This window comes from Danio aesculapii, chromosome 18 (genome assembly GCF_903798145.1).
Source record: "Danio aesculapii chromosome 18, fDanAes4.1, whole genome shotgun sequence".
In the NCBI taxonomy this organism is placed as follows: Eukaryota; Metazoa; Chordata; class Actinopteri; order Cypriniformes; family Danionidae; genus Danio; species Danio aesculapii.
Window position 1 is genome coordinate 1,571,026 of NC_079452.1, and position 72,089 is coordinate 1,643,114.

General features: G+C 39.1%; 3 protein-coding genes, 1 long non-coding RNA gene and 1 pseudogene across 4 annotated transcripts; 4 read left to right on the top strand and 1 right to left on the bottom strand.

Moving 5' to 3' along the window:
• Nucleotides 1-1,039: 1,039 nt before the first annotated feature.
• On the top strand, nt 1,040-6,632 carry LOC130245479 (extracellular calcium-sensing receptor-like; annotated as a pseudogene).
• Nucleotides 6,633-13,056: 6,424 nt separating this feature from the next.
• LOC130246090 (extracellular calcium-sensing receptor-like) lies at nt 13,057-17,777 on the top strand. Its single transcript, XM_056478952.1, is given in 8 exon segments — nt 13,057-13,188; nt 14,816-14,985; nt 15,137-15,425; nt 15,507-15,924; nt 15,927-16,261; nt 16,358-16,585; nt 16,667-16,790; nt 16,876-17,777. Coding segments are annotated over 8 exon segments (2,598 nt in total).
• A 9,130-nt stretch (nt 17,778-26,907) lies between these two features.
• Nucleotides 26,908-30,045, top strand: LOC130245657 (extracellular calcium-sensing receptor). Its single transcript, XM_056478407.1, has 6 exons — nt 26,908-27,116; nt 27,257-27,545; nt 27,624-28,373; nt 28,451-28,678; nt 28,866-28,989; nt 29,135-30,045. Exons 1-6 carry the CDS (start codon nt 26,908-26,910, stop codon nt 30,043-30,045), a joined length of 2,511 nt encoding a protein of 836 aa, XP_056334382.1.
• Nucleotides 30,046-31,107: 1,062 nt separating this feature from the next.
• LOC130245732 (extracellular calcium-sensing receptor) lies at nt 31,108-34,850 on the top strand. The gene is made up of 6 exons (XM_056478493.1): nt 31,108-31,310; nt 31,504-31,792; nt 32,416-33,237; nt 33,328-33,555; nt 33,648-33,771; nt 33,940-34,850. Exons 1-6 carry the CDS (start codon nt 31,108-31,110, stop codon nt 34,848-34,850), a joined length of 2,577 nt encoding a protein of 858 aa, XP_056334468.1.
• An 8,702-nt stretch (nt 34,851-43,552) lies between these two features.
• On the bottom strand, nt 43,553-44,465 carry LOC130245393 (uncharacterized). The gene is made up of 4 exons (XR_008839325.1): nt 44,320-44,465; nt 44,087-44,175; nt 43,931-43,996; nt 43,553-43,613 (listed from the first exon to the last, which is right to left on the bottom strand). It is a non-coding gene; the product is annotated as an uncharacterized LOC130245393 (long non-coding RNA).
• Between the last annotated feature and the right edge of the window lie 27,624 nt (nt 44,466-72,089).

Genomic DNA, 72,089 nt, shown 5'->3' on the forward strand with positions numbered 1-72,089 from the left:
AGGGAAGTGTCGCGGGCGCCGCCCTCTCTATTCTACCGCCCTAGGCGTGGATATAACTGCTGAGGACACGGGTGGTGAGGGAGGTGTCGCGGACGCCGCCCTCTCTATTCTGCCGCCCTAGCGGCCGCCTAGGTCGTCTATATAGTCGCGGCCCTGGAAAAATCCATACACTCTCATTTACACTCATACACTATGGACAATTTAGCTTACCCAATTCCCCTGTACCACATGTCTTTGAACTGTGGGGGAAACCGGAGCACCCGGAGGAAACCCATGCGAACATAGGGCAAACATGACCCATATATTGATGTAAGGGATATATAAAGTTTTTCCAAAATATAAAATTTTTTTATGTTTAGAAACATTAGCTGTTACAAATTGAAGATTTTTTTTAAGTTGGTTTAATTGTATCATTAAATTACAGAGTAGTTCAGCCTGTATTATTATTATTATTTTGAGGTTTGTTTCAAAACAAAGAAACAAACACGCAAACACCTTTCTACATATACATAATCTTAGATTAAATGGAACTAGAGTTTACAAATTGATGTTTTTGTATAGGAGAGGGGTGTTGATTGCTTCTATTGTTCTTTGCTTTTGTTTGTATTGTTTTTGGGAAAAAAGGAGAAAAAAAAGATGACCTTCCTTTTCAAACATCTGTCTACATCCCTAAAATTTCTTTTGAAATATAGCTTTTTTTAAAGCAGTATTACAAAACTGATAATTCCAGAATTAATTTGACACTAGTCCTGATGTATAAAAAGATTTATTGATTTAGTGAAATAAACACATCCATAGTTTTCAACACACTCAATTCCTTGCAAATCCAACTTTATAATGGCAATGAAACTGAACACCAAAACTATAATCTTCTTAGTTTAGCTATTTGTTGAGTTTGTTAAAATGGCTTGAACTTTCCTTTTTTATTTATTGTTTACTATGTTCTCAACTATTCATCCGTATTAATTACCTCTATAAAAGCACTAGTATTGTATCAGTCATTTGCATTGGCTACCACAAATGAGCCTAAACCTTGAAGATGCTTCTCTTTCTTTACACACTCCTGCTTTTCCATCACCTCCACACTAAGGCTGGAAACACTCTTTGCCGAATAATGGGAGACTCTCAATATCCACTGCTTTCCACAGATGGAGACATAACCATTGGAGCCCTTTTTCCAGTCCACAGCACAGAAACATTGCCTTCATTTGAATTTACAAAACAACCTCAGCTTCTAACATGCTCCAGGTTTGTTTCATTCCAACTATTAGAGCAGATCTAATATCTATTTTAAACAAAAATGCTTTCAGGATTAAAGTTATATTCACAAATGAATTTGGTGTATCAAGCATGGATATGATATTGGTAAAGTCTCAAAATAAATAATTATATTTTCAAATGAATTAATTTAGTATATATTTAGCCTTATATACCTTTCCTTATTTCATATTGCAGTGTGTACCTGAGAGATTTTCGTCTGGCACAAATCTTGATCTTTGCCATTGAGGAGATAAACAGAAGTGTACAATTGCTACCAAATATTTCGATTGGTTATAGAATTTATGATACATGTGGTTCAAGACTGTCTACCATGAGTGCAATTATGGGACTAATGAATGGTCAGGAGTTTGGAGCAGAAGAGAGATGTAATGGACAGTCTCCTATACATGCAATCATTGGTGAATCAGAGTCTTCTGCAACATGATACTGTCTAGAACTACGGGGGCCTTTTAATATTCCAGTGGTAAAAAGCAATACATTTATTGACATTTTCTTGAGTTTTTAACAATCACGAGAGTGGTATCACTGTTTCTGTATTTCATTTGCAGATAAGTCACATCAGCCTCATGTGAATGTCTCAGTAATAGGAAAGACTACCATCATTCTTCAGGACTATGGCTAGTGATTACCATCAGAGCAGAGCACGTGCTTATCTAGTCAAGGACTTAGGGCTGGTCTTGGGTGGGAGCTGTGAGCAGTGACAATGATATGGAAACTATGGAATGTCGATATTTCTGAAAATAGCCCAAGAAGTGGGGATTTGTGTAGAAGACTATGCCAAAATTCTACCGAACAGAGGCAGAAATCTCCACAAAGCGGTGAATTGATTAAAAAAGGCACAGCAAAAAGTAATTGTTGCTTTTGTTTCACTTCCAGAAATGGGCTTACTTGTTGATCAGTTAAGCATTCAGAACATTACAGGCCTCCAATGATTGGTGTAAAATCATGGATAACTGTAAAAAGTTTGATCACTCCAAGCAGCTTTCATGTGTTAAAGGGGTCTTTGGGGATTGCAGTGAAAAAAATCAGTGTTGAAGGCTTTGCAGAATATGCCATTAACGAATTTTGGAAAAAAGCTTTTCCATGTTTAAAGAGTGAGGTTAATTCCTCTCGATATGCATTAAGCTGTAGCAGATATGAGGATCTCTTTGTGCTAGAAACAATCAGTGAGGATGTGCCTGAACAAAGATATGCAAGCTACGTATACAAAGCGGTTTATGCTGTGGCCCATTCATTACACAGTCTATTCAATTGTAAAGAACAAGAAGGTTGTGAGAAAGACCTGACAATACAACCACAGCAGGTAAAACAAATGATTGGTGAAATAAAATGGATAAAATGACAAAATAATCTTTTACTGCCTCAGTGACAATGCTAATACTTTTTATTACCAGCTTGTTGATGCTTTGAAAAAGGTCAAGTTCACCATAAAGACAGGGGATCATGTGTGGTTTGACAGCACTGGTGCTGCTGTAGCCCAATATGATGTTGTAAATTTACAGCTGGACTCATATGGTTCAACAATTTTTAAATCAGTGGGATACTATGATGCTTCATTGCCCCCTGAACAGCAGTTTGTGCTCAACACTACAAACATATTCTGGGCTGGAGGACAGCCAGAGGTAAATGGCAGTAATCCATTTGTTCTATAACATTTGTTCTAAACATCATCACAAAAAATACATTAGGAACACAGGATTCTATGTTACATAACTGTTCGTTGGTTTAAAATTATTTACTATTCCATACCATGGCATCATGGTGTAGTTAACACTACACAATATTACTCAATTAATCAAAAGTAGTTAAAACAAACAATCAATGAACTCAATAAAAATGAAATTCGTAACACTTTATAATAACTACACACTATGAACCATTTATTAAGCATTAGCAGATAGTGAATTCATTATTTTTTAAGCATTAACTCTACATTTAAAAAGTTAGTAAGCAGTTTATAACTGGAGCTACAAATGCTCTATTCTTGACTTATAACCACATTTATAACGTGCTTAATAATTGCACTTTTATACTTTGTTAATGATTTATTTTTTATTACTAAATTATTGCATTATTTACAAACCAGTTAAGCATAGTTAGTGTTTTTTAAGATCATTCAGAATGAGCAAATGATTAATAAACTATTCAAATCAACGTTTATATATCTTATTATTCAGGCATATACTAATAGTTAATTTGTATGTTAATAAATGCTTTATTAACTCAACTTCATCCAGTTTTGTGACCTAAATTGAGGACTATTTATGCTTTATAAATCCTATATAAACGACAATTAAAGGGTCAGTTAAATTCTAAACAGGAAGAAAGAACATAAACAACATTATTCATTTCTATTCATTTGAAGATACACAAATGAAACTGTATCAAATAAAATAAATCTTTGAAATCTTATCTAAAATAAAATTACTGTACAATTTAAACATTGTTTCCTATTATATTGTTAAATTATTATATTGTTGTTGTTTTGTCCAATATTACGTTGTATTTTGACTCTGTTTGACCCTGTTATTCAGCAATGCTTAAATTTTACAGTAATTTTACATTTTAGATAGGATTGCAAAGATTATTGTTCATTTGATACAGAGCCTTTAATTGTCATTTATAAGGGATTTATAAAACATAAATAGTCCTTACTTTAAATTAGGTCACAAAACTCCATAAAGTTGAAGTATTTATTAACATATATAGTAACCATTACTATGTGCCTGAATAATAAGATATATAAATGTTGATTTCAATAGTTTATTAATTGTTTACTAACTCATTCTGAATGATCTTAAAAACCTCCAACCACTCTTAAATACAAAAGGTTTGTAAATAATGCGATACTTCATTTAGTAATAAAAAAATCATACATTCATTCATTTTCTTTTCGGCTTAGTCCCTTTATTAATCTGGGGTCGCCACAGCGAAAAGAACTGCCAACTTATCCAGCATACGTTTAACAAAGCAGATGCCCTTCCAGCTGCAATAATAAAAAAAATCAACCAGTCACAAAGTATGAAAATACAATTATTAAGCACATTATTAATGTGGTTATAAGTCAAGAATATAGCATTTGTAGCTGCAGTTATAAACTGCTTACTAAAATGTATTAATGTAGAGTGAATGCTTTAATAATACATTCACTAGATGCTAATGCTTATTAAATCATTCATAATGTGTAGTTATTATTATAAAGTGTTACCATGAAATTTATAAAATTTCAAAGTTCAAAATAGTTTTTTGTTTATTCATAATACAACTGATGCCAAATTCAACCCAAAAGTCTCTTGAAAGCGGAACACACAATTATAAAATGCACATATAAACATTATATACACTGTTCACCCTATACACAACACCCTAATTTTCTAAATTTGACTGTAATGTAATAAGATGTACCAAATAATCTTCAACTGAACACCAGAAACTGACAGTTGGGGAGATGGGGTTACTTTCTGATCAGTTAACAATTCAACATGTTTCAGGCCTATGAATTGTTGTATTAGGCTTCCAAGATTTGGTTAATTCAAAATAGAGTTCATTTAAACAAATTCAAATGAAAAAAGTATATTTATTAACTTACACAATAGTTAAAAGTGTTCTATTGTTTATAGTAAAAAGCAGTTCTATATATTTTATAATTGGAATATTTTGTATTCACTATTACATTAAGTTGATATTTTTCAGTAAAATATATAATATTTATATAATATAATATTTTTCAGCAGTTCCTTTTGTCCAAATCATTCATTCCTTCATTTTCTTTTCGGCTTAGTCCCTTTATTAATCAGGTGTCGCCACAGCAGAATGAACCGCCAACTTATCCAGCATATGTTTTACTTAGAGGATGCCCTTCCAGCTGCAACCCATCACTGGGAAACCCATACACTCTCATTCACACACAATTACTATGGACAATTTAGCTTACCCAATTCATCTATAGCGCATGTCTTTGGACTGTGGGGGAAACCGGAGCACCCGGAGGAAACCCACACAAACACGGGGAGAACATGCAAACTCCACCCAGAAATGCCAACTGACCCAGTCAGGGATCGAATCAGCGACTGTGCTAGCCACTGCGCCACAGTGACACCCTATGATCACCTATGATCAACATTAAATTTATATTTTTTTAGTATACATTTTTTTCCGAGTCTGCACAAAATCTTTGTATATAATTTCTTTACACGCAGAAGGTGAGGTCTGTGTGCAGTGAGAGCTGTCCTCCAGGCACCAGGAAAGCTACACAGAAAGGAAGACCTGTCTGCTGTTATGACTGTATTCCATGTGCAGATGGAGAAATTAGTAATCAGACAGGTAATATAGTAATCAGACAGGTAATATACAACCCATTTCACAATTGCACAGAAAAGTAGTTAGCTGCTCATAAACACATTTTTACTCTGCTTCTAATTAGTGCAACTTCCTTTTCAGATTCGAATAATTGCAAGCAGTGCTCAGAGGAATTCTGGTCTAATACTGAGAAAAATAAATGCGTGTTAAAGATTGTAGAGTTTCTTTCATTCACAGAGCTTATGGGTATAGTGGTAGTTATTTTTTCACTGTTTGGGGTAACACTGACTGTACTGGTGACCTTCCTGTTTTACAGCAAGAAGGACACTCCAATAGTAAAAGCCAACAACTCAGAGCTGAGCTTCTTGCTCCTCTTCTCACTGACTCTGTGTTTCCTCTGTTCACTTACTTTCATTGGCCGTCCCACTGAATGGTCCTGTATGTTGCGTCACACAACATTTGGGATCACTTTTGTCCTCTGTATCTCGTGTATTCTGGGAAAAACAATAGTGGTGTTAATGGCTTTCAGAGCTACAGTTCCAGGTAATAATATCATGAAATGGTTTGGTCCTGTACAACAACGACTCAGTGTTCCTGCTTTTACGCTTATACAGGTTCTTACATGTGTGATTTGGCTAACAATTTCTCCTCCATTTCCGAACAAAAACATTAAATATCATAAAGAAAAGATCATTCTTGAGTGCAGTCTGGGTTCTACAATAGGTTTCTGGATTGTTCTGGGTTATATTGGCTTGCTAGCTGTCTTGTGCTTCATTTTGGCTTTTTTGGCTCGCACATTGCCTGATAACTTTAATGAAGCCAAATTCATCACATTCAGTATGCTCATATTTTGTGCTGTATGGATGACATTTATTCCAGCTTATGTCAGTTCTCCTGGAAAATTGACTGTAGCTCTGGAGATATTTGCCATTTTAGCCTCAAGCTTTGGTTTACTTTTTTGCATATTTGCACCTAAATGTTACATAATCCTGTTCAAGCCTGAACAAAATACAAAGCAACATATAATAGGGAAAACAATATCCAAGTACTGAGAAATAAACTAACATTTCCCCTAGATTGCAATTTAGGTTAATTAGTTGTCATTGGATAACATTGGTTTGTTTTGTAGACAAAAAAAAAAAACCCTTATATATGTATATATATATATATATATATATATATATATATATATATAACAGGGGTGGCATGGTGGTTCAGGGGCTAGTACTGTCGCCTCACAGCAAGAAGTAAGTTCGCTGGTTCCAGTCCCAGCTAGGCCAGTTGGAATTTCTGTGTGGAGTTTGCATGTTCTCCCCGTGTTCACGTGGGTTTCCTACAAGTGCTCCGGTTGGTCATAGTGAATATGAGAGTGTATTGGTGCTTCAGAGTACTGGATTGTGGCTGGAAGGGCATCTGCTGCATAAAGCATATGCCAGAATAGTTGGCGGTGGCAACCCCTGATAAACAAAGGGACTCAGCCGAAGGAAAATCAATGAATCAATATATATATAATGGGTGTAATGTATATATTTGTCCCAAACAGTTACTGTTCGAGGCTCGTGGTTCAGTTCACCTTCTCCCACGAGGAATACATTTAGTGCAGATGTGCAGTGACTGCTAGACAGAAAAGACCACAGCAGTGCAACAACTGAAGACAGGGTATCCGCGGGGTCTTAAAAAGTCTTAAATTTGAAAATCAAATCTTATATTCACTGAAATATTGTGTTGTAAGTCTTAATTTTCCTATGTCCAAGTAAAGCTAACCATCCAATCAATATCTTACCATCTCAATAAAAGATTCAGCAAAGTTTTATTTATTAACTCTATTTAACATCTTTATTCATATTTCTTTTTAGAAACATGTGGTTTAATTATCTTCCTTACAATAACATTTGTTTTTAACAATTTTTTTAAATGTTTTACAAAGCAGATGCCCTTCCAGCTGCAATAATAAAAAAAATCAACCAGTCACAAAGTATGGAAATACAATTATTAAGCACATTATTAATAATTGCCATTAGAAAAAATCCTTAACGTTCAGCCTTGTGTAAGTCTGAAATTTCATACATAATGGTCTTAAAAAAGTCTTAAACTTGCCTTGATGAAACCTGTAGAAACCATGTGAATAGTCATTTACAAAGAACACGTCTTTTGTGTTGGAAAACATGACAGCAGTTTTCAGGAGTTGTTCCGCTATTTTGCCATTGTCATGTTAACTTGCTACATGTTTTTCTGATTGGTCCATCTACTGCACAGAAATTGACAAGTATGTATGATAAATGAGCACTCTTGTGGGTGGAAATTGAAATAATTTTATCTTTAAATAAACATGCAGTGCTGCAAAAGATGCAAATGTATAACGGTCATCCATGTCCATCAAACAATGGAAATATAAGATACTGTCTTATTATGTGAGCTCGTAAGTCAGTCTGTAAGCGAGTGACTTATCCACACACACACACACACACACACACACACACACACACACACACACACACATAACTTGTCTGCAACACCTGCTGTTTTGAATGACACAACACTGGCCTTTTCTTTAAAGAGCCCATATTATGGGTTTTTGAAAATGCCCTTCCATGTAGTGTGTAACACAGCTCTAAGTGAAGTGAAATATCCAGCTAAGGCTTAAATCTGTAAGTGTACAGTGTTTAAAACTATTGATTCATCTATAAAAGAGTCGACTCATAGTGCTTCAAACGAGTCGTCTTGATAACGAGTCATTAGGTGTTTCGCGATGACGCAGCCACGAAACACAAGCCTCGCCAGTAGTTACGCGCGCAAACCAGGGAGATTTGAAACCTGCGGCCCCGCCCACTAACACAGAAAAAACACTAGACACACACACACAGACGCCGCCGGTCGAATGAAGTCACGCTGTGCTCAGATGGATAATATTGACAGTCTCTACCCAAAGATGAGTTGTGAACTGTGAAGAGTCAGTGGTTGAGGTTTATTCACTAGTGTAAGTAAGTGCGATTAAAATTGTTGCCTCGTTTAACTTGCAAATTATGTATTTATTGTGTTTTGTTACTTGTTAACCTGGTACAGTACACGCGGTTACTCTTTATATTCTCTTATCACATGTAAGCCACGTTAAAAACGCGACGCGTGCCGCTTTGTTTACGGATTTAACGTTAAAGGCTTTTGTGAGCTCGCGTTCCACTGCCGTTTGTCGTTACTATGGCGATCGTAAGCTAGGAGACTCGTGTCGATCTCCCTAGTTCTGAGGAGGAACGTGATGTGTGTGTGTGTGTGTGTGTGTGTGAGAGAGAGAGAGAGAAAAAGAACAGGTCGAGTTTGTGACGCCTAGGGGCTAGGAGACAGGAGACTCGCGTCGCTTTCCCTAGTTCTTCTGAGGAGCGTTGTGTGTGTGTGTGTGTGTGTGAGAGAGAGAGAGAGAGAGACTCGCGTCGCTTTCCCTAGTTTTTCTGAGGAGCGTTGTGTGTGTGTGTGTGTGTGTGTGTGAGAGAGAGAGAGAGAGAGAGAGAGAGAGAGAGAGAGACTCGCGTCACTTTCCCTAGTTCTTCTGAGGAGCGTTGTGTGTGTGTGTGTGTGAGAGAGAGGGAGAGGGAGAGGCTAGGAGACTCGCGTCGATCTCCCCAGTTCTTCTGAGGAGGGTTGTGTGTGTGTGTGAAAAAAGCCTTACACTATGAAGCGTGTGTGCACTGTGACTACGTTTATATAGTTGATTACCAGCTGGGCATTTCACTCTGTCTCGCGCTGAAGCCTGTCACTGTCGACCAATCGCAGCAGGCTGTCATCGGTCCAATCAGCGCAGATTAGCTTCGCGCTGAGGAGGGGGTTGGGAACAAATGAATTGCTGAACGATTCATATGGGAGTCGTTGGGATAATTAGGTAAAAATAAATGCAGATTATAAGACCATAAAAGTGTTTTATGACCTTGCATGCATATTAGACTGTTGTTGGAGACCCTTACAACCTAAATATGACCCTATTTCATGTATAATATGGGCTCTTTAAATCAGATTTCAGTTTTGAAAACAAATGGAATCTTAAATGTACTAAACAATTATTGGTTTTTTTGGGGGGGGCTGAACTTAATATTTGTAGGTTTAATACAGTTTCCTAATAATAAAGTTTTATTTTTCATTATTGTGTTTATTTTGAACTTTTGCATCACCAGAAGCTCTTCAGTTCTGTAGCTGATTGTGACAGAATACTTTTGCCTATTCAAAATAAAAATAAAATTCTGTTCAGAAAAAGCAGGAACTGGATATTTGTTATTATTCCTGTTGTACTGCACCACACACGGAAATGTGACCCCAGAAATGAACTGTGACTCCAGTGTACTGTTACAACATATGCATTAGAAGACATTATTCATTCATTCATTTTCTTTTCAGCTTAGTCCCTTTATTAATCTGCGGTGCCACAGCGGAATGAACCACCAAGTTATCCAGCGTATGTTTTACGCAGCGGATGCCCTTCCCGCTACAACCCATCACTGAGAAACATCCATACACACTCATTCACACTCATACACTACGGACAATTTAGCTCACCAAAATCACCTATACTGCATGTTTTTCAACTTGTAGGGGAAAACGGAGCACCCGGAGGAAACCCACGAGAGCACGGGGAGAACATGCAAACTTCACACAAAAATGCCAACTGACCCAGTCGAGGACTGAACCAGCGATGTTCTTGCTGTGAGGCGATCGTGGTACCCACTGCCCCACCATGGACATTATAATGCAGAGAATTTTATTAGGCAGCAATTAGGGTTATGTATTTATGTACTATTTGCATCTACATATTACTCTTTGAGTTTTTGTATCATTTATGTATGTAGTAATAATTTGTCTGTTTAAAGCACTTTATTTTATGTGAACGTAGAGCATGAGAATAGAGTGCACCAAAGTCTGCATGTTTCCATGTTAGAAAATGACCGTGAAACCATATTTTCATAAGAAGTTTTTTTAAGATTAGAAAATAATGAGTTTCACCACGTTGCACCTGCCAGAAAAAGGTGAGATAATGGTGGAAAGCATATGAGAATGACTAAGAGCATCACAAGCTGCTAAAAATACTATTAGGACACATATTTCACAAAAAAGTAAAAATTGGTTGTTTTTGCATTATTTCGAGCAAATTTGTTCTTCCGGTTTGAAAAGAAATTTTGAAGCTGCGTCACGGCCATGAGATCCTTCTGTAAATTCCAGCATGAAGACTGGATGGTTGTACCGGTGGATACAACATGACGTCTTTGAGTTTTTAGCATTAATTCATGAGAAAGACTTGGTTCAAACTAATCAGGGCACTTTATTGTGAATGAGATGCAACTTCATTAATATGCATGATAAAGCATTTTTTACATGTTATAGTGTTCAGATGGCAGAGAGACGCCACTTTGTGTTGCCAACTATAATTAAAACAAGTGGAAGAAGTAGAATTGTTTGAAGACATGGGTCGTCAGTGTTGCTTTTATAAATGTGCCGCAACAGGTTTTGTTTCTATTTTCCTGTGATGAGAGCACAGCACGTGTGGATTACAGTGGTCTGCTAATACGCGACAAAAATATGTTTGTAAGAAACAATTTTTACCCAAGAGCTTTTTGCATCTGGAAATGGTGAAATCCAGATTTGCCGCTCGTCTTCTTTTAAAAGAAGATGTGGCTCCAGTTTGTGTTCGTGTTCGTCCTGTCTAAGATTTGGTAAGTGAGCAATCAATGTTCTTTGTTTATGTTTATTAAGATGGTTTATTAAGAAGTTACTGAGTTTTATCAGCAGTACTCTTTCAATTTTTAGAGACATACCTTGAAAGAGACATACCTGAAAGATCCGCTGTAAATGCTGCTCTCCGAAGGTAAACATGTAAACACTTTAATCAAACTATTACCGTCATGTAGGATTTTCACCCTGTATTATTTCCACCGCATTTTGTGACAGGACAGTCTATACACACATATGTTTGACGCCATTCTCTGCACCTACAGATACTCTGCATCTACTGAGAAATGCGGAGGTTTTTATTTTCTCCTATTTGGTGTGCGGTATCAAATTCCATTAAAACAACACTCTTCCAGCAGTTCCTCACATCCAATATCTCTTTGTCACAGGGGGCATGCACGAAATGTTCCTGAATGAAAGTGAAAGTGGCAAACTGCAGATGAAGTTGACAAATTAAGAATAAAACATGAAATTATATGAAAAACGTGAATCGAATTATAAGCTATAAAATGGGATCATGGGAAAATGGGATCAGGAACATCCAAAAAGCAACTCATGTAAACACCCTAATCATATTATTGTCCTATTCAGATTATGGCAAATAATTTGATTACTGATGTTTTTGAAAAAGCAAGTTTTATTAGTTTAATTCAGGCTTTTATCGGAAACATTATGTAAATTGAACCTTATGTACAATTGTCTAGGGTCTGGACACTTCCTGATGTTGAACTTCTCTGACCAGAAAATGTAACAACTATTTAATTGAATTAAATACATCATTTATTTCAATAGCGCATTTTATCATGTAAATTTTGACAAAGATAAATTAAAAAGAATAAAATAAATATGAAATATTATTTCAAATTGTGGAAAATTACAGCAATTCAGGCAGGCAGGAGAGTAGTGTAGTGTAGAATGTTGGTGTGGTTCTAGTTACAATTAAGCTGCATCAGTTTAGTTTAGTATGTATGTCACTGTTGAAGTTCAGTTTGGTTTAGTTCAGGTCAATGTAATGCTAATGTCACTGCAAATGCAGGCTAATTCCACTGTTGCTCAACTCCACCTGTTCCAAGTAAGCCAGAAACAACAGTGGTAAGAACCACTACATGAACTGTATTTATCTACAGTGAGCAAAAGGGCTGGACCCTGACTCTGGACCCCCCACTTTCAGCGCACAAATTTGAAGTCTAACTTGCACTGCAAACATGTTTGTCATATTGCTGGCAATGCTAACAAAACTCCTGCAAAGGTCATACAATGAACAGACAGTTTTTAACAGAGTGGCTCTGAGCACTCCACACAGATTAAAATAAGGGATTCAATCAAATGTATTCTCCATGTTCACCAAGCACATGTGATCTGGTTGTGTAAACTCCCACAAACTCTCAAGCACCCTAATAAAGGTATAGAGCTTGTCCAGTGTTCAGAGTCACAAACTTTGAAAGTATTGTGGTGGCAGAATCTACCTTCAACTCTTAAGCTTAAAATATCCTGTTAATGGAGCGTGTGGACAATCTGGAGAAACGGTCTCATCGCTCTAACATGCATTCTGAACATCCCAGAGTGGAGCAGGAAAGATAGAGATCCTACTATATTAATCTTGAAGATGTTGGCTGAAATCATACCAGTCAATCATTTGTGTTTGAATTAACAGATTTAATTTCTATGTTTTAAGTGCTATTGTGACTGGAAGCTTAAATTGTGATTGGTCAGGCAACATGATCCAGATTTGATAAGAAGTGTGTTGTGTTTAACCTAGTGAAACAAACAATGTGTAAGGATGGCATTCAGTTCCATGTGATGGGCCAGGTCCATGCAGTGGAGGTGAGCGTGGACCTGAGACAGGCCTTGAGTGTGGAGCTAAGGAGGGTCTGGAGACTCTATGTCAGCAGGCACTGGAGGGTCAGATGACCCGAGCAGATCAGGAGGCACTGGTGGGTCAGACAACCCCAGTGGGTCAGGAAGTTCTGGGTTAAGGCACTGGCAGGTCAGACAACTCCAGTGGGTCAGAAACGTTTTGGGTCAGGAAGCACTGGCGGGTCTGACAAACCCAGTTGGTCAGGAGACTTTGGATCAAGAGGCATAGAGAGGTCACATGGCTCTGGTAGCACTGGGAAGTCAAACAGCTCTGGCAGCCATTTGGACTTAGGAGAATCTGGTGCCTGCCTTTTGGGGGATTCAGGAGGATCTGGTGGCTGCCATTTGGGGGATTCACAAAGATCTGGCATCCGCTATTCTAGGGATTCTAGAGGATCTTGCACATGTCATTCAGGCATTCTGGAAGCTGAGGAGGCAGCCGATCGGGAAACTCAGGCTTGCAGCAAACAAATGGCGGTGATTCCTTGAATGTAAGATTGAGTTACCAGACTGATGTTGCATGGCCGGGGAGCCACAGGCGAACACACAGGTGGGTCAAGCATGGTTTACCTGTCCCTTTATAGCCCCTTTTTGTCTGTTGCCCCCTCCAAAAAATATTTCATGTCGATTCCTCTATATCATCTATGGTAAATGGTGAGCCACAAAATCTCAAATTGAGTACAATTTGTGTCTTCCTCAGGCAGGCTTAAGCTGATGTTGGCATCTAGACCACTCCAAACCAAGTCTATAACTGCGACCTCACTCTGGGGAAAGAGGTGGCTGAACTGAACGAATTCCTCCACATATTTCTTCACGAGAACTTACTGGGTCACATCTGACTGCTTGATCCACAGTGAGGTCAGTAGTTCTGTCACCCCTGGCATTGTGTTCAGAGAATAAACAGAGGTGAAGATCTAAATGCAGCCAACAAAAGATGTATTTAAACAGAACAAAACTAAACAAAGAACACGCCGACATCAAGGAAGTGACTTATAAAAACTACTGACAACGAATGGGGTAATACAACAAGGTCATGAAGATAAACTAAGACAACCGGGAGTGACACATAAAACACTAAACTGAAATACACAAAAATAGAAACCAGGATGTTACACAACCAAGGTTACTATTATGGTGGACTTTTAGTAAACTTTAATTTTATAATGTTTAATCTTAGAATTTTTAGATCTTCAACTGATTTAAAAAATGCAAAGCAATGGTTTGTGTTTATTGTTAGCAAAAATAAATCACTGTTCTCAATCAACATGTAACATGATGCAATATATTAATAGGTGATTAAAAGGCATTTTAAAATACACTTTACTTAAAAGTTATATATATATATATATATATATATATATATATATATATATATATATATATATATATATATATATGCATTATGCATAGAATGCTTGATTAAAAAACTAAAATACTGTTTTACAATCTCAAATAATCAAATTCATTTCACTCTAATCCACTCCTACCTGATCTGACTTGTCCCAATGAGGTTATTTGTTATGCCCTCAATCATTCAACCAAAAAAAAAAAAAAAAAGAAGCTGTCTATTAAGGAACAAATGCAGCATCTGATCTTTTGCATTTGATATTTACTGTGGGTCTAGTCCTTTAAGATGCTTCTGTTTATTTATATATTGCTGCTTTTCCACCAGCTTCATACAAAAGCAGGAAACACTCAGTGTCGGATAATGGGAGACTCTACATACCCTCTGATTTCCAAGAATGGAGACATAACCATTGGAGCACTTTTTCCAATCCACAGCACAGAGATTTTAACTTCATTTAAATTTACTCTAAAACCTCAGCCTGTATCATGTTCAAGGTTTGTTAATTGCATATACTGTTCAGTAAAGCAAATAACATGCTAATGTTGAAATAATATGCATATGTGTGTGTTTATGTATAAACATGGATATATAAAACTGCACAAGCAGTTACTTTTGTTAATTTCTGATCAATGCTTAATTTCACAGTGTGAATCTAAGAGATTTTCGACTGGCAGAGATTATGATTTTTGCAATTGAGGAGATAAACAAAAGTGAAAGTTTGCTCCCAAATGTTACTATTGGTTATCAAGTCTATGATACATGTGGTTCAAGACTGTCTACCATGAGTGCAATTATGGGCTTAATGAATAGTCAGGGATTTGATGCTGAAGATGGATGCAATGGGCAGACTCAAATACATGCTATTATAGGAGATTCAGAGTCCTCTGCCACAGTGATTCTCACCAGAACTACAGGACCTTTTAAAATTCCAGTGGTAAATAGCAGTACCAGAAATGTTTGACACAATTACTGATGACTGTTTCACTCTTGCTATTGTGGTTTTTAATCCCCACAGATAAGTCACTCAGCTTCATGTGAATGCCTAAGTAATAAGAATGATTACCCTTCATTCTTCAGGACTACGGCTAGTGATTACCATCAGAGTAGAGCCTTAGTACATATAGTCAAGCACTTAGGATGGACTTGGTTGGGAGCTGTAAGCAGTGACAATGACTATGGAAACTATGGAATGTCCATATTTCAGAAGATTGCTCAGGAGGAAGGAATTTGCATGGAATACTCTGTTAAATTTTATCGAACAGAACAAGAAAAACTTCAGAAAGTGGTAGAGACAATGAAAAAAGGCACTGCAAAAGTGATTGTAGCATTTGTTTCATTTCTTGAAATGGGCTTACTTATTGATCAGTTAAGTATTCAGAACATTACAGGCCTCCAAATGATTGGTGTGAAATCGTGGATAACTTCAGAGAATTATATCACTCCAAAAGTTTTCGTGTGCTGGGAGGGTCACTGGGGTTTGCTATGAGAAAAATTTACATTGAAGGGTTTTCAGATTTTGCATCAAAAACATTTTGGGAAAAACACTTCCAATGCTCACAAACCAAGTCAAATTCTTCTGATTATGCATCAAGTTGTAGCAGATATAATGATTTTCTCATGCTGAAAAATTACAAGGAAGATGTGACTGAACACAGATATTCAAGCAACGTCTATGAAGCAGTTTACGCAGTAGCTCATTCATTACATAGACTACTAAAGTGCAAAGAGCAAGGAAGTTGTGAGAAAGGCTTGACAATACAACCACAGCAGGTAAGGCTAAAATCAAGAAAAGCAGAAACGGAATTATTATTGTGTTAAAATGTCTTAAAAACAATTTACACTATTATATTTACTCGTTTTCATTAGGTAGTTGAGGCTCTGAAGAAAGTAAATTTCTCTGTAAAGTTTGGAGATCGTGTGTGGTTTGACAGTACTGGTTCCACAGTAGCCCAATATGAAGTTGTGAACTGGCAGCGGATTTCTGATGAATCATTTCAGTTTAAAACTGTGGGATACTATGATGCCTCATTGCCCCGTGACCAGCGTTTTTTGCTCAATACTGAAAATATAATCTGGGCTGGAGGAATGTTGGAGGTAAATAGCCTGCTTGGAGAACAGTGTTAGTTTAATTTGAGCAAATAAACCTTAAAATAAACAAACATGTTGGCTTTTCAGAAGCCAAGATCTGTGTGCAGCGAGAGCTGTCCTCCAGGCACTAGGAAAGCTTCACAAAAAGGAAGACCTGTCTGCTGTTATGACTGTATTCCATGTGCAGAAGGAGAAATCAGTACTGAGACAGGTAATCTGCTTCTTTTCCCACTTATGTTTTACATTTATAGTACACAACTTTTCTTCAGTGCTTACATATATAACTTCTTTTCTAGATTCAAATAACTGCAAGCAGTGTCCAGGGGAATACTGGTCTAATGATAAAAAAAATAAATGTGTGCTAAAGGCTGTAGAGTTTCTATCATTTACAGAAGTTATGGGTGTATTGTTACTTTTTGTTTCACTGTTTGGAGTAGGATTAACATCACTGGTGGCCGTTCTGTTTTACAACAAGAAGGATACTCCGATAGTAAGAGCCAACAACTCAGAGTTGAGCTTCCTGCTGCTCTTCTCATTGATTTTGTGTTTCCTTTGTTCAATTACTTTTATTGGTCGGCCCACTGAGTGGTCCTGTATGTTGCGTCACACAGCATTTGGTATCACTTTTGTCCTCTGTATCTCCTGTGTTCTGGGAAAAACAATAGTCGTGTTAATGGCCTTCAAGGCTACACATCCAGGATGTAATGTCATAAAATGGTTTGGGCCTGTACAGCAACGACTCAGTGTTCTTGTCTTTACATTTATACAGGTTATCATCTGTGTGCTTTGGCTAACCATATCTCCTCCATTTCCCTACAGAAACATGAAATATTATAAAGAAAGGATCATTCTTGAGTGTAGTCTGGGTTCCATTATAGGTTTCTGGGCTGTGCTTGGTTATATAGGCCTACTGGCTGCCTTGTGCTTCATTCTAGCTTTTCTGGCTCGTAAGCTGCCTGATAACTTTAATGAAGCCAAATTCATTACATTCAGTATGCTCATATTCTGTGCTGTATGGATCACATTTATCCCAGCTTATTTCAGTTCTCCTGGTAAATTAACGGTAGCTGTGGAAATATTTGCCATTTTGGCATCAAGCATTGGTTTACTATTCTGCATTTTTGCTCCTAAATGTTATATTATCTTGTGTAAGCCTGAACAAAATACAAAGCAACACATAATGGGAAAAAACTACTAAATGGTACAACTATTCTAATGTTACAGTGTTTTAATGTTGTTTGTTTGCTTGGTAAGATAAATAAAGAATTCCAAACCTCTCCACCTTTAGCCCTGTTGTATTATACCATATAAACTTATTGTTACACACACACATAGAGAGAGAGAGAGAGAGAGGGCTGGGCAATTTACTTCCAAAATGTAATGGTATATAGACCATTTTGAAGGATGTAAACAATAACAATGGTCCTAATGTACTTCCTGTATTAGATTTTTAATTTCCATAGCTTCCAAGAATCCGAATAGGTCCACATTTTGATAAATAACGTCATGTGTTACACTACTTTTGTATTACTTTTAAGTTACTATTACCAAAATAACCTCAGAAGTAATTGTAATTCTGCTTTTGTTTGAAAAAATGTTCATCCACAAGTGTTTGCAAACCTTTATGAATTTATTTATTATGTTAAACACACACACACACACACACACACACACACACACACACACACACAATGATATTCTGAAGAAACATGAAAACATGTAACCAATGACTATCATAGTAGGAAACTCAAGTGCTATGGAAGTCAATAGATACAGGTTTTCAGCTATTTCCAAAATATATTTTTTTGTGTGTTCAACATACAAGTGAAAGTCAAACATGCCTGTTACGAGTGAGCGAGTAAATTCATTTTGGGTGAACTATCCCTTTAAACTGTCATATATGCACCATATATGCACAATATGCATCACTAAACGAGTAGGAAATGTGTAAGTACTGTATAAGATCATTTCTATGGATCATTATCAGACTAGGGTTGTTTCTCCCTAATTTGTTTGCATTTTAAGACATTTTTTTTCCAGGAATGGATTCACATGTCTACATCTAAGTTTTTTTGTTTCATTTCTAAATTGAACCAACTTCAATCCAAGTCAATTCTATTTAGTAATCAATAAAACAGTCAATGAAAAATATGTGGCACCTCATTGTTTAGTTCCATTATTTAGTACAAATTAATATGCTGTTCCAAACAGGAACAACTGAATATTTTACAAAAGATCATACTAAACATGAAAGCAAAAAGTAAAAATCCAATAAAACCAGAAATAGGAAAGTTTATTATATATTAATTATGTTACATATTAGTCACCACAGTATCCATCCTTGAAAACACTCTCATTTTTCCTGGGAGTCTCTTGTATATTACATTTATATTTGTATGATACCTTATTTACTACTCTACAAATTTGTTAATTGAATTTATTAAATGATTAAAATGTATCTGTTGTGTTTATAATGAAGCGGTGCTGGAACAATGCTCTGACTTTCAAAAGAAATAATGCCGCTCCACTCCACTAAGTAATTACTACAGTTTTTTATATATATATATATATATATATATATATATATATATATAATAATTTTTTCTGAAACAAAGTGGGAAATGTAACTGTGAACAATGATCATTTTATTTTAAAACGCTGTGTGTAAGCGAAAATAGAGTAGTTAAAAGGCAGCCTTTTAAATCCAACTAAAGATGCTACAAATGCACATCAATCTTTCTTTTTTTTAACAATTTATTTTACATGGACAGTTACTATCTTTAAAGGCCCACCTGTCTGACATTTTTTCTTAAACTGTATGTCTAGAGCTGTAGTAATAAACCTTTTTTTAGCACTAAGATCCTTAACCTCAACTTTGCTGAAAGGCAAGATCTACCCTTTAAAAAAATTGAAAATATATATATATATATATTTTAGAAATTTTTAGATATTAAATAAATAAAGCTACATTTTTAATTTGCATTTCCAGCTTGTGACATTTAATTTAACATTTTTTAACTAAAAGCACTATTTGTATTCTACTTTAAACTTTTTAATCGATGCAACCAAGACACTCTGTGAAGATGCACCTGGATGACATTTAGAGTGTGTGGACATTTAGGTGACAATCCATTGTAAACAAACACTTCAATGACTTCTGAAGGCAGCCTACTACATTAGCATTTTAAAAATGTGCTGTAATACAATCCTACTAATTATAATAATCTACTAATAATAATAATTATGGCCTACAACAATAATAAATATAGTAAAACATTATAAATTAATTCAGCAATTGTAACTGCGGTTTTGTACAAAATTTTGCGGCATCAACTCACAATGATATAAAAAGGCAAACTGCAGCTTATAGCTGGATATTATTGTGGGAGCTTAGAGCCCAATCACAACAAACATGCCATTTTTATTGGAGAGGTGCCTTTAATGGTGTTTTCCATAAGCACTGATGATGTGCCTTGTTTATTTTTCAACACGGAGCACTGTATTACATGCATAGAAAACACAGGCATGTGGCAATGTGTCATTCCCTAGCATCTCCATTTGAAATAATGAACTTTAGCACACAAAAGACACAATATGTAAACAGCCCCTTAATCGTGATCAATGGGTTGGCGACCACTCGTCTAGAGAAAATGCTTTTTAGTAAAAAAAAAAAAAAAACATTTACAGTTACTTTTACAGTTTTTCTCAGTGGCTTAAGTGCATTTCTCACAACACTGTTTACATTTGCATTTACATTTGCACAACAGTTAATGCATTTCTCAAAACAATTAGTACAAACTGCAAAACCTAGGTGATAACCTGCAAAAGCGTGTCACTTGCTCAAAATGGATAGCTCATTCTTCAAAAGCAAGTATTTATGTCAATGAAAGTGTCAGGGTCATCAAGATGAAAAGTCCTGACACCATTGTTTATGAACAAGATAGTCAGATGGCTTTGTCATGTTTTCATTATGACAGTTTACTCTGCCAATTTTTTCTAATGCAAAAAATTCAGATTTTGGTGACATCCTGAAAATGCTCAAGACAGCACTATATACTATTTGCACAGCCATTTGAAAACTACAGTAAAGTTAGACATCACTGCATTTAGTGAGGTATCAGAGTCCAAGACACTGAATATGTGTTTCACTTTTTTTTTTACTGCATATGCTTTTTACAATTCTAATTTATTCACAGCATTGTGTAAAATAATAAATACACCCATTTTTACAGCAAACATAAACCTCCTTTGGGTAGAGCTGTGCACAACTGTAAACAATATTGCAGTACATATTGGAACTGAACTGAAAATTTTCAGAAAAAAAAAGATTTAAAAAGTTTTATAAAATTAGCTTGACAGATTTTGAGCGAGCACACCTACAACGCCCTGAGTCTTTCAACGTGTCCCCTGGCCCTTACTCACCTGTTAAGGAACAGTTATATTTTTCGGGGAGTCATAATAACCCAGTAAAAAAGGTTTTAATACGACAGTACGTTGGGAAAGCGTTCAGTCCCAATAGGGAGGACGCTGCGGAGCTCACCTGCTACCCAGAGGGGAGACCTGGTGACAACCTGTGGACTAGCCCAGAGATGAGGAGTCCATGCATAAGGATGGTTAGCGGGGAGGGAAGACACAAACCCGCCTAGAAGGGGGGATTAAACCATGGCTGATTGAGCATATGGGATCGCCAGCGGGGATCACGCATAGCTATACCCAGAACGCGGGCTGACCAGCGGGCATGCCAACAACTTAACGGGCCAACACCTGACTCCTAAGCTGAATCAGATGCTGGGGGCCTCGGAGGAACTCTGCAGGGTTCGCCAAATGGGGAACTGAAATGACAAAGCTAAAAAAGCGCACGTATCTCCGGGTTAGGGAGAATGGCACAGCAAGCGTGATTCGACACCTCAACCGAATCGTTTCCTCAATCACCAAGGGTTACCTAATACCCTTGAGGAAACCGGCTCCACTCGCAGAATGTAAAACCTTGCAAATGTGTTGGATGTCACCCAACCTGCAGCTCTACAAATGTCTGTCAGAGAGGCGCCGCGTGCTAACGCCCAGGAGGATGCGACGCTCCGAGTGGAGTGTGCTCTCACCCCCGGGGGACACGGCTCACCCTGAATCTGATAAGCGAGGGAGAAGGCATCCATTATCCAGTGGGCCAACCTCTGTTTAGATACGGCATTTCCCTTCAGCCAACCACCGTAGCAGACAAAGAGCTGGTCAAAGGATTTAGCTCTGAGTGCGGTCCACATATATTCACAAAGAGCGAACAGGACACAACAATGAAAGGGCTGGGTCTGCCTCCTCCGCGAACAGCGCTTGCAGGCTCACTACTTGATCCTTAAACGGCGTGGTAGGAACCTTGGGCATATAGCCGGGCCGGGGTCCCAGGACAATGAGAGTAGGCCGGCCCGAATTCTAGGCACGAGAGGGAGAAACACTGCCAACAGCTCTAGGCAGTTGATATGCCAATGCAGCTGGGTTCGCTTCCACAGGTCCGCAACACACGGCCCCCCAACCCGTACTAGAGGCATCTGTCAAAACGACAACATGCCTGGACGCCTGACCTAGGGGCACTCCGGCCCGTAGGAAGGACGGGTCCCTCCAGGGGGTGAGGGTGCGGTGACACAGCATAGTGACAGTCACTCGGTGTGTGCCCGAGTGCCATGCGCGTCTGGGGACCCGATCGTGAAGCCAATGCTGTAGTGGTCTCATATGGAGCAATCCGAGCGGCATGGCTGCTGATACCATATGCCCCAGGAGCCTCTGAAAAGATTTCCGGGGGACCACCTTTTTCCTGTCGAACTCTCTCAGACAGTTCAGCATTAGCTCGACGCGTTCTCGTGAGAGGCGCGCCTCCATGGTGATCGAGTCCAGCTCCAACCCGAGAAAGGAGATGCTCTTATCTCGGTTGACCTGAAACCCCAACAGGCGGAGGTGCCAGAGCACCTTGTCTCTGTGCATAATCAATTGTTCCCGAGAGAGGGCTAAAATCAGCCAGTCAACGAGATAATTGCGCATGCGGATGCCCGCGAGCCGAAGGGGCTTAAGTGCACATTCCGTGAGCTTGGTGAAAACCTGCGGAGACAGAGAAAGCCCGAAGGGGAGGACCCGTACTGCCATGCTTGACCTTCAAACGCAAACTGCAGTTTTGTGGCGTGGAAGTATGGAGACATGGAAATACGCATCCTTCAGGTCTATTCCTGCAAACCAATCCCGAGGACGAAAGCATTGGGTGATGCGCTTCTGCATAAGCATTCTGAACCGCAGCCTGTGAAGGCAGCGGTTCAAAATTTGCAGATCTAGGATTGGCCATAGCCCACTGCTCTTTTTGGGCACGATGAAGTACTGGCTGTAAAACCCGCCCTCCATTTCGGCTGGAGGGACCGGCTCGATTGCATCCTTTGCCAGGAGGACAGCAATCTCCTCTTGCAAGACAGGGGCAGACGCAGGGCTGACCCTGGTGAAATACACGCCCGTGAACCTGGGAGGCCGTTTCGCGAACTGTATCGCTTAGCCGAGTCTGATCGTACGGATGAGCCATTGCGATGGGCCGGCCTGCGCTAACCAGGCAAGCAGAGCCCCCTCAAGTGATCTCACCCACACGATCGCTGACATGGCAGCGGCGGGGCAGCGTGGAGTGAGTGGGCTCACCCGGGAAGCACTGGGGTCCCATGGGGGAGCAGGAGACAAGATGCTCTCGTCTCGCACCCGAACTCCAGAGGAGGGGCTGGGAGTGGGAGAGAAAGGAGACCGTTCTCTCGCGCTCCATGAGCCATTGGCGAAATGCACCCATCCTGCGAGCTGGAAGGCATAGCGTCCCAGACTGGCAGTGTTCGGGCTGTCACATCTGGAGAAGGGGAAAAATACTCTTTCATTGAGGATTTGATGGTGTGTTTTTTTTCCCCACCGTTACATGAAGTGCCCCACCCTCCAGCGGGGAAAGAGCAAATTCGCTCCTACGATGGCCCGTCTTAGGGACGCTTTGCGGTTTGTTTACCGATTTTAGCGGCGCCCTGGGGCGGGGGACGCTGGTTGCCTGCGAGATGCCGTAGGCGGGCACAGCAGAGCAAAAGCTACAGGCGAGCGTCCTCTGCGAAAAGCAGTGGATGTGGATGGCTCAGCGGGGGAGGAGCAGTCATACAATTCCGCCAATAGAGATATCGTCCATCGCCTCCGACTGCTCCATCACCGGCGTGAATTCCTGGCCGAATTCACTGACGGTGTCGCCGAACAGGCCAGCCTGGGATATGGGTGAGTTAAAAAAGCGAACTTTGTCAACAACACACATATCACCAGGTTTAGCCTGAGGTGGCGTTCCTGGACCATGAATGTGATCATCGTCCTTCCCAGGGCACACACAGCTGATTTTTTTTTTTTTTTTAAGAGGTTGCGGTGCGGAGCTCATGCTTAGTCCTGGGTCGGAACCATGCTTGCGCAGCCGGGCTAGCGCCTGCGCTTGGTAGTGCTGGTAGGTGGCCATAGCATGCATGGTGAGGGCGAAGGCGCACGCAGCACACTGCGTGAGCCTACTGTGCCCATCTAGGAAGAAGAGGATGGGGAGGCTAAAAGGTCTTGCCTTCATCCTCCACATCACACCCCTCTAATCGGTCCGCCCGCGAGATAAACCATCTCCAGAGCCACGGCCGAAGCAGCCTAGGAGAGCACAGCCATAAAGTCTGCTTCTAGTTTCGACGCCGCGCTCATACCGGTGGGAGAGAGTAGGTTCGAATCCTCATCAGACCTTGACAGCCCACCCTCCAAGGATGGTGAGGACAGAAGCGCACGCAAACCGGGCAGAAAAAAAGTGCCCTCAAAACTGCGTGAGTTTACTGTGCACTTCCGGGAAGAAGGGGACGGGAGGCTTTGAAGGTCATGCCTCCTTATATCCTCCGCATAACACCCATCTAGTCGGTCCGGCCATGGGGCTGGGGGATAAACCATCACCAGACCCACGGCCGAAGCAGCCCGGGAAAGCACGGCCATCATGTCTGCTTTTTAGATGCCAACGCCGCGCTCTCCATCCCGGAGGGAGGGAGCAAGCGTGTTCGCATTCTCATCAGACAATGACAGCCCATCCTCCAATGCAGCGATGGACATCTGACCCTCTCTGTCATCATGTGAGAGAGCGACCATCCAAGGACGAAGCGCTTCTCTTCACCTGAAGCTTGGATGGAGCACGTGGAGGAGCGAGAGGTCAGCAGCCCGAGGGCAGAGGATTTACTTCCACTGTAACCCTCAGATCTGCCCGAGTGCCAACCGCAGTGCGGGTGACAGCTGGGGTGGGTCGCTCTTTTGCAATAGCGAGCCGCAATCTTAACTGCGCAACAGACATGACATCGCATTAACATGCTGGACCCCCAGACATGAAACCCTGTGCTCGTGCCCATCATCCGGGGACAGGAAACCACCGCATCCAGAAACGCATGGTCAGAGTGACGCCTTGAAAAAGACGCACTGCACGACCATGTTGCTCTTTTAGGAAAGCTTTTTTTCCTATATACAAACCACTCTTGGAGGACTGGACCCAAAGGCAAGAGAGAAAAACCCAGCTCGACCATCTGCCACTGCGTATACACGCTCTGGACTGGGAGAAGCTGCTTCTCGATCTCTCTCTGTAGACACAGGTTGAAGATATCCTCAAAAACTCTCTCAGAAGCTTCGTGAAAGGCTCTGAAAGCGAAAAGGTTGTTGAGCATGGCACTGGCTGCGTCTTTATAGCATGATTGATTGTCATTGACGCCAGCTGTGCACACTGACGCCGCCAAGTCATTGGTATTTCATTCAGATGATTGGTTTCTGATGAAATCCCCCATAGTGGAAGTTTCCACATAGCATTGGAGTACCCCATCCGAAGGGAAACTGTAATATCCTATTTTTGAAATAAAGAGATTATATCATAACATATAAGATTATAGAATAAGAAGATATATGAATAAGAATATGGTGCCCAATCTTCATTGATTGCACACTCCACCAGTAAGAGCAGAGTATGAAGGTTTAATTATCAGAGTAATAGCATAGTTTTGCTTAAAATATTACAGTGAAAACAAAATTATGGGTGACATTTCAGAGTTTAAATGCGGACAAATTGTTGGTGCGCATCTCGCTGGCACATCTGTGACCAAGACAGCAAGTCTTTGTGATGTATCAAGAGCCACGGTATCCAGGGTAATGCCAGCATACCACCAAGAAGGATGAACCACATTCATGTCCTGTGCCAACCCGAATTGTATCCAAAAAAACAAAACACAACAAAAAAAAATTAAAACTGCCCAACTCACTGCAGAATTAAATGTGCACCTTAAATCTCCTTTTTCCACCAAAACTGCTCATCGGGGGGTCCACGGGGTCAATAACCATGACTGGACTGGTATAACCAAACCTTTTTTCACTTTTGCCAATGCCAAGGATCGGTTTTGCCCAGAAGAATGCAAAGAATGGGCCTTAGATTACCTGTCACTGAGAAAAGATGAAGGATGCCTACTGTACTGACTTCTCACATTAAATTTATCTCACATATAAATAAAATGTCCCTGAAGTAATCAGCATTTTAATTTGCAGTGTATAAGGTGAAAAAATGTTTACAGTGTAATACTAGTCACATCTTATAAGAGTGATTTATGCCTATATCCTCCTTAAACAAGCCTTAAAGACATTTCCCAGCAGCGGTCCGTGCATTCATTATCACTTTGCATAAAGCAAAAAAAAAAAAAACACACATATACAAGCAATGTTCAGCTACTGTACATCACATTTTGAAACATAAAACAAAAGAAAATACTCTGCTGTATTGGGCTTCTTTAGTAAAAGTCATGTATTGGAGATTCAGCTTGATGATAGTAATATAGTAATGTAATAGATTACTTTTGTTGAAAGGATATCTTGACAAACTTTTTGGTAACTCGTCCAAGAGACTTGCTGGACAGTTGTCTCAAAAATAAACTTTGATTGATGAATTCAAGTTTCAGCAGGTGTTTATTATTGAGGAGAACTCATTTATGAACATTAATTTCATGAAAAGTTACAGTACAGTAGTAAATTTCCATATGCTGTAGTTTAGAGTCCCTGTGTAAATAAACAACTTATTAAATACAACCGAATATTCAAACATATATGATAGTTAGCAATTATTAACGTATAACAGTTTAAAACCATCCCACCATCAAACTATTTTCCAGTTACATGACATGAGTCTTTTCCTGCCCTATGACATCATTGCTTACACTCTCAGATATTCATCCATTTTAATTTTGTCAATAAAAGGGCATCTTGCTTTATCAATTGAATGCATTTGACATTCACAGTGGAACTCAATCGGGATGCTTATCTTGCTTTCTATATTTTTGCTTTTCAATGAACCTTTTACAAAGGCAGAAGACATCATTTGTCAAAAAATGGGAGATCCTAAGTATGCGTTGTTTTCAAAAGTTGGAGACGTAACTATTGGAGGAATTTTTTCAATCCGCAGTGTAGAAATATTACCTTCATTTGAATTTACACAAAAACCACAGCTTCTGTCATGCTCCAGGTTTGTAACATTTTATTTGGGAAATGATTTCAGGGACATTCCAGAATAAGTACTCAATATTAATAAAATGTACTGCATACTACGCTTAGTATGTGGATTTATGCTTATAAATTAATATAACATCTGAAATATTGTGACAGTGTTAATCTAAGAGATTTCCGGATGGCTCAAATTATGATCTTTGCCATTGAGGAGATTAACAGAAGTGAAAGTTTGCTACCAAATGTTTCGATTGGGTACAAAATCTTTGATAGCTGTGGTTCAAGACTCTCTTCTATTAGTGCAACCATGTCACTGATGAATGATCAGGAGTTTCCAGAAGGAAACATATGCAATAGACAATCTCCAATACATGCTATCATAGGAGAAACTGAGTCTTCTGCCACAGTGATTCTGTCCAGAACTACAGGACCTTTCAAAATTCCAGTGGTAAGGAGCAAAGATTCTTATGCTTGACAAGACTTACTGATTAATAATTTGGTCTAATGTATTGTTTTGTTTTTTTAGATAAGTCACTCAGCCACATGTGAATGTCTCAGCAATAGAAGAGATTACCCATCATTCTTCAGGACTATTGCTAGTGATTACCACCAAAGCAGAGCACTTGCATACATTGTAAAATACTTTGGGTGGTCTTGGGTGGGAGCTGTGAACAGTGACAATGATTATGGAAACAATGGAATGGCCATATTTCTTAAAACAGCACAAGAGGAAGGGATTTGTGTGGAGTACTCTGTTAAATTCTACCGAACAGAGCCGGAAAAGCTTCAAAAAGTGGTTGAGACTATGAAAAGAAGCACCACAAAAATAATCATTGCATTTCTTTCTCGTGTTGAAATGGTCAAACTACTTGAGCAACTAAGCATTCAGAACATTTCAGGCTTTCAAGTAATTGGTGTGGAAGCATGGACAACTGCAAAAAGTTTGATCACTCCAAACAGTTTTCATATTCTTGGAGGGACACTGGGGTTTGCAGTGAGGAAAATCGACACTGAAGGGTTTTCAGATTACGTTATAAAATCATTCTGGGACTCAGCTTTTCCATGCTTAAAGGGGAATTCTTCTCAATTAAAAATTAATTGCAGCAGTTATAAGGACCTACTTGTGCTGAAAAATGACAATGAAGATGTGCCTGAGCAGAGATATGCTAGCAATGTCTATAAAGCAGTTTACGCTGTGGCTCATTCATTGCACAGTCTGCTCAACTGCAAAGAAAAAAAAGGTTGTCAAAAAAACCTCACAATACAACCATACCAGGTAAAAAAAAAAAAAAGATTATATATGAGACCATTTATGTTCGACAATTCATTAAAATTAAATGTGTCTTTCATTAGATGGTTGAGGCTTTAAAGAAGGTCAATTTTACAATAAAATTTGGGGATCGTGTGTGGTTTGACAGTACTGGTGCCACAATTGCCCAATATGAGGTTGTGAATTGGCAGCAGGACTCTGATGGATTCATACAATTTAAACCAGTGGGATACTATGATGCTTCATTGCCCCCAGACCAGCGTTTTGTTGTTAAAACTGAAAACATAATCTGGGCTGGGGGAAAGCTAAAGGTGAATGTCAATATCTTGGTTTTTAAAGAAGCTTAAGTAATATAAATAATTTTAAAATTAAAGACTACATCATTGTTGAGTAAAAAAAAAAGATCATGCTTCTTTAACACACACATAATAGTTGCAATGATATCATTGGATTATTTTAATAACTTTATCTGTATAATGTTTTTTGTTTTAAATGTAGAAGCCAAAGTCTGTGTGCAGTGCGAGCTGTCCTCCAGGCACCAGGAAGGCTGCACAGAAAGAAAGACCTGTCTGCTGTTATGACTGTATTCCATGTGCAGAAGGAGAAATCAGTAATGAGACAGGTAGACAGTTTCAAATAAAATGTATAAGCTGTTCTTTTTGCTTTCTTCTTCTATTCTTTAAGATGCAGTTTTTAATCAAAGGACTTCATACATAAAAACATTTTTTTTTCTTTCCTCTAACCACAATAACCAACTTTTCTTCCAGATTCAGTTAACTGCAAGCAGTGTCCAGGGGAATACTGGTGTAACACTGAGAAAAATAAATGTGTGTTCAAATCTGTGGAGTTTTTGTCATTCACAGAAATTATGGGTATAGTGTTAGTCTTTTTCTCACTGTTTGGAGTAGGATTAACTATGCTGGTGGCCATTCTCTTTTACAACAAGAAGGATACTCCCATAGTAAAAGCCAACAACTCAGAGTTGAGCTTCCTGCTGCTCTTTTCACTGACTCTGTGTTTCCTCTGTTCACTTACTTTCATTGGTCGGCCCACTGAGTGGTCCTGTATGTTGCGTCATACAACATTTGGGATCACTTTTGTCCTCTGCATCTCCTGTGTTTTAGGAAAAACAATAGTGGTGTTAATGGCCTTCAAAGCCACACTTCCAAGAAGTAATGTAATGAAATGGTTTGGGCCTGTACAACAAAGACTCAGTGTTCTTGCCTTTACACTTATACAGGTTATCATCTGTGTGCTTTGGTTAACAATATCGCCTCCATTTCCCAACAAAAATATGAAATATTATAAGGAAAAAATCATTCTTGAATGCAGTCTGGGTGCTACAATATGTTTTTCTGCAGTTTTATTTTACATTGGTCTGCTGGCTATCTTATGTTTCATTTTGGCTTTTCTAGCTCGTAAGCTCCCTGATAACTTCAATGAGGCCAAATTCATCACATTCAGTATGCTCATATTCTGTGCTGTATGGATCACATTTATTCCGGCTTATGTTAGTTCTCCTGGGAAATTTACTGTAGCTGTGGAGATATTTGCTATATTGGCCTCAAGCTTTGGTTTACTATTTTGTATATTTGTGCCAAAATGTTATATAATTCTGTTCAAAAATGAACAAAACACAAAACAACATATGATGGGGAAGATTTCATATAAGTCTTAAAAAAAATAAAAATAAAAAATAAATAAATAAATGTATATATATATATATATATATATATATATATATATATATATATATATATATATATATATATATATATATATATATATATAGATAGATATATATGTATATATATATGGGGTGGAACAGTGGCTCTTTCTGTTTAGAGTTTGCATGTTCTCCCCATGTTGGTGTGGGTTTCTTCCAGGTGCTACGGTTTCCCCCACAGTTCAAAGACTTGGTATAGATTAATTGAATTAACTAAATTGGCCAGAGTGTGTGTGTGTGTGTGTGAATGTGAGTGTGTATGGGTGTTTCCCAGTATACTGGGCTGCAGATGGAAGGGCATCCGCTGAGTAAAACATATGCTGGATAAGTTGGCGGTTCATTCCGCTTTTCTGACCCCTGAAAAATAAGGGACTAAGCCTAAGGAAAATAAATTATGAACATATATTATATATGTGCATGTGTGTGTGGCTAACATTAGCACACTAATATTGCAGTGGTTTGCCTACTTTGTAATAATATTATTTTACAATTTAGATTTTTTTGTGTATTTTACATTGGATCATAGAGACCTTTCCAGAAGCAACACTGGAACACCAAAGTTAAACTGGCTGTCAACTTGAAATCTTCATTGTTTGCCAGTGCATGATTGCTGTTTGTTAATGTGGCAATATCTTTAAATATGTTGTGCTTCCCTGTCTCATAAACTTCATTTAAAAAAGAAAAAAGGAATATATATATATATATATATATATATATATATATATATATATATATATATATATATATATATATTTGTTTCAAGAATTCTGGATTCACTGTTTGTGGACCTTCTATATGTATGCTAGTCTGACAAAACCAATGATAAACAAGAAAAGTTACATGCAATTCAATTATTCATGCAATTATTCTGACACTGCAGAGGATGTTTAGATTCGGAGAAAAAAATAAAGCATTACATAGATATGCTAATTATGAGTGTTGCGTCTGAAAAACACTATATAAACAATCACATCACCATAAAAAGAGTAAGGGAGGGTGCTCTGAGTCACTGTGATGTTTGGTTTGGGGTTTTTGCTGCTCTGCAGCATTAAAGCCAAGGAGGTAGAGTCAAATTGCAATATGATAGGCAAACCAGAGAACCCCCTACTCTCCCAGGATGGAGACGTTATCATTGGAGGAGCTTTTTCAATACACAACAATATAAATGTAAAAATTCCATCATTTACAGAAAAACCTCATCATCTAATGTGCACCAGGTTTGTTACTTGTCTTCTTCTGTTTTATAAATGTAACAGTGTTATGAAAATTATCATATGCAATAAATGTTTGTAATAAATATTTAATATGTAATAGCGTTTATTTAGTAAAATATTACACTAGTCATCGTTACATGTTTACACCAATAACCTTTCCACTTTCTATAATCTCTCTCTCTCTCTCTTAAATTAGCCTTAATTTGAGAGAACTCCACTTTGCTCAGACCATGATCTTTGCAATTGAAGAAATTAACAGCAAGAAAAGCTTACTTCCAAACATTTCAATTGGATACCAAATATTTGACAGCTGTGGTTCCACATTAGCCTCTATGAGGTCATCGATGGCTTTGATAAATGGTCAGGAGCTGACAGCAGAACATACCTGCTCTGGAAAACCAGCAGTTAAAGCCATTATTGGAGAATCTGAGTCTTCCTCAACTATTGTACTGTCTAGAGCAGCAGGGCCATTCAACATTCCTGTGGTAAATTATATGTGTTGTATGATAGAAATCTGTCTCTCTCTTTATATACAGTTAAAGTCAGAATTATTAGCCCCCTTCTGATTTTTTAAAATCTTTTTTAAACATTTCACAGTATGTCTGATAATGTTTTTCTTCATGAGAAAGTCTCATTTGTTTGGGGTTTTTTTTCTGGCTAGTATAAAACCAGTAAAAAAAACAAAAACATTTCAAAGTCTAAATTATTAGCCCCTTTAAGCATTTTTTTTCTAATAGTCTACAAAACAAATCATTGTCAACTTGCCTAATTACTCTAACCTGCCTAGTTAACCTAATTAACCTAGTTAAGCCTTTAAATGTCACTTTAAGCTGTATAGAAGTGTGTTGAAAAATATCTAGGAAAATATTATGTACTGTCATTATGACGAAGATAAAATAAATCGGTTATTAGAAATTAGTTATTTAAACTATTATGTTTAGAAATGGGTTGAAAAAAAATCTGCTCTCCGTTAAACAGAAATTGGGGGAAAAAATAAACAGGGGGCTAATAATTCTGACTTCAACTGTGTGTGTATATATATATATATATATATATATATATATATATATATATATATATATAATAATTCATATGCTCTGTTTGACAGATTAGCCATTTTGCTACTTGTGCCTGCCTGAGCAATAGAAAGCAGTTTCCATCTTTCTTCAGAACTATTCCAAGTGATTACTACCAGAGCAGAGCACTGGCACAGTTAGTCAAACACCTTGGGTGGACCTGGATTGGAGCAGTGAGAAGCGACAACGACTATGGAAACAATGGCATGGCAACATTTGTAGAGGTAGCTGAAAAAGAAGGAGTGTGCATTGAGTATTCAGAGGCCATATCAAGGACAAATTCCAAAGACAAGATTGCCAAGGTCGTTGAAGTAATAAAAAAAGGCAATGCTAAAGTTCTCATGGCATTTCTGGCACAGGGTGAAATGGATGTGTTGCTGGACGAGCTTATCAGGCAAAATGTTATTGGGCTACAATGGGTAGGCAGTGAATCTTGGATTACATCAAGTTACTTGGCAACTGAAAGAGTTTCAAACATCCTTGGTGGTGCAATTGGCTTTACAATTATCAAGTCAAAAATTCCCGGCCTGAAAGAATTCCTAATTAAAGTCGGTCCATCCCAGAACCTTTCAGATGCTCTTCTAGGGGAATTTTGGGAGATGGTGTTTGGTTGTTGTCTCTCTCCTACAGTCTGCCCTAATTCTGAGCATGCAACATTTTGTGATGGATCTGAAAATCTGAGCAATGTTAGTAATGTGTTCACAGACGTATCTGAGCTAAGGATTTCAAATAATGTTTATAAGGCAGTCTATGCTATCGCTTATGCACTGCATAACACAATAGCTTGCAAAACCTTAAATGGTGGAAATGAAAACAAAAGATGTGGAGATATGGATTTATTGGTTTCCAGCCAAGTGAGTGATTCTTGTAACCATGTTTAAAATGTTCTGAAATATCTAACACATTATATCAAAGTAAATACAACTATAATAATAAAATCACAGGTCCTGCATTCACTTCAAAATGTGAATTTCACAATGGACTCAGGCGAGACAGTGTACTTTGACAAAAATGGGGATCCTATGGCAAGATATGAGCTAGTAAACTGGCAGAAAAATGGAGCAGGGGAAACAAAGTTAATCACTGTAGGACAATATGATGCCTCGCTATCCAGTGAACAGCAGTTTGTGATTAATTCGTTTGATATAATTTGGGCAGGAGACAGTCCCACGGTATGTACATAGTAAATGCATTATGTTGAAGTCAATACAAATGAAAAATATGAAAAGCAGTCCAACGAAGTAAGAATGTGTAAACATGACAGAAACCAATCTCAGTGTGCAGTGAGAGCTGCCAGCCAGGATTCAGGCAAGCTGCGATAAAAGGAAGACCAGTATGCTGCTTTGAATGTTTGCAGTGCCCATCTGGAGAAATTAGCAATCCTACTGGTGAGACAACCAGTAACTTGATACATAAAAACACAAACACCATTTAATGTCAAGATCTACATTTGATGTAATGCACAACTAATAGCATTTTTAATATTTCCTCAACACCATACCAGAGAATTATGCATGTATAATAATATGTATTTTATATTTGTTATTCATTTTTAGATTCTGCGGAATGCATCAAATGTCCATTAGAATACTGGTCAAATAAAAACCACAGCATCTGTGTTCTCAAAAAGGTGGAATTCCTTTCATTTGAGGAAAACATGGGAATTCTTTTGACTGCATTCTCATTAACCGGGGTTACTTTAACAATTGCAGTTGCGGTAGTGTTTTACCAATTTATAGACACACCTCTTGTTAAGGCTAGCAATACAGAACTGAGCTTTTTGTTGCTCTTTTCATTGTCTCTGTGCTTTCTCTGTTCACTTACTTTCATTGGTCGGCCCACAGAGTGGTCCTGTATGTTGCGTCATTCATCATTTGGGGTCACTTTTGCTCTTTGTATGTCTTGTGTTCTGACAAGGACAATAGCCGTAGTAATGGCCTTCAAGACCACAGTGCCTGGTTTAGGGGTTCCTCATTGTTCATTACCTTTCCAAAGAATCAGTGTTTTCTGTTGCACTGTTTTTCAGGTGGTGATATGTATCCTGTGGCTAGCACTAGCTCGTCCAATGCCATTTAAAAATAGCATGTATTCGTTAGATAAAATTATACTTGAATGTGATCTAGGTTCAGCTATAGGTTTCTGGGCTGTGCTGGGTTATATTGGATTGTTATCGGTGCTGTGTTTCTTTTTGGCTTTTCTGGCTAGAAAACTGCCTGATAATTTCAATGAAGCCAAATTTATTACATTCAGTATGGTCATATTCTGTGCTGTTTGGATCACCTTTATACCAGCATATATCAGTTCTCCTGGAAAACTTACAGTAGCTGTTGAAATATTTGCCATTTTAGCTTCTACATTTGGTTTGTTGTTCTGTATATTTACACCAAAATGCTACATTATTATATTCAAGCCAGAACAAAACACAAGGAAACATATCATGGGCAAAACTTACAGTAAATCACAATAAATTCATGCTGCTTCAAGTACTATATAGGGAACCATGATTTAGATATGGCTGTAGTCATTCTGGAAACATACAATGCGAAGAAAACATTTTGTTTAATTGCTTCTGCTTTCTACTATTGTAAAGCTTGAAATCTGCAAAACATACTGTAAGCATGGCAATATACAGCAAAACTGTTTTAAATTGTTTATTAGCAGTTGTAATAAATAAAATAACTAATATGGTAATGAAAATTTTGTTTAGACCTCTTTCTGGTGAGACATATTTGTACCTAATCTAGACTGACAGATTAAACTGTAGCGCTGAACTGACAGAGTACAGGTCCAAATGTGGCCTATTGAAGTTACAGCAGCTGGCTAAAGGTGTGAAATCAAGAACGGATAGGAAATGTCATATAAGAGGACACTGGGCACCTCACTCATAATTGACATATTAGAATGTTGACGTCATTAATTTTGTCATATTTTCACATGGATTCAGAATAAATTATGGTAACTAATTATGAAGACTAAATATATAAACTCACTGACTGAGTTTACACTGCTTTTTTCTTCACGCTGTATGGTGTCAGTGCAACTATAAACAAGGATGCTCAACACACAAGAGTGGTTGTGGAAGTAACTAATATTGATCTCAAATTCTGCATAAAGAGAATGGAAATGTGTTTTTATAATGAACCAAACATTAGGCTTTCAAACCCCGCAACAACCTCGTGCAATTATCTGGTCTTCATCCTAACCCAGGAACAATCCAAGAGTAAATTCCCACTGCCTTCCAAGCAAAAACTGTTGATATAGGATATAGTGCTCAATCAAACTGATTACTCCCCTGCAGCATACCTGTAGAGGGAGCACAGACATGGCAGACGAGCAGTAAAAAAGCAGCAGCCGTGACACCCTCCCCCTTACAAAAAAGAACAGTTTCTAATAAATTACCAACACCATGCCATGGCACTAAAGGCATTTTAAATGATATAAAAAATGCTATACAATACCATAATCCATTGAAGACTTCCTTCCCAATAAGGAAGCACAACATATGTATGAAATAAAAAAGTAAGAATTACATACATTCAATATATATTATTAAAAAAAAAAACACTTATGCATTCAATACAATAATCCTCCAAAATAAGGATGTTCATTCATTTTCTTTTCGGCTTAGTCCCTTTATTAATCTGGGGGTTGCCACAGTGGTATGAACCGCCAACTTATCCAGCATATTACGCAGCGGATGCCCTTCCAGCTGCAACCCATTACATCCATACAAACTCATTCACACACATCCACTATGGACAATTTTAGCTTACCCAATTCACCTATAAGCACATGTCTTTGGACTTGCGAGGGAAACCGGAGCATGGGAAGCCAAGCCAACATGGGGAGAACATGCAAACTCCACACAGAAACGCCAACTGACCCACCTGAGGCTCGAAGTAGCGACCTTCTTGCTGTGAGGCGATTGTTCTACCCACTGCGCCACTGTGCAGCCCTAAAATAAGGATGTACTACAGACTAATTGTCTTGATTAAAACTGCTGACAATAACTTTCAGAGACAATCATAAACCTTTAAAACTGCCAACTTAACATTCCCATGAATGTGGCTCTCTGCAGCTGATAAAGAATAACCTTCCATAACTTTACCAGTCAGACCACACTGGATGAGCAGAGTGTACTTAATATAACTTCACTCTTAGGGTGCCTTAAATCTCATTGAAAGGAGGAACCAAATGCAAATAATTAGCTAGATTTAACTTTAGAGAGGGAGCTTCAAGGTTTTCCTTTTTAAACTTACCGTCACTGAGGGCCGGCAAGGATAAACCCGAAAAGGTGGGCGGGCTTGCGGATGGGTGGGAGACGCAGCACTGGTCACGCACACACAGGGGCTGGAGCCGGCGCCAGCCCGTACCCCCCCCTGGGCTCGATTCCCCACGCTGAAGACTCTACCGAGCCCACCAACCATCCCCAGCCCTTGTCCAGGGCGAGGGGGGCGCAGACTGAGAAATCAGCAGGGGGGGGGGGACAAAGCACAGGGGGTCAGGCAGGCGGGCAGAGCAGCAGACATGCTCTTGGCCAAAACCAGACGGGCCATTTGAGTTTTTTCTTCCACAGATAGAGGCGGGAAAGGGGGGGTTGTGTGTGAAGGGACACCCCCCCATGCCTCTCTCAAAGCACGCCAGAGGCAGGGAGGAACCAACCACACCCATAGAGGCCGACCCACCAATGTTGGGGGGGGGGTGTCGAGCGGGGGCCTAACCCATGGGGCGTCAAGTGAGCTCCTATCGATCAGCGTACTTGGTCCAGGCGCGAAACTTTCAAAACCTAAGTCCACTTTTTCCCTGCTGCGTAACTGTCAGAACCTAAGTCCACATTTCTTCGCCTTCCCCGAAAACATGATGGCAGGTCAGAGACAATCGGCGTCGGACCCGCACCTCCAGGCGCGGGACGTTCCGGAAAGGCGGTCTCCCCTCGGGCATGACTTGGCGGCCTGGGGCCTGGGTCTAATCAACTACACCGGTGAGCGTCGCCAAGCGTCGTCACCGGCCCTTCCGGAGACCACCCATCTTCCTCATGGCCCTTAACAAATACCCATCATTCCCCAATTGGACTTTGGTTTCAAAAGCTAGATGGAAAGACCAACTATCATCCCAAATGCTGATGGGTCCCCGGGGGGCCACTACTGCCACCCCCTCTCCCCGAGGGCCCACACCCTTTCCGGGGGGCAGGCGCCCACGTTAAGAGGGGCTGGAGCCCCTGACCTCCAGGGCCACCACTGCTACCCCTCTCCCCGAGGGCCCACACCCTTTCCGGGGGGCAGGCGCCCACGTTAGAGGGGCTGGAGCCCCTGACCTCCAGGGCCACCACTGCCACCTCCTCTCCCCGAGGACCCATGCCCTTCTCCAGGGCAAGCACCACGCCCAAAGTGTCCTCTAGTTTGACACTTCTAGTTTCCCGGGCACCCCACACTTAAGCCAGGAACATTGACTTAGTCAGTGGCACTCGCTAAGCAGACGTGCCAATGGTGACGCCCCTGGATGTGGGGCACCACCCTCTCCACCACCTTGTCATACTGTGTACAGATAGCTCGGCTGCACCAGCCTTTCCCAGTTTCACCACCCGGGGCAGTGCTCAATTTGTTGAGGTGGCTGGGGTGTACCAGCGACATTTAGGTTCAGGGTCATTCAATATGAGAGTTTTGTGTTTGTCTTCCTCCTGTACCGGAGGTTTGCAACCCCTCCCACCCCCCCCCCCCCCCCCACCAAGGCCTACAGCGCTGCCCGGGATCGGGGGTTTCAATGTCTCAACTGCATGGGTGAGGTCCTCCATGCTCACCAGCGCCCACCAGCTCCCACCAGCTCGGCCGGGATCGGGGCACTGTTTCTGGGCAAGCCTTCAATGTCTGAACCGCTTGGGTGAGGTCCTCCATGCCCACCGGCGCCCACCAGCTTGGCCGGGATCGGGACACTGTTTCTGGGCAAGCCTTCAATGTCTGAACCGCTTGGGTGAGGTCCTCCATAACCACCGGCGCCCACCAGCTCGCCCGGGATCGGGGCACTGTCTTTGGGCAGCCAGCCTGGCCATTGACCCCCTGATTCATTCAACCGCAAAGCCGCCAAAACCTAAGTCCACTTTTTCTTGCCTTTCCCGAATTCCTGATAGCAGGTCAGAGACAATCAGCGCCGGACACGCACCTCCAGGCGCGGGACATCCCGAAAAAGGGGTCTCCTGTCAGGCATGGCTTGGCGGGCTTGGGCCTGGGTCTAATCAACTACACCGGTAAACGTCAACACCAGCCACGCTAATTCTCACTCAATCAACTGTGGCACTGGTGTCCCTGGGACGCCCAGCCCCGCCAAGGCCGACAGCGCTGGCCGGGATCGGGGGACTGTTTCTGGGCAAGCTTTCAATGTCTCAACCGCTTGGGTGAGGTCCTCTATGCCCAGCGGCCCCCACCAGCTCGCCCGGAATCGGGGCACTGTTTCTGGGCAAGCTTTCAATGTCTCAACCGCTTGGGTGAGGTCCTCCATGCCCACCAGCTCGCCCGGGATTGGGGCACTGTTTCTGGGCAAGCTTTCAATCTCTCAACCGCTTGGGTGAGGTCCTCCATGCCCACCGGCGCCCACCAGCTCGGCCGGGATCGGGGCACTGTTTCTGGGCAAGCCTTCAATGTCTGAACCGCTTGGGTGAGGTCCTCCATGCCCACCGGCGCCCACCAGCTCGCCCGGGATCGGGGCACTGTTTTTGGGCAAGCCTTCAATGTATGAACCGCTTGGGTGAGGTCCTCCATGCCCACCGGCGCCCACCAGCTTGCCCGGGATCGGGGCACTGTTTCTGGGCAAGCTTTCAATGTCTCAACTGCTTGGGTGAGGTCCTCCATGCCCACCGGTGCCCACCAGCTTGCCCTGGATCGGGGCACTTTCTCTGGGCAGCCAGCCTGGCCAGTAACCCCGTGGTTCCTTCAACCGCAAAGCGGCCACAACCTAAGTCCACTTTTTCTCGCCTTCCCCGAATTCCTGATGGCAGGTCAGAGACAATCAGCGCCGGACACGCACCTCCAAGCGTGGGACGTCCCGGAAAAGGGGTCTCCCGTCGGGTCTCTACACCAACACAAACGAATGTATTTTTGAACATTGCTATAAAGAATTTAACATAAACAATATTTGTAATTTTAGAGTTGTAATTTTATATAGTTGTACAGTTTGTCAAATTTTGACTGACAGGTGATCTGACAGAATTATACAAAAAATACAGTTCAAAAGTCAAGGGCATGCTCACTTTAGAATTATTGTTTTTTTTGTACTTTTGCAGCCTACATGTTTTTGCAGTTACATACAAACTTTGTATCAATAGGTACAGAAAACGTAGAAGGAAATCAACATTTTAGAGTCAAGGTTTCTCTTTTCTTTCTCCTATGGTTTTTTAACATCACACATAAACAACATAACCTTTACTATTTATTCATGTGATGTAACTAAAAGAGATGATGAATCCCTTTTAGTGCTACTTGAACTGTGCCTTTTTTTAATACTAACCCTGCTGAAAAAAAAAAAAAAAACAGCTAATACCTTCCTAGGCTGGTTGGCTGGTCTTAGATGGTTTAAGCTGGAAGTAGCTGTTTTTTTTGTCAACAGATGTTAAATAATTGATTGGAGGCTACATTTTACTTACCTTTTACTTTTTTCTCATTCGCTTTGGGACTTTCTCAGGTATATTTCTCAGGCCGATATTCTCAAAACTGTATCTTCAACCTTCACATTTATTTATTTATTTATTTTTTAAATAGCAAATGCTTTAACAAATTCATACAATTATGTAGTTGTCTGCTTTTTTCCTACATTAACAATTGCTTGTGTCATGTTGCTCAAAGAGTATGGTTATTTGGTGAGGCAATATACTACATTACCCCAAAAGTGGGGGCCTGTAAAATACCCTTCTACATGTAATCCTCAAAGTCATGAAATACATGATGCATGGGCAGCCGCAAAACAATTGTACATGTATTTGCTGGCAATATTTGGCTGGCTCATTATTATGTTGATGCAGGAACTTGAGTGTTGGTTCAACAGGGAAACCCAGCCTAGGGATGCAAAAGCCAAAACCTGGCTTAAAGTAAGAGGTGACGATGCTCCTTCTGACAAAAAAGATAACAAATAAAAATATTTGTCAGGTTTTCATGTAATTTTAAAAATGGATTTTCTTCTAACAAAAACCCATAACCACTTCAGTAGACATTTATTACTGTAACCAATTTAGTTTATAATTACTCTGATCATGAATAAAACATTTCATTTTTTTAGGTTGGAACAGTTAATGCTCATAGAACACTGTTTCTATAGCAATCTATAGATTTATAATATCATGAACTAATAATGTATAATCACAGTAAAAGAAAAAAAGACAGAATACATTTTTCTTTTTGATGTGTGATCATAACCACACCTATAACCATGGAATGCATTAAGTTAGAGTACATTTTTTTTGTGTGTGTGTAAAAGCAGAACATCTGGGGCCTCATGCACAAAGACTTGCATTGAATTCATACTTAAACATTGCGTACAGACAAAGCTGTAAATGTGCGTACGCAGTAAAAAATTCCAATGTATGAAACACTGCGTACGCAGAATCCCACGCATATTCTCTTTGTACATCTGAATTGACGTGAAACTGAGAGCACGTGCTGGAGCGCAAAACCCCTCCCTGCCTCCTCCCCCTAATAAATATGGTATTGACTCCACTTTGGCAAAATCAAGTGAAAAAGCAATGGCAAAAGCAAGCAAGAGGAGAAACTTCACAGATTGTGAACTGGAAAGTTTGGACCGAACAGGCGGGGCTGGGGAACAGGGGATGCTGAACTAACACCTTTTGAGGAGAGAGTTGCCTCAATTGTGGGCAACACTTTACTGTCCGGAGTAGTATCCGTGTTTGTGGGAGACACAGATGTATTATAGGAAAACTTAGGGCGGTATAGCAGCACCCCTCCGCTCTATCAAGGCAGTGCCACCGGCATTTCAGCTGCCCAATCGCCCACTCCGACGAGTGCGAGAGTGAGCATCATTGTATTTGCAGTCTTGGTCAGTTTGTGGGTTGTTAACAGTCACGTCTTTATTGGATAACTGCGGTCTCCTGATATGCAGTTAAATAATTACGCTCAATAAAAAAAATAAAAAAAACTTAGCTGGAATAATATCTTTAAATACATCACTCACCAAGACGCCACCCATCGCACACCTTGTCACCTTGGAGTCTTCGGATTGTCCTCTAATAAGGCCAACACTGCCATTGCCATAGACTAAGGGTTGTATACATTTGCAAATGCTTTTATATGTTTTAAATCACATAACTGGTAATATATATATATTGTGTCAATTAACCCATTTTATCAATTTTAAATAATAGCAATGTTTTTCACATGTGTTGGTGCGATACTTTGTAGTGTGCAATTTAACATAATTGCCTCTAGGAGTTGCTGATGGAAATAAACTAAGCACACACAAGAAATACACGTACGCCAGACAAGAAGTTGGCGTGGACCAATGTACATTCTCACGTTAATTTCATAGTTATTAAATCCAAACGTGAGCGCGAAACCTGGCGTACGCAAAGTTTTTGTGCGAATGCAGCGTTGATACATGATGTTTATTTTTTAAATATTTCTTGTGCAGATATTCATGCACCAAAATATGGGGGTCATGAAAATTTGATAAAAATCATTAAAAACACTGGTGGTGGCTGGCAACCTTTCAAAAAACATTGGAGAGGAAAGAAGGCACATAACAATTGTCACATAATGTTACCGACTGTATAAACGTATAATATAACCCAGTGGTCCTCAACCTTGTTCCTGGGGACTCACTATCCCGAAGAGTTTATCTGCAACCCTAATCAAACACACCTGAAGTGGCCAATTAAGCTCCCCAAGACTGCTTGAAAATTGTAGGCAGGTGCACTAAAGCCGGTTGGAAATAAACTTTACAGGAGTGTGGGTCCCCGCACTGTAAAAAAAAATTCTGTAAAATTTACGGAAAAATACTGGCAGCTATGGTTGTCAGAACTTTTTTGTAAAAAATAAAAAATTTTACTGTAAAATTGTTTTTATAATAAAATGTTGTATTTTTAATAAGAAAAAAATTATTCATTAACTGATGCAATGATAATGTACAAACCTTTGAATTAATTATTTATATTTGCAGAAACAACTACATTTTAATTGGCATTTACTTGCAATTTACTAATTAATATATCTGAGCATATTGATATTAAGAACCATTGCATATCAGTTCACTACAAAAACCTTTTAAATAATGTAAAGTCATTAAATGCATTATTGTGTTGATCTGTGACTGTAATTAACAGACTTTCACTGCATTAGTAACTACACAGTTACTTTTAAACAAAAGACGATTCAGCATAACATCAGATTCTCTTAGTTCATCTTGGGCTTGCACACAGATGCTACTATCCTACACAATGGTGACACAAAAATGTTTTACAGTATTTTGCTGTTGTTTTTCTTGATTTTACAAAAAATTACCAATAGTATGATCCTGCACAACTGGAGTGGCTGCACTTTCAGGACCGTATTTTTAGGACCGCATCTTTGGGACCCTAGTTTTTTTGTGACATCGCCACCTACTGGATTGGATGACATTGTAAAACTGCATTTCTAGGACCGCATTTTTTCGGCAGCGCCACCTACTGGATTGGATGACACGGTGAACTGCATTTCTAGGACCATATTTTTGTAACAACGCCACCTACCGAATTTGTTTATATAGCGAAAACTTCACTTTCAGGACTGGATTCCCAGCGCCACCTACCTGATTGGATGATATAGCGAAGACTTTCAGGAACTTTTTGATGTAAAACGTACAAAAAGTTAAAGTGTAAAACACCTGCTGTGAGTAACTATTTTAAATTGAAACAAATGAATTTACAGATAAAATAGAAATTAAAAATATTTCTTAACTTTACACAAATGAAAAAGTTGAGTGCCTTAAAAGACTTACATTTCTTGAAAAATACTGTATATTGATGAATCCCTTTGGATTAAACTAATTAGCTCTGTATCAGGACAAATACATTGAAATTAAATGTAATCAGCGTATGCAGTTACTAATTTAAAACCAGGTTGTAAAGGATGTAGAGAGACATGACTTATGATTTATTCAAGAATGTACATTTATTTAGACATCCACAAACAACAGCCACAACAGCACAAAAAGCAGCATTCCTTTAGCTCCTGTGAATGAGAGAGGGAGAGAGAATCTATCTATCTATATATATATATATATATATATATATATATATATATATATATATATATATATATATATATATATATATATATATATATATATATATAAAATAGAATATGTAAAATCATGTATATGAATTTTAAAAGTTTAACCATTTGTTATGCAATTAAATTTAAATTAATATTTATTATAAGTAATAAAATATATATTTTACCATGTTTAACTGTAATATATATTTCTGGTTTAAACTTATGCACTGTTAGGAGAACCAAAAAGGACACCCAACTGCCAACTGCAAATTTTTAGGCATATAAGAGCAATAGCCACCTATTGAATGGTCTCCCTTCTTTCCTCGATTGTTTGTCAATTTTTCGATTAAATTATTCTACTTCACTGAAATAGACCAAGCACTGATGGGTAAACGTAAATATCAGTAACAAAAAGTTTCTCTGAGCATTGTGTCAAAATAAATCATATTCTGACCTGTAATTATATTTTGTGCCAGAAAGGTAGACCTGCTCAGCATCATCTGAAGACAAACCCCTCAAGACCCCCAGAGCATGTATGATGGCCTATGAAAAAATTATTCATTTAAATGAACTAATATACCACCACTGAACAGCAAATATCATTATACATGGGTCGATAAATGAGTAACACCCAGCATGCAATTATATACAGTAGATTTTGTAAGTGCATTATTTGGTCTGGCATACCTCTGGAAAAAGAACATCACAGATAAGCTGCACTTCATCTGTAAACCTCAGTATTGTTGGTGTCCTGTGCAGTACGTCTTTAAGATAAGCAAAGGGATATCTTGCTCTTCCTCACTGTCTATGTAGACAGGCACCTGGAAAGATGCTTGCTTATGCAACCACTTAGAGGGCTACCCGTTGAGTTTTCCTTGGAGCAAGTTTCTGGCCTCATCGGTCCAGAAGGCAAACCGCTGATTAAAAATAACAAGATTAATCTAAAATACTGCATAGCTTTTCCCTACACTACATTACCTTACAGCTGCATATACCATGAAACAACTATTGCAAATATTTCCTATTTATCTTAAGATGACGATGACGATGTCATTATACTTTATTATACATTATCCAGCAAACACATATGATAACATCCAATATATATATAAATAAAATGGAAAACAGCACATGAAATTTTTCAAAACTGTTACAGAGGTGCCATACCCTTCTATTTTGAAGCATTCCATCAGAAGAAGACACCACCACTTTCGAATTAAAGGCATGTCTGAAAGATGCGTCAAAGTGATGGGGAAAATCTTTAATTCATGATGTGTCCATTTTCTTCAAGATGAAGAGTATGTAAACAAACATTTAAGTGAGAATTTTTTTCTAACATTTTCTCTAATTCAGGGGTGTCCAAACTTAGTTCTGGAGGGTCAGTGTCATGCAAATTTTAGTTCCAACCACAATCAAACACGTCTGGGCTAGCTAATCAAGCTCTTGCTAGGCTTTCTAGAAACATCTTTACAGGTGTGTTGAGGCAAGTTGGAGCTAAAATCTGCAGGACACCGGACCTCCAGGACCGTTTGGACACCGCTGCTTTAAACAAACTTACCTCCTGGAATTCAATTGCCACACCGGTCACAGAGCAAAGGGTATATTGCAATAGAAAAGGTGGAAAAGCTTTTATTCATAGTGTTGACAAAGGCTTGTTTATACTTAGTTAAAAACCTTAGACCTCACCATAAGCATAAAAACCCCACATTCATTACCACAGCTCTGGCGTGGCAAGCCTTAAAAGTAACAAAAAAAGATACAGATGAAAGCCACTGTTTATCTCTTGTAGTAATATTTGTTTGAATAGCCATTTGTTTAGTCACAGCAACATCATGCCCAGTCCTCTCAGTCCAGTTTCCAGGATCAATTTGTGTGCAAGATTTCTATAAAAAAAAGAAAGAAAAAGATAAGAGCGCAGGCTGAGAATATCAGTACAGCCTATAGGAACGTAGGCAAAATATAGAAGTACAGCCTATAGGAACGTAGGCAAAATATACCAGTACAGCCTATAGGAATGCAGTCAAAATATATCAGTACAACCTATAGGAATGCAGTTAAAATATATCAGTACAGCCTGTGTACTGTATCATACAGCATGTGTACTGTATCATACAGCATCTCTTCAATTCAGGCAGGGATCTCCCTTGTTGGATCGTTATATGCATCTTGAAAAAGAGAGAGCCTAATAGTTAGTGTATTTGGTAATTAAATAGCTGCATACTATGAATAATTTCTTAAGAAAAAACAAATAGTTCATCACTTGCTAAGCATTAAATCTACATTAACAGACATTAGTAAGTAGTTTAAATACAGCTACATATGCTGTATTCTTTATTTATGATGCGATTCTTTTTTCAATAATGAAGTATTGCATTATTTACATACCAGTTATTTAAGAGTAATTGGTGCTTAAGTGATTAATGAACATGTATACATCTTATTTTTCAGGCATAGAGTAATAGTTACTCTGTAAATTAATAAATCTGGTATTAGCTCAACTTCCTAGTTGTGACCTAATCTAAAGTGTGGAATATTTATGATTTGTAGATTTCTTATAAATGACAAGGCTCAGTATCAAATGAAAAATAAATCTTTGCTATTTTTAAGTAAGAATAAAATTACTCTACATTTTAAAAATTAAATTTGATTAAACATCAAAATATCACTATTTCGCAATATGATAAAACATTTTTAATGTTATGCTGTGGTTTAAACTGTACAGTAATTTTATCTTTTGATTGCAAAGATTTGTTTTTTATTTGATTTTGTAAAGTTTTATTTTTTATTGTTTTGTTTTAATCACTGTCATTCATTTGCTTAAGTAATACTTAATTTTGTAATGAAACAAAAATAATGAAATGAAACAAATAATTAACAAATACAAAAAAAACAAGCAAGCACATCATAGAGGTGCTATTAATTCAAGAATACAGCTAGCATTTGTAACTGTATTTATAAACTGCTTAACTATGTCTATTAATGTAGATTTAATGCTAAACAAATAATAAAGCTATAAGTTAACCATTTGTTAATGCTTAATAATTTATAGTATGCAATTTTTATAAAGTGTTACCCAACAGTTTGAGATAACCTCAATGAAAATATTCCTATAGTTTATTTTCAATTGTATTGGCCATCACTTCATATTGGCCAGGTAGACAGACATTAAAGAGCCCATATTATGGGTTTTTGAAAATGCCCTTCCATGTAGTGTGTAACACAGCTCTAAGTGCAGTGAAATATCCAGCTAAGGCTTAAATCTGTAAGTGTACAGTGTTTAAAACTATTGATTCATCTATAAAAGAGTCGACTCATAGTGCTTCAAACGAGTCGTCTTGATAACGAGTCATTAGGTGTTTCGTGATGACGCAGCTACGAAACACAAGTAGTTGGGCGCGCAAACCTGGGAGATTTGAAACCTGCGGCCCCGCCCACTAACAGAAAAAAAAAGTCTCACACACACACACACACACAGACAGACACCGGTCGAATGAAGTCACGCTGTGCAGATGGATATTATTGAGTCTAATTAAAGAGGAAACCTCAGCATTATAGCCCAGCCTTGAGTAGTTCTGAGTGCTTCTGAAAACTATATGCTTTCAAAGAAGACTTCTTTAGTTTGTTAAAGGAAGGATCAGTGAAGACTGTCTGAACATGGATCAGTGCATCATGGATCAGTTTCTTCCCCCATTTCACCAGTGTAAGTACGTGCGATTAAAATTATTGCCTCGTTTACTCTATCTTGCAAATTCTGTATTTAGTTGTGTTTTGTTACTTGTAACCGTGTGTACTGTATCAGGTTAACTCTTTATATTCTCATATCACGTGTAAAGCCACGTTGAAAACGTGACGCGTGCCGCTTTGATTACGGATCGTCAGCTGTTTACACACATGCAACGGTCAAGTGATGTGTGTGTGTGTGTGTCTCCTCGTGTGTGTAACGCACGGGTATTCGCGGATATAACTGAGCGCCTTCGCCGCCTCAATGCAGCCGCTCCTCTATGGACGCGCCGGCCCTGTGTGTGTAACGCACGGGTATTCGCGGATATAACTGAGCGCCGCGCCGCCTCAATTCGCTCCTCTATGGACGCGCCGGCCCTGTGTGTGTGTGTGTGTGTGTGTGTCTCCTCGTGTGTGTAACGCACGGGTATTCGCGGATATAACTGAGCGCCGCGCCCTCTCTATTCAGCCGCTCCTCTATGGACGCGCAGGCCCTGTGTGTGTGTGTGTGTGTGTGTGTGTGTGTGTGTGAAAACAGCAAAAAGACTGTGACTAAGAGGCTAGGAGATCTCCTCGCCAGTTCTTGGAGTTTTTGCTCAATAAAATAGTTAGTTGTCAGTATTTTCTAGTCCATCGTCTGTGTTTACATTCACCCACTGGCAGCCAAAATCCACTATGAAGCGTGTATGCACTGTGACTACTTTTATATTGTAGATTAGCAGCTGGGCATTTCACTCTGTCTTGCGCTGAAGCCTGTCAGTGTCGTTGACCAATCGCAGCAGGCTGTCATCGGTCCAATCAGCACAGATTAGCTTCGCGCTGAGGATGGGTTTGGGAACAAATGAATCGCTGAACGATTCATATGGGAGTCGCTGGGATAATTAGGTAAAAATAAATGCAGATTATAAGACCATGAAAGTGTTGTTTGACCTTGCATGCATATTAGACTGTTGTTGGAGACCCTTACAACCTAAATATGACCCTATTTCATGTATAATATGGGCTCTTTAACATGCCTACACAATAAACATAGATATTAATGTGTAGACATGATACATGATAATAAGACTCTATATGGTCAAGGCCTGATTTATACTTGGCTAATGTGATAAAACAATGAGTAGAAGAGGTTTTCACACTTAAATAAGGTAAAAATAAAGGTAAATCTGAAACATCTCACACATCAACGTACTTTTTATAATTATTAGCCGTTAAGTCAACACGCCATTAAATCAACAGTTTCATTAAACCATGGCCACGAATTGAGAACGTCGTAATATTTAATACAATTAGAAAATGTATTCCCATTTCGTGTGAATAATTGATTCATAGTTAGCAGCTCTCATTTTAGCTGTGTAAACTTCTCCACACTTAATATTATTAGATTTTCTTCTTCTGGAAAAAAAATCGTTGCATATCGTATCATAACTTTCCACAATTTTTGTCCGAGACCCTTGAAACTGGGGTAAATCGTGGGGGCTAATCGGGCATTTTTGCATAAACTTTGCACAGTATAAAACAGTAACAGTAGTAAATAAACACCTACTTTTACAGTTTAAAATAAAACCTAATAGAAAATCGGTACTCACATTATTCTTGCCATCCATGTGTCCATCTTATTAGAGCGTCTATGATCTAATCCGGCAGGTGGCGATGTCACAAAAAACTAGGGTCCTAAAGATGCGGTTCTAAAAGTACGGTCCTGAAAGTGCAGCCACTCCAGTTGTGCAGGATCACCCTTCTCAAAATTACTGGCAGCTGTGGTTGCCAGTAATCTACAGTTTTTAACATTTTACATTCGTAAATTCAATCTACAGGATATTTCTGTTAAAAATACATTCCACAGTCTGTATTTTTCGTCAAACACATTTAACCTCTTAAATCGCAGAGCAAAATAGTGCACTAGTGTCCTCACTACAGAGGGTTGAACACTCAGACAGTGATGAAGTTAATGAGATAATTAAGTGTCTAATTAAAGGAGGATTGAGAATTATTGATGAACAACTGTTAACAAGCAAAATCACTGAAGGAAAGAACAACAAGACAAAATAACACAAATTACAGCCAAAATCAAAGATGAAATCAACTGAGAATAACACTCTAAATAAAAATAATTACAGAATAAAACTTTTATTTCTCAAGATCTCAGCAGAGATCAATAAATAACTCCACAAACATCAGGAGCGTCACTTATTACTGACCTTTGACTTTATTTCTGTCACACAAACAAAAGCTCTTAATGAAATTTCTGTTGTTCACTTGAAGTCACCATGACGCAGGACAGAGTCTTTTTTAGTCAGGATCTTCAACTTCTTGTTTAAAAGTAGTTTAAATTTTGATTGCTATAATTGATTGTGTTAATCGCACTATTTGTATAGCATGAAAAGCCAAAATAAAATTAAGGGAGATGAGATTAACTATCATGTCAAAGCCACCCTTGTGTTCTTGTTGGATATCATCTTAAGTGTGAGAATTTAACAATATACATAAATGAAACCACTGGAGCTTCAGCAAACAATGACAGATTAACAGGCCTAAATACACCCATCATAATGAGAATGTTTAATCTATAGTAGCACTTGAAAACACACAGACCTCAACAATTAGTCTCTGAATCTCAATAATGGTGACAAACAAAAAATAAAAAACAAATAAAAAACAATCTACTGAAATATTACACCCCAAAAACATAATAAAATAAAGGCAAAGAAAGAAATGTTAAGAGCATAAGCTGCATAATTTATTCATGCTGCAATGCATGCTGGGAGTTTGTACTATGCTGGTACCCAGCATGCATTGCGGAATGAATGATTATGCAGCTTTTTTTAGCAACCATGGTTGAGAGTCATATCCTGATTCTTGATATATAAGTGTCTTAACTGGATTGCTGAAGCTCTGAAGGCTTTCTTTACAAAACTCTATTTATTAAATGTTTTGTAATTATTTGTTGACCCTTCTGCAAGCTGTACTACTGTCCCAAACAACATCGCATAAATTAAATAAAATAATTTTAATTGTTCAATAATTTTTTGTGACTTACAAATTAATTTAATAATAAGTACATAAAGGATTTCATTGTTTTTCTTGCTATAACTGATGAGTTTCAGAAACACAGTTATAACAGGCAGAGAAACATTTAGACAGAAGTGCAACTATACAAGAGCTCAACTAAAACTGCCTCTGATCGCCATGATGGTGAGGTCAAATCAAACATTTTCAATTAAAATATAAACCTCTGTTAATGAACAAATATTCTTGCAGATATGAGAGAATTGAAGTCAAACTGTAATAAGTGAAGCTGCTAATGCTGTTATTTAATGGAGTTGTTTAATCCTCTGTTTTAATTCAGTTGGTTTGGTGTGAGGCTGTGTCTGTAGTTTTATTTCTTGTTCTGTCCTTCAGTGATTGTGCTGGTTAGCTGCAGATGTTCATCAATTCACTTAAGCTGCGGTCACACTGGGCTTTTCCTCCCATAGACTTCCATTCATACGCACGCGAATACGTCAGACCGGAAACGCAGGGTCATGCGTTAAGTTTTGCAGTTAGCTGCGGTGCAAAGTTCAAGCTTGGTAAACTCTGGCCTGCGAAATCGCATCACTTGGCAGCGTGAGACCAATCGAGGATCAAAACAGGACCTCGCTGTACAGAAATTTAAAACATGAAGCAATCGTTAGCATTTTAAAATTATCTTCTTTTATCCCGCGCCTTTTCGCAGCGCCTGTAGGACTCAAATAGTCCATTGCATGTTCAAAAATTGACGGAGATCTGAATTGAGAATTAACAAGTTTTATTTTGAATGCAAAAAGTACAATTTCTGCGCAGGAGAGATGTACTAATGTATCAGCCTCTCTTTATATTGTCCTTCCGGCTTTTTTTACTGTCTCTCACACACACTCTTACCCTAAACATTATTAGACTTATATGGTGTTGTCTTGAGAGGTTGACCATTCAGCAACCAGATATTCCTCTTCCTGGTATCTGTGTATCTTCTCTTAACAGTTCACCTTTTTTGGCAGATGTTTCAGAGCACGCACACACAGCTCATACATCTTGTCACTCTCCATCACCCCCACCCAAAACAGGATGCGCTAGCATCCGGTAATATTTCTCTATACTTTGTGGGCCTAATATAGCAGTTAACCCTTTATGTCTGCATTTATTAGTAAATGTTTAGCAAAATCTAACAATAAAAAAATGCTATCCTTCAATCCCTCTCTTGGCCTCTGAAAAGAGGCCACACCACTTAATAAACACTTTAAAAATCTCAGAAGTCTTGGTCCAATATGTCCAGATGAGCTTGGGTCGAAAACCTCTGTGAGGAAAGACACCCAAGCAGCCCCCTAGTTGGCTTATGGGCAGCAACGATATTTTCACCTGACACATCATATCAGACTACTAGAAAGAAAAGTACTTAAAACGTAATAATAATAGAAAATAATAAAAAATAAAATTCCTTATAAACCAGTGTGCTCAGGCTGGACTGGGCTGAAAACCCCTGTGGGGAAAGGCACCCAGTCGGTCCCCTAATTGACGTTTGGGCAACCACAACATGTCAGCTGAGTCAATCACACTGAAATTATCTAGACTACAAACATTTCAATAATCAAAATTTAAATCTTAACACATTTTCAAACAGCAAATTTCTCAAACATCAATATCTAGAAAACACATAACTTGTGATGAATCAGCATCTGCAAAGAAGCACAGTTATTGGGAAAAAAACAACATTTATAAGTCATATTCCTCTTCCTCCTCATCATTACTTCCGGAAGATACCAGCAGAGGCATTGTATAAGGGGGTGGAGCTCCATCTTTCTTTTCAATTGCTGCTATTATCACCCTGTTACACAAAGTCCTGATACACAGGATGCAACAGCATCCACATGTCACTATTATGGCCACAAAGGTAGCTATAGAGATCAAAATTGATGTAAACATGGTTTTATATTTTCCAAACACACCGGTCAGCCAATCATCAAATGGGTTATTTACACCAGAGTGTTCTGCCATTGTTTTAGAAAGGGTTTTTAATCCTTCTAAAGCCCTCGTTACTGATCCGTCTGGGGCGGTATTATTGGGAATAAATGAACAGCAAAAATCCTGGAAGAAAATACAAGTGCTCATTTTTCCGCTAGGAGCATATCTAATGCTATTCTGTTTTGTATTGCCATTAATGAGGTTGGGGCCAATTGTTCCGATAATCCTTCTACGGCATCTCTTGTTAAATTTCCCAATCTCATCACATTATAGTGCACATAATTTATTCTATCCACATTTTTACTTGGGGTGAAATTATTGGGATATTCTCGAACCCAGCAGCAATTTGGTCTACTAGTTTGTATTCATCAGGGACTCCTCTCGGCACCCCTATTGAATCTATATAGGTCGGGGAATTTGTAGTTAAGTCGAACGTTGCATCCCTTTTTCTTCTCCCAGCTGTACTTCCACCCCTTCCCTCTTGTCTGTTGCCAATCAGTGTCACTGGTGCTGCCAACCTAACCATTGCACATATAACTTCCGTAGTTTTCCCTTTTATTCTTACAAACAATCTTTTCCCTCCACAGTAATAATATAGTCCTCCCCGCGCCCAAGGTCCTATTATATCCCCTGCATTGTTGATAATCTGTTTGCACCACAAAGGGTTAATATGCCCTACCCTGACTAGCACTGTTCGGGTGGGAGTAAAATTAAAACAAGTGAAATTTCCTGGGTCTGCAGAAAATGGGCCTGTTTTTGTCTGGTTATTTATTGGTGGAAATATTTCCGCTAGAGTGTCACATCCTTTTGGTCGATACTGCCTAGTCAAATTTATCATGCATCCATATCCCACCGGATCATTTATTATCAATGGGGCGGGTTCTATTCGAAGGGTTGGTCTAGCTTTTGCACATGCAACACAATCTGTCATTCCTGTTTGTTTAGCTGTGGAAATCATCCATTCTAGCCACAAATTAGTTTCCCCATATCCTGTGGCTTTCTCTAGTATATCCTCAGGGGTTAATTTGGTATCATCCATTTGTATTACAACCCTTCGACCTCTAATTTCTCTACTATGATCTCTGATTGGGGGTCCTATAGTCGTTGTCTTGTTTCTATCTATTACATTGACTCTGTCTAAAAACTTCTATGATTCCCAGGGGGTCAGTTACTGATATCTCAACTCCTAATAGTATATGGAGAAACTTAGGCGGATTGTTTTTCCCAGCATAATTGGTCTCATCTAAGGGGTATCCTGTCCACTCCCTTATGGACATAGTTATAGGGTTCTGGGTAGCACTATAATCCCTTTGTATTTTCAGTTTTCTCCACTCGTTTTTAAAATTCCCTAACCATGTTGGGTTTGGCGTCCATTTCCCTGTGTACCCCACTACTTGATCCCACCCTCTACACCACTTATTATCCGCTTACCCATCGTGTTACACCATACATTCATAGTCTTATCAAAACAAACATATACGTCATATCCTCGCCACGAACTATTGTGTCCCCCACAGTCAATTACCTGACACAGATCAAATGTGTAAGATGTTGTCTCTCCCTTTACATATTCTATGGACAGCCCTCCATAATACTTGGAACACCTGTTTTCTTCCCCTATGGATCTTTTTACTCTGGTTGGTTTTACAGTTGAAGTTTCATTCCTGTTCTGACTTTTTCCTACTCCTAGATTTGTCCACACTATTATCAGTGTTAATATCCCCACTATCCCCAGTAGTTTCCAGTTTTCCCACAACTTGACCCTCATGTTTTATTGATATTGACTTATTATTCAATTCTGATCCTCCCTTTATCTTATTTTTCACAGCGTTATTGTGTTAACAGCAAGTAATATATAATCAGTATCAAAGCTATAATAAAAAATAGCAAGCACAGTAAACTTATTCTAACGTATAAACTGGAATGGTTATATTCTGGCCTTTAAATGTCTTTTCAATAATGTGGAGAACTCTATAGAATTCCAACTTGTCCAAACCACACCCCAGCCGGGGTATTGACAATCTGGTGATGTGTAATTTGTCACACCACGTTCTCATGCAGATTAGACTGCTCACAAAGTCCTCATATGTGGGTAGGTCTCTGGCAAACGTTTTTGTGATCAGGTGGAAAACTATTCTGTCTGCCTCGTGAGTTATAGCACAGTTACCTTTCGTTTTCCTCTGGGCCTTTACCTTGTCAACACCATATCTTTCTCTGAATTTTTTCGCTATGCCCGCTCCAAATGGACAGTCTGCACTGACACAATGGGCTACAGCTTCTCCTTTAGGGGCTGTGAATAAATCCTGTTTTATGGACCACCTGCAAAGTTTGTAGGTTACTTTGTGATGGATGAAAATTGTTATCGTGTGTACGTGTTTGTGTGTCACCTCCTTTTGTGGTACCCTCACTCCCTCCTGCACCTCCTGTATTTTCTGTGGTATCCTCCTCTCTTGGACCTGCAAAGGCAAGGTCCACTCTGGTGTCGTCCAATGATCTGGACGGTGGGTCCGCCCGACAGCACTGGCTCAGATGGTACCAAGTGTCACCTTTTCCTGCAAGACGAACACAGTGAGAGGTGCGTGCAATTACCTTAATTGGAGCAGACCAGCGAGGCTCTTTCCATTTACGCCTGTAGATTCTCAATCTCACCCAGTTCCAAGTTCGGTCAGGTAGGGGTGCTGGATATTCGTGTCCCCTAAAATCAGTTGGTAACATTTTGTCAAAAGATTCAATTAGAGCAGTCAATTTGTCATAGTAAATTTTGTGTGATAACGGTTGTACTGGTTCCAATTGTAGTGGGGTCAGTGGGCCAGGAAATTGGCGACCAGTCAACAGTTCAAAGGGCGTGTATCCTGTTGCCCTACTCACGGAGCTCCTTACTGACATCAGAGCCAGTGGAAGAGCAGCTAACCATGTCAATTTAGTCTGTGCACAGATTTTAGCCAATTTGTTTTTCAATGTTAGATTCAACCGCTCAACCTAACCTTGTGACTGTGGGTGATAGACTGCCCCGAAATGGTGTACTAAACCCAATGCCTTTTCAACATCAGCCAGATGTTCATTTTTAAAGTGTGAGCCGTTGTCAGATCTGACCCGGCTCGGAAAACCATGACGTGGGATGTAATGGTTTATCAGACATTTAATGACAGCAGTGCTGTCTTCCTTGCCCACCGGGAAGGCCTCTGGCCACCCAGTATATGCATCAATCATAACAAGCAAGTATCGTTTACCATTTACCTTTTCAATCATGTCAGTGAAATCAATTATAACTTCATCCCCAGGGCCATTTGCTAATGGAAACGATCCCTGAGACGGTTTCATAGTTGGTTTGACATTGTGCATCTGACAGATGTCACATGTCGTTATGTACCCAGAAATTAGGTGTGGCATAAAAGGATGCCACCATGATTGCAATGCTCGCGACATTTGCTTATCACCACAGTGTGCATGTGTGTGGGCTTCTTTCAACACACCTGGGACTACTGACGCTGGGAGCAAAGCTCTACCATCAGGTGCTGTCCCAAAGCCATCATCATGTCTATTTGCCCCTTTGTTTTTCCACACAGACTTTTCTTCAGGAGCAGCCATGTCTTGCTGCTCAGATAAGAATTCTCTTGAGAATTCTGGTAGGAGGGATGTCACGTCTGGCTCAGATGTGACCACAAACTGACCTTGTAGGTAGCCTGAGGCACGTTTTGCCGCCAAGTCTGCTGCTTCATTCCCTTTTGATATTAGGTCAGTTCCTTGGGAAAGACCAGTGCACTTGATAATAGCCACTTTGTCTGGCAACATTATGGCTTCAGAGAGCTCTCTTGCTTCTTTCTCATGAGTAATAGGCCGGCCAGAAAAAGTTGTGAATCCACATTTGATCCACACAGGCAGCTCCACGTGGGCTGTGGACACTGCATATGCAGAATCAGAGTAGATGTTGACAGACTGTCCTTTTGAGTGTCTCAATTCATTGATTAGGGCCAATAGTTCTGCTTTTTGTGCAGATTGTTTGCCAATTAGGGGTTCCAGATTGTATGGTGACCAATTGATCATTCTGTAATTTAACCACAGCAAAGCCTGCTTTCAGAGTTCCATCATCTACGTAAACAGGGTGATTGGGTTGTCTGCTTCAGGAAGTGGGGAGGCCATTAGGCCCTTATTTTTATTTTTAGCTGACTTCCTCTCCTCAAACTGCAGTTTCAGAAGTTCTTTTGCAGCTTTAGCAACTCACTTCCCTCTTTGTCTGCTCTTTCTACTTCTTTGTCTATGAAATTTACTGCATACCTTTTCTATTTATTATCATCACTGCCTGGTACCTCAGGAGACTGTTCCATGGGCTGGGTCACACCAGCAGGAGCTCCTTGTAACACTGCTGCCCTGAAAATTCTATTAGTAACAGCGTTACATTTGGTTTTCATCGCATGCCTTTTCCCACTCTTTGACAGCATTTATCTATATATGCTGCTCCATTTTCACCATCCCAATGTTTAAATTTCATGTTCTCTATTGACCACATTAACTGCTTCGGCTGCTGGCTTATAATTGGGTTTTACGGGGGTGAGTGATCTTAGTAGTCTCTGTATGGTGGGGGCAGTGGGCGTCGCTATCTGATCAGTCTTCGCCTCAGCCTCAACTTCCTATCTTACTGTTTGGTTTCAGCGTCCTTACTGTTCACTTCCCTTTTCCTTGGTTTCAACACAGTTGCTGCAAGTGTGACTCTAGACCATCTTAAATTGCATCTAACTGTTTTTCTTTCTTTCCATGGGCTCGCTTGTGCAACAGCCCTACTTCCTCTTTTCTCTGTCTTAAAACAGCTTTCTGTGCTCTTTTCTCTTTTATTCCCAATTTCTGAAACAGAGACCCCTTTTTGTCCATACAATCAGTGCTATAATGTTCAATAAATTCGCGCGTACATTCTCCCAGTTCTTTTATGCATTTTTTCCTATCTTTTTGATCAGTTTGTGCCAATAAGATATCTACCATTTTATCCCATTATTGTCTTAAAGGAGGACAATCATATTCCTCACATTCTCTATCAAATTCTCCTTCCATTTTTTTTTATTTTTATTATTTTTTTATTTTTTATTTATTTACTTTTTATCCGTATCCCTACACTCTCACTATTTCTCAATTCACTAAACCTGCTATCCTTGAGAAATTTACTTGAAGATGTCAGATCCTCGTCAGGATAAGAGGGATCTTCAAGGTTCTGCCTCTCTCAGGGAAAAAGGACTTCTAAATACCGATGTATTCTTAAGTACTGATGTACTTTTACCCTGTTAAATACCGATGTATTTACCCTGATAATTTACCTGAAAATGTCAAATTCTCATCTGAATAAGAGGGATCTTCAGGGGTTTTGCCTTCTCAGGGAAAGGACTTTAAATACCGATGTATTTTAAATACCGATGTATTTACCCTGATAATTGGAAATATGAGTGACTTCGTCAAGACAAACAATTTCCAATTTATTTACCTATTTAGGGAACAGGACTTCTCTTTAAATCCTAGTGATTTACCCTAATTGCCTATTTAGGGAACAGGACTTCTCCGTAAATCCTAATGATTCACCCTAACTTTATCACAACTTATCACAATTCATTCTTCTCTTTTTATTTTTTTTTATTTTTATATGTAGTCTGTAACCTCCTGCATGCATCAAATGTATCAAAGAAATGAACAACGTATTTACCGATGCCAAAAGCCATTTATTTAGAATGTTCAATAGCAGAATTTTAGAAAAAGGTTTCTGCTTACCTTTCTTTTAGAGAGGCGCCTCTGGATTTGGCATCAGAAATAAACGTTCATCTATTTGACAGTCTCCAGTCAATCACGTCGTCGGGTCACCAATTGTAGGACTCAAATAGTCCATTGCATGTTCAAAAATTGACGGAGATCTGAATTGAGAATTAACAAGTTTTATTTTGAATGCAAGAAGTTAGAGAGTACAATTTCTGCGCAGGAGAGATGTACTAATGTATCAGCCTCTCTTTATATTGTCCTTCCGGCTTTTTTTACTGTCTCTCACACACACTCTTACCCTAAACTTTATTAGACTTATATGGTGTTGTCTTGAGAGGTTGACCATTCAGCAACCAGATATTCCTCTTCCTGGTATCTGTGTATCTTCTCTTAACAGTTCACCTTTTTTGGCAGATGTTTCAGAGCACGTACACACAGCTCATACATCTTGTCACTCTCCATCACCCCCACCCAAAAACAGGATGCGCTAGCATCCGGTAACATTTCTCTATACTTTGTGCTCATAATATAGCAGTTAACTCTTTAAAGCAAAAGCCTTCATGTCTATATTTACTATGTACTTACTAACAAAGCTTAATAAAATGCTTATCCTTCACGCCTTCAAGAATTTCGCACACACAAAGCCCATTCACTCGGTCTAGTGGACTAAACTAATTGACTAATTTAGGGACTAGTGAATGAGGGTGCATAGCGAGATTTCAGACACTGAGATTAGTTTCTCGAAAAAAAGGTTAGATCTGTTAGTTATTTTCCGTATTTTGTACTGAAATGAGCTGTTAATCATTTAACAGGTTTTCACTTTAGATTGTACAGACTTTTACTGTTAAAATAACAGACATTTTTTACAGTGCAGGAACAAGGTTGAAGACCTCTGATATAACCAATTGTATAAAATTACCTTCCACATCTAGAAGCCAGTCCCTCCACAAACTATCCTGTTTTCCAGTGTTCTTTTGTTGGTGCCAACTGGAGACAGCTGTGGGATAAAGAGCTCTGCTCAATCTTTTGCCGTAAGTGGGTTCTCTTTAAACATTAGCATTTCCTGAAAGAGACTGGGATGCTTTTCAACATGTTCCAGAAGCTGCAAACACTCCAGGCCTTCTTTGAGTATGAAAAAAAAATGTAAACATGAACAAGCTATGATCTTTTCAGTTTAAGGGATTTTTAAAATGTTGGACACACCTCTCTAGCAGTACTATATAAGGTAAACATAAAAAAGGACTGGTTTCACAGACAGGGCTTATACTAGCCAGGATTAGACCATAGTTCAATTAGGACATTTAAGTAATTTTTATAAACATGCTTAGAAAAAAAACATTACTGGTGTGCATCTTGAGACAAAACAAAGGCACTGATATATTTAAAAATCAATCAGGGCAATTTTATTTCAGTTGAAACAGCTCAGACTTGCATTTTAGTCTAGGACTAGGCTTAGGCCTTGTATGTGAAACCGGGGGGTAAGAGTCTTATTTTTGTTACAGAAATATTTTCAAAAATATCATATTCAATAATATTATGTCACAATTGTGTAGGGCTGAGACAAATATTGATTTCTTTATTCTAATAGATTAAAATGTTTATGAGCTGCTATCCACTTTTAAATCCCTAGTATCAGTCTTTAACTCTTTGCTATTGTCAGATGAATAAACAAAACATTATAAAGTACCTGTATAATCTACCATTTAATAAACACTAATGATCTTTGATTTTGTAATTTTTAATATAAAAGAAAGTCTCCGATTTTAAATTATGTCCATCTTTATTTTCGGAGACATTTGTTATTTATGTTATAGACTTTATATATATTTTTATGCTTTAAATATGTTTTTCTTGAAAAAAATAAAATATCATTATATACATATTAATATATTTATATTTAATACGCACATAATTAATGTATATTGTAAGTTAGTCAGCAAAAAGACATGCATTAAAAACTGCAAAAAAATTTAATAAAATAAATAAAAAAAAATTTTTAAAGGTAGACGGAGATGTAATGTAACAAGTCAGTAGCTGATGTCACATCTATTGAGAGGAATGTATGAAGGGCAAGTAAATTGTGCACTCGCTCACACACTCCACTGAGTGAGCAGCGTGTTATGATACGTGTTAGCGAAAAAATAAAAAAACATACTGCTACACATGTATCACGCATGACGTCTGGCTTGACACTTCACTGCCACACGTGAGTTACGTGAGGTCTGCGTGAAGTCTATGTCTTGTTTTAAATTGAGTGGATTTAATAGCAAAAAAAAAATCTAATTAAGACGTCAGTGAGATGTTTGGTGAGGTGAGTGCATGTGGCAGCGTCATGTTAATAAACCTGTGTGAACGCCATATATTCTGAGCTTCTCTTGGGAAACAGAGCTCCTCACCCCATCTATAAGAGTGTGCCCTGCCACCCTGTGAAAGAAACTCATTTCGACCACTTGTATCTGATGTTGTGCCTGGATGGTGCCTGGACCATGTAAGATGTCTGGTACTATAAGAATTAGCTCATACGTTTTTTCAAATTTAAACTTCGGGGATTCGAATCGGAAGATTCAATCACATGGCTCACAGTTAGAAATAGGTTAACACTTACACTTAGGTCATCTATTGGTCCATCCTAATAGAAGCAGCGTAATGTTATATTTAGCAAAAAAAAAAAAAGTTATATTATTACGCGGCCAAAAATAATCTAAAACAGAATTTCAATATTTGACGAGAAAGGTAGCAAAACCATATAGCTGAGGAAGTAACTTAGAAACATATAAAACACCAAAATGGATCTTGAAATGAAACTCAAGTTTATTAAGCTACACACAAAGCAAACTATTTTACATAAAACAGATGAACACACAGACACACACACAAAACAATTCTGGTGAATTTGAGTGAATGTCTCGCACTTGCTAAGTTCCTAGCATTGCAACCTGAGAAAACCACCAAGCAGAGAATCTGACAGCTTAAGCTTAATTCACACCAGCTGCAGCAAGAAATGGAAAGTTGGTTTGTGTTTACTTGCGGTTTGATAACCAGTCTCACTCATCAGCTGATTGAGACGAATTGAGGTCGTTTGTTCACAGCCCTTTGACATGGTTGGGATGTCCTTTGTTGCGGAGAGGGGAATTCCTTTGCCTTGTGAAGCGTGGAGCTCGTTGTCCCGGTTACAGAGAATTTGACGTCAGCAATGCGGGAAGTTTGCTGGATGGGGATCCTCCTGAAACTCGCTCCTCTGCAGAATTATAAAATTTAGCAAGCCAAAGTTCAAAGGAATTGAATGACTAATGCTGTGTTCACGCTAGACGTGGAACCCGCGGATATATTGTGCTATTGGCTCGTTAATAGACACATGAACATTTGAGTGTACTGGCTTCATTCGCGCGTCAAATTCACTTCAGAACAGATTCTGAGCGGATTCGGGTCATGCGCAGGGCTTCTGTCTGCCCAGATTAGTGAATATGAAATTTTTGAAAATATTTCTGTAACAAAAATAAGACTCTTACCCCAGTTTCACAGACAAGGCTTAAGCCTAGTCCTAGACTAAAATGCAAGTCTGAGCTGTTTCAACTGAAATAAAATCGCAGTGATTGCAGTTCAAATTTTCTGTCAGATTTTTGAGCTCGAGCGATTCGCACGTTAAGCGCTTCATATGCGCAAAACGCTCAATTTGCGCCACGCCATTCGTGCCGCAGGATGTCTATTCACGTCTTTGCATTGACTTAACATGTAAATCACTCGCGCATGATGCTTCTTCCGTGTCTGGTGTGTACGCAGCATTACCCTACTGTAGACCTGCATAAAATTTAAAAAGGTGCAATTTTTCAAATCACAAAAGCTCAGATTAGTAATTAAAACGATCAAACTAACGAATGCTGTAACGAATGCTTAATGAAAGCTGTAAACTCTATCTTTGCTTCTCTGTGTGTGTGTGTGTGTGTCTGTGTCTACCTTTGACCTGCTTGCGTGAGGTAACTTAACTTCTCTCGGCTGTTACAGTGTTTCTTGTGGATCCACACACAGCATGTTACTTTGCAGCCTGAGTTTTCTCCACCGCATCAACAGAAGCAGCTTGAGCTCCTGTAAACCATGTCTCATCACTGTAGCCACAGCAACAGGCAACTGTAGTGATATTACGATAGACAGACACAGTCTATATTGGGTGATTCTTCCAAAAGCGATGTCAGGCAGGCATGTGGTAAATACTGGAAGTGAGCAAAGCAAAGTTAGTGGGTAGAAACCCTTTGTGAAGTCAAAGCGAAAGCCATATAACTTTACATTTTCAGAGTTTCTAAGGGGCAAAATTTTATCCAGCCCAAACTGTGACTGTCCAATGGTCGTGGCTGCTCAGCGAGACCATGCCTCTCTTTTCCCTGGATGTCTACACCCACAAAAGAGACGATCTGTGATCACAATATATTTTAATGAAATAATATTTCACTAAAATTATAGAAAGCTCAATAAAGCCTTTTAATATAGTTTTCTCATTCAAACTAATGCCTTCTAAAGTCTTTTAGCTCAAGTTTGACACCAAACATTACAGACTTTTTCAAATACAGTTAATTACACACAATACACACGCTACAATGTTTCAATTATCTGCAAAACTACAACAAATATACTTGCTTACAAACACACTAAAACATACACAACTATTAGCAGGAATACATTAAAACAAATACACACTTTTAAAAGTGAAATGTCCAAAATTGCACAGGACTTTTGTGCGCAAACAATACCCGTGTTATCTTTCCATGAACAGGAAAAGAGGTTGATGTTTCAGAACTGCTGCCTGTTAACTACATTAAAGGGCTGAGTTCCTACATCGAGATCTTGTTCTTTCGATCATGACCCAAAGCTTTCGGCTCTGCTCCTTCCTCCTACATGCAGGTATTTAATCAATCATATGTTCAATGTAAAAACATGTATTTACAAGTACATTGTAACAAATTATTCATTTCAGGGTAAGTACATATTAGTTAAGGCCACCCTATATAAAATGGCACCAAAAACTGTGTTAGTGAGTGACTAAGTGAACAATGTGTGTGAGAGTGTAGGTGTGAGTGTGTGTGTTTGTTAGATATATGCACATAAAATTGGTTAATGGAAATGCCAAGATGCTCACTGTCACACCCTCGGCTCGTTCCTGCAGCTCCAATCACCGCTCTCCCTCACCAACCACTTCTCACCACACCCGTGGACAATCACCAGCATACTAATTACCTGCACCCACAATCACCAGACACTATAAATACCCACCTCATTCTCTCACCCATCTGCCGGTATCGAAGTTGAATGGTTCACATCACCTTCTCTTCTCTTCCACTCTTCTTCTCCCATGGATCCATCCAGTGGTGCAGTGCTAAAAAAGGGGGTGTACTATTGCACCCAACCCAAATTTTAAATAAAAGTAGGCAAATAAACAATTAAAGTCATTGTTTTTTTGATTCATTATATATATATATATATATATATATATATATATATATATATATATATATATATATATATATATATATATATATAAAATTTAACAACAGTTACCTGTAACTAGTAACTTCCACAACAGGAAAAACAAATACTATGTCAATATAAGTAAATGGTTACAGGTTTTCAGCTTTCTTCAAAATATCTTCTTTTGTGAAGATATGCCCAGCAGACCAGTACCTCTGAACCAGAGATTGGCTGAATATATAACGCTGTGGTAAAACCCAACTGTTTAACTCTAAAGAGACTTGTAAAAAAACAATTAATTTGAATTAATTAGAATTTATGAGCTAATTCTTAGAGTACCTGACATATTAGATGGTCCAGGCACTACATAGGCTCAACATACCCGTTTACTGTAGTACAAATCATTTTCTATATTCAATTAATTTTTCCATAAATTAAATAAATAAAACGGCCACTTTATAAATTCAAAATAGCATAAATATGAACATTTAAAAATTTACAGGCTATTTTACATATTTCACAATCATAAGTCATAATAGGAAAAATAAATAATACGATACAACACGTGATGTTTCACTCTGTCACTCTGATATGCAGTTAAAATGAGTATATTCACTGAGCGGTTCTGTCACTGTGTTTAATCCTGTGCATGAATGTATGCTATAGTTAATGCCACATGCACTGTAATGTGTTTTATTTTCATAGTTAATTTTGAAATAAACATAGCGAAATGTTTGTTAAGAGCTGCATTTTTGCTGGAAGAAACAGCTGTGATGATGAGGGGAGCGCCGAGGAAACAGTAGATGGGGAAACCCGAATGCTCCTCCATGACCCATTGGGGTACAAGTGATACAAGTGTTTCTGTATATGCAGAAATTATAACAATCTTTCGATAAACACACACACCTTGTGCTCTCGCACTGCACAGCTGTGATTTGATGATTAAATGTAAAACTAGCTGAAAACGGAGCAGCGGAAATCTATCAGCGATTTCATATCAAAATTAAAGGGGACTGAGGCGATAATACAGTAGTGTACAGTTCATGAGCTAATCGCGAAACTTTTAGGGGGGCTAAATAGAAATATAGTAGGGCTAAAGCGACGCCCATGCTGTTATCATTTTACCTGAGCGTTTCAGCGAGACATCATCACTTAGTTGACTTGAAGTGGTCAAAACTTTCTCACAGCTGCTGCCCTCGTCAGGGGGTGGAGAATGGCGCAATTTATACAAAATGCTAAATTTGGTATACAGTTAAAGGGGACGCAAATACATGTAAATTATGGAAGTCTAATCTGCAAAACAAGTGAGTATACCGAGTGTATACGCAATTATTGATCCTCAGAAGTCGTAATACCCAAACAGCTCATGGAAAAAAGTAGGCATACGGAGTATACGTGCGTATAGCCCCGACTACACCACTGGATCTCTCCATTACACTATGGATATGTAATCAACTGAATAAGGGAAGTGACTTAAGCTATTCTGGTGTTTACCTGAAGATCTGAAGTTTACCTGATGAAATGTGTGTGAGATTCCTCTGATGAGCAATCATCCTCTGTTCACTTCAGCACCCATCCTCCTCCATCATCCAGTCCCTTCACTACCCTTTACAGTTGAAGTACATACCAATGGTCTAGTGAACACCGAGACCTCCATCCGTGTGCGTCCTATTCCAAGAAACTAACATCAGCTGAGCAGAACTATTGCATCTGGGACCGCAAGCTGGTAGTGATTACACTTGCCCTTGAGGAATGGCGACATTCAAGCAATGGCTTGAAGGAGCTCAATTTCCCTTCACAGTTATAACTGACCACAAAAATCTCCAAATATCTTTGGGATGCCAAACGCCTGAATGCCCATCAAGCTCGCTGGTCCTTGTTCTTGACCCGATTCAATTTCAATATCACCTATCAGCCTGGTCACAAGAATGTGAAAGCCGATGCCCTCTCTCGATTGTACTCAACAGGAACCAACTAATGATTCTCCTGAACAGGTTTCCCACCTTCTGTCTTCCTAGCTCCCATTTAGTGGCAACTGGATGAAGAGAACTGCACCGCCACAGTGGAGGAACCAACACCCCCTGAACTCCACCAAGGCCTCGTATATGTGCCCACCATATATCGTATACCGCTCCTGGATAGTGCACACATATCTCTTGGCTCAGGACATCCTGGGAGCAGGCAAACCTTATCGCTTCTCCAACAGAAATACTGGTGACCAAATACACCCAGAGACGTCACCCAGTATGTTAAGTGTTGCTCGGTCTGTGGCATCACCACAATACCTCGCCATCTGCCTAAAGGAAAACTTCAGCCGTTGCCCATTCCCTGCCAACCCTGGACCCACTTAGGAGTAGACTTTGCCACCGATCTGCCTCCATCACAAGGTTATACCACCATTCTTGTAGTAGTTGATTGTTTTTTAAAGTCAGGCAAATTAATTCCTCTAAAAGGTCTCCCCACAGCTCTGGAAACAGCAGAAGCCCTCTTCAATTAAGTCTTCAGGAATTATGGGCTCCCAGAGGATATTGTGCCTGACAGGGGACCGCAGTTCATCTCCAGGGTCTGACGGGCATTCTTCGGACTCCTGGGTACTACCATCAGCCTTTCTTCTGGCTACCACCCACAGACCAACAGACAGACTAATCATAAAATCCAAGCGATTTCCCAGTACCTCTGAACGTACTGCAACAGTCATCAAAACACTTGGAGCCAGTATCTACCCTGGGCTCAAAAACCTCCACTGGCTCGCATGTCCATCTTCAGCAGGCAGTACAGAGGTACACCACCAACGCAAATCGTCACCACCTACCTAATCCTACTTACCAGCCAGAAAGCTGAGTCCCCGCTAGCTAGGACCGTTCATCATGCACTCCCAGATCAACCCTGTCACTTATCGTCTCAACCCACCTTCACGCTATAGAATCTCACCTTCCTTTTATGTGTCTCTACTCAAATTTTTCACTGACCCTATTTCTCCTCCCTCCACAGAACTGCAACCCCCCACCTCCCGACCAAGCTGAAATCATCTGTGACAATATCTACAGATGTTACTACTTCAATGTGTTCCTTATGGCGCCATTCATACCGCGGCGACAGCGGTACTTGGTGCGCCAGCAGCTTTTGACCGCTGGGTGGCAGTTTAACCACAGATATTCAGCTTTGCCTTTCCACAACACTAAACAGACTTTTCTGTGCGTACCTTATGTGATCAGATGTGTTCAATTAAAATATAATTTTGATTTAGTTTTCTTAGTAATAAACATGATCTTACCAGGGCTTAAAGTATTCCGGCACCATGCCGGATCTCCGGCGTGCGGCCGTGAGAGAAAAAAAAAATAGAGCTTTCACATGCGGTTTAGTTGGGGATGCTCAAAATAACCGATTAAGCAATAACCGAAAGGGCACGTTTGTAACCGATGAATGGTATCAGTTAAACGATTAAAATATGCTTTATACATTTTTAAAGTTTGGCTGCAGACGGGGCATCTGTTAAATGGTTTACTGACTGCAGCCAGTGTTTTACGCTCTGCTTATGCTCGCTCAGCGCCAATCTGGAAACATTTTGGATTCGTGGCGAACGAGAAAGGCGAATCAATAATTAGGATGAAGCTATTTGTTGGGCTTGTTTAGAAAAATAAGTGTTAAATGGACAAACACGTCGAACCTCCAGAGCTGCGGTCATGTCACCCAGCCCATGAAATGCGGAGCCAGCTCGGTGTCATGAATGCAAATGCCCAGCTAGTCCAGCCAGGTATGGCAGAGAGGCCTTTTCAAAAATGGCCAAATACAAAAGAGAAACTGATAAATAGTAGACGTTGATGAGAAATGGAGCAGCATATTTGGTAGTTGAGAACGCGCCGCTCCGCGATGTAGAGCTGGTTTCCGAGAAATGCAGGCGGCGGAGCAAGATACCCTCTTTGCCACGGTTGCGAAAAAGTATCTGCATGCGCTACAGGCACACGTCTCAGTGCTGCTGGAAACATTGTAATCTCAAATAAGTCTCCGTTTAAACCGAACAAAGTCAACATGTTAGTTTTTCTGGCAAAGAATTTAATATATGAATAGAAAACAAAAGGCGGAGAGACGCAGTTTTTTTTTTAACATCTGACTTATGTTGTTACAAGCCTAGGCTAATATTTTTGTTCTTCGTTACTATTTATATTATTATTGATTAGTATTTGTGAAGTTTCTAAAATGTAACGTTTACTGTTTCAAACAGTTAAAGTTATTTCTATTTAACTAGCCTACATTATTATAGGCTGTATTGTGTTGTTTTATCAACGAAAGTTAAACAACAAACATGTTCGTTTGTACGGATATTTAGCATAATACTTTGGTCTTTTTTGATTTCTTATTTTTTACATGAAATGTAAATTAACTTAGGTAGGCTACTTGGGTACAGGGGCGTAATTTGTTGGTAGTATACCAGGAATGCTTAGACAGTGAATATTGTCATCATTATTTAAAAAATTATAAATAAATAAATAAATAAAACACCTTACGGAAAGGATGAAATAAAGGAAAAGCATGCTCTTAATCATTCTTCATAATCTGATTCGTAGCTATACATGCAATAAACTTATATTGCGCCGACAAGAACAAGCTCTAAAAGGTAAAGTCTAAAGCCAGAGGAGTTATTGATATTAATGTTAGTTGTTAATATGATCGTAAACACTGCGTTGTATAATTAACGCCGTCATTGTGTCGTGTCTGCGGTTTTTTTTCTCGTTGAAGAACAGAAAATTCATGTTATCGCCGTCTTCCCAGCCAGGTTTTCATGCACAGTTTCCGTTTTTGTTTCTTCTCAAACAATAAAGTTTCGCTATAGCAGGCCCGGCGGCAGGATATCATAAATGAGGGCACAAGGGCGATGTTTTTATATGACGTGCTAAAATTGAAAAATGAAATTTACATGAAGAGCTTTATTAGTGAAAAGCTGCCGAGCGCAACGAAATGGGCTATAAGCTATATTTGCTCTTATGTGCTGAAATACTTAACACTTTCCTTAAGACCACAGAATAATATGCAACATCTAAATGTCATATAGCCAATAAGGAAAAATTAACATGTTTCAGGTCTCTCCAGTGCATTTGGACTGAATATTTGACTGTGTCTTACTGGATGTCTCCAGTAACTAACAAACATAGAGGCACAAGCAGACTGTAGAATTCATTCATTAATTCTTTCTTTTATTTATTTATTGTCAACCAAATATATATAAATTAATATGTGTGTGTGTGTGTGTGTGTGATGGCAGCAGACTGAAGAAGTTGTGCATTGGGTGGGTGGCATCTGCTGTTATGCAGAGGGCTTTACGGGTAAGACGTGTGCTGTAAATGTCCTGAAGGGAGGGGAGAGAGACACCAATGATCTTCTCAGCTGTTCTCACTATGCGTTGAAGTGTTTTCCTGCAGGATGCATTGCAGGTTCCAAACCACACAGTGATGCAGCTGGTCAGGATGCTCTCAATAGTGCCTCTGTAGAAGGTGTACATGATTGGGGCTGGTGCTCTTGCTCTTTTGAGTGGCAGCCTGTTTGAACATATCCCAGTCTGTGGTATTGAAGCAGTCTTGTAAAGCCTCTGAAGAACCTTCTGGCCACACTTGTATCTCCTTGCAAACTGGTTTGGTGACTTTAACGATCGGTCTGTAAGCAGGCATTAGCATGACAGTTAAGTGGTCCACCAAGGTGGGGGAGGGGGAAGGCTTTGTAAACTCCTCTCTGTGTGATGTAAACAAAGTCCATTGTGTTATTGCCCCGTGTTGGAAAGTCTTGTTGTATTTTTGGAAACACACTCTTTAGGTCTGCATGGTTAAAGTCCCCTGCCAGGATGAGAAAAGCATCGGGGTGGGCTGTCTGCTGCTCACTAATGTGCAGTTTCCGTAAACACAAAAGCACAACAGTCCTTTACAGTCCTATGTGATGAACGAAGTAGACGGATGTAGTCCAGTTTGTTGTCTAGCGAGCTAGAATGATGGAGGGGATAGCGGGTTTGTGGGGGTTAGCCGCTAGCCTTGTTCGGATACCCCCGCGCTTACCCCTCTTCTGCTTCCGCTTGAAGCGCCTCCATTGTGGGCGAGGTGGTGAGGTGGGGGTCGGAGGATGGGTAGGCATCCGGAGCAAGCCGAGATCTTGCAGCTCATCAGTGTCCGCGGAGTTTAACTTGTGAAGTTTGTTTCTACCGATGTCGAGCAGAAATGTTCGACTATATGCGCACTTGGACAGATAAACGTGACGTTGACGCACAATAACACGGCGACGTACAAGACGAGGAACACAAAAACACATTAATAACATATTAATAAATAATACCAAGTTTTAACACATCTGCTACATTCCAGTGGAGCCTCAGTTGCGCTCTACCACAGCTGGCAAAACTTTCTGAAGGTGGTTTAAGCACCAAATAAGTGGTTTAAATTATGTTAGTTTCCTTATTTCTTTCCGTTTTATTTTAAATATTATAAATGTTTAAAGTTTTAGGTAAAGACGTCAAAATATGCCAACACATGCAAGCTAAACTAGATCATATCTGAGTCATCACGCTTTATTACCCAACCAAAATCAGCGAGGAAAAAATAAATGTTTTAAATTAAATTATATTTAAATGTTAAATTAAATTAAAAAATGAATTTAAATTTTAAATGCCATTTAAAAATAGTTGCTAAAATAAATGTGTTACTTAGTTAAATTTTTTGGCATTATCAAACAGAAAGCCTGTCTACGGTAAATCCACACGCACTAAATAGCCTACCTTTTTCTTTTATAACACTGTAAACATAACTTCGCAGGTCGATCATCTTCAAACGCAAAAGGCATTTTTAAGTGTCCTAACTTGACTGCTGCTGTAGAATGGGATGTTTTTTTTACATAACTTTAAACGTGTGCTTTAGCTATGTCAAAATGAAAGCAAATTTTTTAAGGATTCTGCGTTTTGTCAATTGTATAGCTTTAATAATAATAATAATAATAATAATAATAATGGATATAACAAATTATAATATTATAGTATAGACATTTTTACTAGGCTATTTTAATATTAATCTTTAACTGAAAAACTAATGTGAAAATGACTGGCAGCTGTGCTAAAATTAATATAATGGCAAATTTCTTCTGCGTTTTTTCCCTTTATAGCTCAATAGTTTTATTCAAAGAATATGGTTCTCTCTTCAACTTTCAGGTTTGAGGTGGGGGAAGAAGTGGCAGAGGCAATTCAAATGTACCATCTCTAAATTAAAAAAGGCCACTTACGCGGCATCTGTGTGTAAAGATTATTACCTTATTTTTATTTTATTATTATTATTTATTTATTCATTCATTCATTCGTCATTCATTTTCTTTTTGGCTTAGTCCCTTTATTAGTCTGTAATTGCCACAGCGGAATGAACCGTCAACTTATCCAGCATATGTTTTACGCAGAGGATGCCAGGAGGGCCAGCTGGGGCTTCGGGACGGAGTGAAAGGAGAGGCAGGACTTTGCCCCGAGTCTGGGAAAGATGGCTTGCCGTCATTACACTAGTTTTCCGATGGCACACGAGTTACATGCGCCAAACACATGAACAAATAAATTAATAAATAAGGGAAAGAAAACATCTAGCCTTATAGGCTGAGTTCTTTTTGATTTTAATCGCCGTTAAGTTTCCGTTTTAAATGTAAGGCTGTTGCATAAAATAATAAAATTGCTTAAAATAATACAATTTTAATTCATAAGTGACTTTGCTGCGTCCCCCTTGATGTTTCAATAACGCATAATAATCTATACACCATATTAAAGACACTTAAATAGACATGATTTAACATGTCTATTTAACACCTGACAGACAAGCTTTTGGTTATGAGAAGGGGGAAGGGGTCTCCACTTTTAAGTGTTTTTCACAAACATGAATACACAAAATCCAAAACTCCTATAGGACGGATGGCGTAACAAAACCTATGCGTTTAAAAACGAAACTGCATTAAATATGGGGCCTTATGAAAATGAATGTTTCTATCTTTTGAACGGTGACGGCATAATATCATGGAATTACTTTCAATAGCAAAATAAAAAACATCTCAAGGAAGAACGGACAAAAGAAAGTCTCACTTCTATCACTCTTTAAAAGTTTTGGTTTGGTTCATTGTAAATGCTCAGTCTCGTTATGAGCTGATCTTCATTTCTCTGTGTTGGTGGAATAAAGCAGGCGAGTCAGCCGCACCAATTTATGAGCAGACAGAGCAGGATTCTCATGATGACCACCAGCGCAATTCCGCTCTTTGTTATGAGCCGTAGTTTCAGTGTAAACTTAGTAAAGGTGAGTTTCTTTGGCGATGATGTGTACAGTGTTAGATTTTATATTTAGCGGACATTTGCGCTGAACACGCGGTGAATGCAACGCATCAAGATTCGGGCACCTTCTCCGAAAACACTCGATTGATCTCAGCTGGCGGATCAACATTTACCTCATGTCATGATCGCTGTCATCTGCGCCATTATTATTATTATAACTTTAGGTGAGGTTTGCAAACCTGTGCACTTTTCACTCCTCAGCCGTTTGTATTTCCTCCAGTAACAAAATCTCCCTGTTCATTAT

Coding starts and splice junctions, on each gene's coding strand:
- LOC130245657 (XM_056478407.1), top strand. CDS start 26,908: ATGCTTATCTTGCTTTCTATATTTTTGCTTTTCAATGAACCTTTTACA. Junction 27,117..27,256: donor CAGCTTCTGTCATGCTCCAG/GTTTGTAACATT, acceptor ATATTGTGACAG/TGTTAATCTAAGAGATTTCC. Junction 28,990..29,134: donor AGAAATCAGTAATGAGACAG/GTAGACAGTTTC, acceptor CTTTTCTTCCAG/ATTCAGTTAACTGCAAGCAG.
- LOC130245732 (XM_056478493.1), top strand. CDS start 31,108: ATGTTTGGTTTGGGGTTTTTGCTGCTCTGCAGCATTAAAGCCAAGGAG. Junction 31,311..31,503: donor CATCATCTAATGTGCACCAG/GTTTGTTACTTG, acceptor CTCTTAAATTAG/CCTTAATTTGAGAGAACTCC. Junction 33,556..33,647: donor GGGCAGGAGACAGTCCCACG/GTATGTACATAG, acceptor TAAACATGACAG/AAACCAATCTCAGTGTGCAG.